The sequence below is a fragment of the Phyllopteryx taeniolatus genome, chromosome 7 (genome assembly GCF_024500385.1).
Source record: "Phyllopteryx taeniolatus isolate TA_2022b chromosome 7, UOR_Ptae_1.2, whole genome shotgun sequence".
In the NCBI taxonomy this organism is placed as follows: domain Eukaryota; kingdom Metazoa; phylum Chordata; class Actinopteri; order Syngnathiformes; family Syngnathidae; genus Phyllopteryx; species Phyllopteryx taeniolatus.
In genome coordinates, this window is record NC_084508.1 from 10,555,692 (window position 1) to 10,607,272 (window position 51,581).

Below are 51,581 nucleotides of genomic sequence, written 5' to 3' on the forward strand. Positions count from 1 at the left end.
TCATACCTGTCTGAATACCTATGTGCCTTGATTGCGCTTTGATTATTAGTGTTCAATGCTGCTTTTTTGTGTTGTTGTTCATTCAGTCAATATTGTAATATTTCGTTTCTGTGGACTATATGATGTGCCTTTTTTATTGTAGAATTAAGTGGGGGGGGAAAACGTTAACTAATCTAAATTTCGTTCACTTTCAGTTTGCAGTGCCATTGCCGCCAAGTGGTAATTCCGAGCAGCGCGACCGTTTGTTTTATTTTTTATTTTTACCTTTTGTCCCTCCCTGGCCGCCGTCAACTCAGAGTATGTCAGACGTGTAATTTCTGCGTCATCCATAACACTTTCCTTCCGGTCGGTTTCGTTTGAGGAGCACAGTTTGATCACACCTCGATACAAGTTCAGACATTTAACCTACTAATGAATTTGATGGAAGATGTCGTCCGACTTAACGTTAGACTTGGATAACCATAAACGTTGTTTCATGATGAACCCGGAAACCGGCTTCTCCATCGACCAGGGAGACGAGTGGGGTAAGTTTTTTGTTTTTTTTTGATAGCAAGACCTGCTGGAGAAGACGTAAGTGTCGCTTACTATCTACCCTATGAACAAATGAACACGACCTTACTACTCACGTTTAAATAAGAATAATATAAGACAGAACGTTTGTTTGATCATTTAAAAATGTAATTACTTGCAGAGATGTATTGAAATAAAATTTTGCATATTGACATTTATCTGTTTCCTACCTTGTTAAATCATTAACATGATCAGTGTCCTCACATAGATGATAGTGTGCTGCCGGTGTTACTTGAGCTTCATATTTAGCCGGTGTTAGCATGCTAACTGGAAATGACGTGATGATGTAATACGTTGTGTCGGAAAGCAATAACAAGCAAGCTGTACTTGTTTTGTGTTTCTTGTGTGTTTGTACTTTCACTAGCAAAACAATGTTATATTGACCAATTGTCTGCCTATGTTAGTATGTTCATAATTAATATATGTTAATAAGAATTTCAATAAAGATTTGTGGAGGGGAAAACAAACACGGTTGGTTCCACGGTGCAAATTTTGACATTATTACGATCAAATATGTCATTTAAGTTATGACTTTATTGATTGAATACTCAACAATTTATACACTTAATCCAATTAATCCCCACTACGAAATGCAGTTGCAAAATAAAAAATTGGAATTCTAGCTGCACCTTGTTTTGCTGTACAGCACACCAAAGCAATTACGATAATGTCTTTTAAATATGCTCATTAAGAGGACTTTTCCTTGCTTTCATCGAAGTCAGTGATTCTCTGTGGTACGCACAGTTCAGTTGTATTGGAGTTTATTTGCCTTTTATGAATTGTTTGTTTATCCGTTTGTTTAGGTAAATTGGTTTTAATTTTGTGTGCAGGACATTTTAGTTGAATCATTATTTAACCACAGTTTTTAAAAGATCGTATTGAAGCCCTGTGTTGATGTTTAAACTGTGCGTAATGTTACAGTGCCTTGCAGCAATGTTGAATATACTTTGTAGAAATGAAACCCATGACAGGTTAGACCTACTATTATACAACCCCACTTCCAATGAAGTTGGGACGTTGTGTTAAACATAAATAAAAACCAATAACAACAAAAAACATTTTGTATTTTTGCAAAAAACAAAAAAACTTAACTTTCGTAAGATTACAACTACATTCTCGTAGTGTAGCATTTTTATTGCAGTATGGCCATAATACTACAACCCCAATGCCAATGAAGTTGGGACGTTGTGTTAAACATAAATAAAAACAGAATACAATGATTTGCAAATCATGTTCAACCTATATTTAATTAAATACACTACAAAGACAATATATTTAATGTTAAAACTGATAAACTTTATTGTTTTTAGCAAATAATCATTAACTTAGAATTTTATGGCTGCAACAGGTTCCAAAAAAGCTGGGACAGGGTCATGTTTACCACTGTGTTACATCACCTTTTCTTTTAACAACATTTAATAAACGTTTGGGAACTGAGGACACTAATTGTTGAAGCTTCGTAGGTGGAAGTCTTTCCCATTCTTGCTTGATGTACAGCTTCAGTTGTTCAACAGTCTGGGGTCTCTGTTGTTGTATTTTACGCTTCACAATGTGCCGCACATTTTCAATGGAAGACAGGTCTGGACTGCAGGCAGGCCAGTCTAGTACCCGCACTCTTTTACTACGAAGCCACGCTGTTGTAACACGTGCAGAATGTGGTTTGGCATTGTCTTGCTGAAATAAGCAGGGGTTTCCATGAAAAAGGCATTGCTTGGATGGCAGCATATGTTTCTCCAAAACCTGTATGTACCTTTCAGCATTAATGGTGCCTTCACAGATGTGCAAGTTACCCATGCCATTGGCAGTAACACAGCCCCATACCATCACAGATGCTGGCTTTTGAGCTTTGCGTCCATAACAGTCCGGATGATTCTTTCCCTCTTTGGCCCGGAGGACACAACGTCTACAATTTCCCAAAACAATTTGAAATGTGGACTCGTCGGACCACAGAACACTTTAACACTTTGCATCAGTCCATCTTAGATGACCTCGGGCCCAGAGAAGCTGGCGGTGTTTCTGGGTGTTGTTGATAAATGGCTTTTGCTTTGCATAGTAGAGTTTCAAGTTGCACTTACGGATGTAGCGCCGCACTGTATTTACTGACATTGGTTTTCTGAAGTGTTCCTGAGCCCAAGTGGTGATATCCTTTACACAATGATGTCGGTTTTTGATGCAGTGCCGCCTGAGGGATTCAAGGTCACGGGCATTCAGTGTTGGTTTTGGGCCTTGCCGCTTACATGCAGTGATTTCTCCAGATTCTCTGAACCTTTTGATGGCATTATGGACCATAGATAATGAAATCCCTAAATTCCTTGCAATTGCACGTTGAGGAACATTGTCCTTAAACTGTTTGACTATTTTCTCACGTACTTGTTCACAAAGAGGTGAACCTCGCCCCATCTTTGCTTGTGAATGACTGAGCAATTCAGGGAAGCTCCTTTTATACCCAATCATGGCACCCACCTATTCGCAATTAGCCTGTTCACCTGTGGGATGTTCCAAACAGGTGTTTGATGAGCATTCCTCAACTTTCTCAGTCTTTTTTGCCACCTGTCCCAGCATTTTTGAAACGTGTTGCAGTCATAAAATTCTAAGTTAATTATTATTTTCTAAAAACAATAAATTAGTTTGAACATTAAATATCTTGTCTTTGTAGTGTATCCCATTAAATATAGTTATAATATAATAATATAATTAAATATAATATGATTTGCAAATCATTGTATTCTGTTTTTATTTAACACAACGTCCCAACTTCATTGGAATTGGGATATTACAAATGCGATGTCATTAACTAGTACAGTTAAACTGTTCATGAAACAATTTTCTCAAAGGAAATAATTTAATATGGAATTGATATATCAATATCATAGTCCAATTGTTGCCATCATAAATCCTAGCTGTACAAGGCAACTTTTAAAGGGGCACTGACAAGTTATCTCAATTATCCGTATTATCACAATATCTCTAAAAGAAATGGAAACAAAATAAAAACCCAGATACATGTCACCCAATGTGCTTTTTGACATTAGAAATTGTGAACAGCTACAACCAAAATGATTTTTTTACACATGCAAAATCCCACAACATGAACTTAAAATGATTAAGATGACAGTGATATATATTCAACAGCAGTACTAACTGTTGAAAATTTGTTAGTTTATTGTTATAGCATAGGAAAAGGATGTACAATGCTGCATACCAAACCTATGCAAAGCTCAAATAAAGAAGAAGAAAAAAACACTCACCATTTGATGTGTGACATGGGCTTGCTGAAAGTGATTTCATGCATCATATTTTCTAACATCAATCACTGTCATTGCATGTGTTAAAAGAACTTTAATTCATAGTGCAGCAAAAAAATAAATAAATCACAATTAGTGACAATTAATTTAACTTTGATGACCTGTGGGAGGTGAGATGCTTCACATTAACATCAAGGTTGATTTTGCTGTGTACATTCATACCTTTAAATATCGCTGTAGCCATCTTGTACTGAATAACCATAACGGTGACAAGTGTTACCTCCCCTACGTCACATAAGTTTTGAGTTGTGGTTCTGTTGTCATCACACAATTGAATACAAGCATATTGTCTTGATATGTGTGTAGTATAAACGTTTGTCTTTGCAAACACTATTTCTTTTTCTTGCAGACTTCAGTCTTTTTGATGAACTTGATTCCCTGGGGGATGCAGACGATTTGCTGAAAGCCCTTCAGAACGCGGACTATGTGAGTAATGTTTGTTTTAAAATTTGAGTTTCGAAAGAGCAGCGAGCAAATAAAGCAGCTGCATAACATAGTCAAAGTTGAACGTTACTAATTTGGATCAATATTGCAATTGTTTACCACCTGTCTGAATTGAGTGCCTCAATTTACAAGTTTTTTTTTTTTTTTTTTTTTTAAATTAAAAGCCATTGCTGCGTTTTTCTTCTTCTTTGCTTTGGCTTGCTAGCATAAATTTGACATGGTTAAGCTTCAGGCTTTCCACCCATAGGTGGCGGCAGCGATCTTCACAATAACCTGTAAAAGTACAAGTACTGTAACTTGTATTTTGTGCTAGCATTTTCTTTTGTGTGTGTGTGTGTGTGTGCGCGCGTGCGTGCGTGCGTGCAGGTATTTTGCCAAAATTATTATTTTTTTCTAACTATGGGTCCTCACCTAACAAAGTGAGTGCAGACACACAAAAAAATGTGAAAATGCATCCCTCAGTACATACGATGTATGTATAAATAGCTGTTTGGCACGCTCAGAAGTAAAGTGTGTCTTCTGTACAAAAGAGCAGTTGTATTTATCTTTCAGCCTACAATATGCATGCATGCACCAAGTGGAGTGCTTTGCCATAAGAAATATGTATTTTTGTATTTCAGACCTGCGGGGCTCCAGAACTTGCCTTTGATATTCCCATACCTGAATGGACTGAAGGCTACTACACAAACAACGCCTGCACAGGTACAACATACATGCTGACACATCTCCATTGGATTAGATGTACACAAGGGGGGGGCGCCCCTCCTTGAGCCGTCACCTTGTCGTGGTGGAGGGGTTTGTGTGTCCCAGTGATCCTAGGAGCTAAGTTGTCTGGGGCTTTATGCCCCTGGCAGGGTCACCCATGACAAACAGGTCCTAGGTGAGGGACCAGACAAAGCACGGCTCAAAGACCCCTAATGATGACGACAAACAATGGACTTCGTTTTCCCTTGCCCGGACGCGGGCCACCGGGGCCCCCCACTGGAGCCAGGCCTGGTGGTGGGGCTCGAAGGCGAGCGCCTGGTGGCCGGGCCTGCACCCATGGGGCCCGGCCGGGCACAGCCCGAAAGGGTAACGTGGGTCCCCCTTCCCATGGGCTCACCACCTGTGGGAGGGGCCATAGGGGTCGGGTGCAGTGTGAGCTGGGCGGTGGCCGAAGGCGGGGACCTTGGCGATCCGATCCCCGGCTACAGAAGCTGGCTCTAGGGACGTGGAATGTCACCTCTCTGGCAGGGAAGGAGCCCGAGCTGGTGTGTGAGGTCGAGAAGTTCCGACTCGATATAGTCGGACTCGCCTCCACACACACCTGGGGCTCTGGTACCAGTCCTCTCGAGAGGGGTTGGACTCTCTTCCACTCTGGAGTTGCCCATGGTGAGAGGCGCCGAGCAGGTGTGGGTATACTTATTGCCCCCCAGCTCGGCGCCTGTACGTTGGGGTTCACCCCGGTGGACGAGAGGGTAGCCTCCCTCCGCCTTCGGGTGGGGGGACGGGTCCTGACTGTTGTTTGTGCCTATGCACCAAACAGCAGTTCAGAGTACCCACCCTTTTTGGAGTCCTTGGAGGGGGTGCTGGAGAGCGCTCCCGCTGGGGACTCCATTGTTCTGTTGGGGGACTTCAATGCTCACGTGGGCAATGACAGTGAGACCTGGAAGGGCGCGATTGGGAGGAACAGCCCCCCCGATCAGAACCCAAGCGGTGTTCGGTTATTGGACTTCTGTGCTCGTCACGGATTGTCCATAACGAACACCATGTTCAAGCATAAGGGTGTCCACACGTGCACTTGGCACCAGGACACCCTAGGTCGCAGTTCGATGATCGACTTTGTGGTCGTGTCATCGGACTTGCGGCCGCATGTCTTGGACACTCGGGTGAAGAGAGGGGCGGAGCTGTCAACTGATCACCACCTGGTGGTGAGTTGGCTCCGATGGTGGGGGAAGATGCCGGTCCGACGTGGCAGGCCCAAACGTATTGTGAGGGTCTGCTGGGAACGTCTGGCAGAATCCCCTGTCAGAAGGAGTTTCAACTCCCACCTCCGACAGAACTTTGCTCATGTTCCGGGGGAGGCGGGGGACATCGAGTCCGAGTGGACCATGTTCCGCGCCTCCATTGCTGAGGCGGCCGACCGGAGCTGTGGCCGTAAGGTGGTCGGTGCCTGTCGTGGCGGCAATCCCCGAACCCGTTGGTGGACATCAACGGTGAGGGATGCCGTCAAGCTGAAAAAGGAGTCCTATCGGGCCTTTTTGGCCTGTGGGACTCCTGAGGCAGCTGATGGGTACCGGCTGGCCAAGCGGAATGCAGCTCTGGTGGTCGCTGAAGCAAAAACCCGGGCATGGGAGGAGTTCGGTGAGGCCATGGAGAAAGACTTCCGGACGGCTTCGAGGAAATTCTGGTCCACCATCCGACGTCTCAGGAGAGGAAAGCAGTGCATCACCAACACTGTGTATAGTGGGGATGGGGCGCTGCTGACCTCGACTCGGGACGTTGTGAGTCGGTGGGGAGAATACTTCGAAGACCTCCTCAATTCCACCGACACGCCTTCCCATGGGGAAGCAGAGTGTGGGTTCTCTGAGGCGGGCTCTCCTATCTCTGGGTTTGAGGTCACCGAGGTAGTTAAAAAGCTCCTCGGTGGCAGGGCCCCGGGGGTGGATGAGATTCGCCCGGAGTTCCTAAAGGCTCTGGATGTTGTGGGGCTGTCCTGGTTGACACGCCTCTGCAACATCGCGTGGACATCGGGGACAGTGCCTCTGGATTGGCAGACTGGGGTGGTGGTCCCCCTTTTTAAGAAGGGGGACCGGAGGGTGTGTTCCAACTACAGGGGGATCACACTGCTCAGCCTCCCTGGTAAGGTCTATTCAGGGGTGCTGGAGAGGAGGGTCCGTCGGGAAGTCGAATCTCAGATTCAGGAGGAGCAGTGTGGTTTTCGTCCTGGCCGTGGAACAGTGGACCAGCTCTACACCCTCGGCAGGGTCCTTGAGGGTGCATGGGAGTTCGCCCAACCAGTCTACATGTGTTTTGTGGACTTGGAGAAGGCGTTCGACCGTGTCCCTCGGGGAGTCCTGTGGAGAGTGCTTCGGGAGTATGGGGTACCGAACCCCCTGATACGGGCTGTTCGGTCCCTGTACGACCGGAGTCAGAGTTTGGTCCGCATATCCGGCAGTAAGTCGGACTCGTTCCCGGTGAGGGTTGGACTCCGCCAAGGCTGCCCTTTGTCGCCGATTCTGTTCATAACTTTTATGGACAGAATTTCTAGGCGCAGCCGAGGCGTAGAGGGGGTCCGGTTTGGTGGCCTCAGTATTGCATCTCTGCTTTTTGCAGATGATGTGGTTCTGTTGGCTTCATCAAGCCGTGACCTCCAACTCTCATTGGAGCAGTTCGCAGCTGAGTGTGAAGCGGCTGGGATGAGAATCAGCACCTCCAAATCTGAGACCATGGTCCTCAGTCGGGAAAGGGTGGCATGCCATCTCCAGGTCGGGGATGAGATCCTGCCCCAAGTGGAGGAATTCAAGTATCTTGGGGTCTTGTTCACGAGTGAGGGAAGAATGGAACGGGAGATCGACAGGCGGATCGGTGCAGCGTCTGCAGTGATGCGGACTTTGTATCGGTCCGTTGTGGTAAAGAAAGAGTTAAGCCGAAAGGCGAAGCTCTCAATTTACCGGTCGATCTTCGTTCCTACCCTCACCTATGGTCATGAGCTGTGGGTCGTGACCGAAAGAACAAGATCCCGGATACAAGCGGCCGAAATGAGTTTCCTCCGCAGGGTGTCCGGGCTCTCCCTTAGAGATAGGGTGAGAAGCTCGGTCATCCGGGAGGATCTCAGAGTAGAGCCGCTACTCCTCCGCATTGAGAGGAGCCAGATGAGGTGGCTGGGGCATCTGATTCGGATGCCTCCCGGACGCCTCCCTGGTGAGGTGTTCCGGGCATGTCCCACCGGGAGGAGACCCCGGGGACGACCCAGGACGCGCTGGAGAGACTACATCCTTCGGCTGGCCTGGGAACGCCTCGGGATCCCCCCGGAAGAGCTGGATGAAGTGGCTGGGGAGAGGGTAGTCTGGGCGTCCCTGCTGAAGCTACTGCCCCCGCGACCCGACCCGGATAAGCGGTAGAGAATGGATGGATGGATGAAGGGGGGGGGCAAACATTTACTTCCCCCTTTTTTTCCGAGGGGGGGGGGGGGGGGGGGGGGGGGTTTGTTGGGCCATACATCATCAAGAAGAGAAGAGAGTAGAATTTTTTTTAATCTCTGAAATCTAAAGAATTTTGTTCATCTTTTGCCCAAAAGATTCATTTACAGTGACAATGTCGTTTAAGTTGACTCAAAATCGGCATTACTGTTGTATAAATGGGATAGCATTTTATAATGTTTTGTTTTGAAGACCAGCTGAAGCATTCCCATTTTATTCAACTTTCCATGTTTCAACACATTGACTGTTGTTTGACTTAAGTTTTGTGGTTGCGGCTTCAAGGGCATATGAATGCAGGTTTATGCAATTTCTAAAATGAAAGTAAAGTAATAAAAAAAATATGGAGACTGCCCTTTTTAAAAAGTTTCTTCAGAAATCTTACGAGCTTGATGTTAATGGGTCTGTGTTGATTTAACTACAAGAAAAGCAGGTGTTGTGTATTGATAAAGGGCTTGTTAAACTTAGTGGCTCGAGGTGAGGCCTAACGAAGAAGTATGTTAGTTGCGCTCCCACATTGTCTAAGACAATGTCCTGTGTGTCTTTGTCCTTGTGCATCCAGATGGTGAGGTGAGCACGCACTCTCTGTCACCTTCTCACACCGTGAGCTCCGTCCCCTCCCCCACAGCTGCGGAGGCGCTGTCCCCCTACTCCTTACACGTAAGTCCAGCGCCTTCACACCTTCTTAGTTTTCTCCTTTTGACTCTTCTTTCCATTGCTAATTTGACCCTCGCTTCCCCCTATCTCTTGTCCGATTTACATACGTGCACAAATCCAGATGGTACATAAACATGGACAGATGCTCTTGGCTGACGGAGACACATCTACTGAACACTTGGGTTCGCTTCACTCCTGAGAGACACTTATTAGCAAAAGCCGTGAACACCTTGTCAGCTTTGTATTTACCGTCCATCCTAGCGGGACCTAGCCTCATTTTCGTTTCATTTCATTCAAAAAGTGTTGACAGTTTTTGGCAAGTTATCACGATTTAAAGAACGGATGTTTTCACACTGTCGAAAAGACAGACTTTTCCTTGTGTCAAGTTATATCCGCAAACCTAACAACTGTAATCCAATCCAAGGACACAATAAGGACTTTTCATAACGTTGATATTTTTATCTATGGAAAGATGAATACTCATAATAAATTCCAAAAATCAGGGATTTAATATAGATTTATACAAAAATTGACCTAAAGCTTGAAGCCCTTTTATGGGATGTGGAACCATATTGGATAAGTTGTCAAAATGGATGCGTTGCTGTAGGGCAGTAAACCCTTAGGATTTCACACAGTTGAAATTAAATATCATACAAGAAATGTAACTATTCTGCCCCCAAAAAATTTGCCATTTTAACTTTAGTCACACTTTCAGTCAAGTCTTTTTATGACTTTCAGAATTTTGCATTATCATTCTATTCATTTTATTCCTCTGTCATTGCATGACCAGTAAATCATTAAATCAATTCATTAAGAGTTTTTTCATGAAACGGCTGAGGGCGCTTATGGTATTAACTGCAGAATGGGTCAGATTTTTATTGGCAAAGGCTTTATTCGTACAAATGCTTTTTTATAAGTCAGTGGAACCTTGACTTACAAGTTGAATTAGTTCCGTGACCCAACACGTAACGCAATTTACTTCAAAATCAAATCAATTTTCCACGTTGAAATAAATTGAAACGTCATTAATCTTTTCCAGCCCCCTCAAAACCACCACAATTGTTTTGTGCTTTTCAATAAAGAAAAATAGCACATTATAGTGTTAATATAAAAACATAATAAAAGTAAAATGTTTGTGTTTGTGTGGTTGTCTGCTTGTCGCATTCAATAAACGTCTGCAAGTGCATCGGTGAGTGTGGCTTATCTGAGGCTTTAAAAAAAAAAAGGTCTCGTAACTTGGGATACTCGTGATTCGCGATACTACCGTATTACATTTTGGAAATAAACTTATCTCATGATAAGGCATGCAGGGTTCTTTTGGACACCTTCTCTGCAGATACTGAATGCACATATTCTCCCTGCAGGATGAGGCTTTTTCCCCACAGTCTCAGCCTTCCCCAGTGTCTGTCTGCTCCGAGTCCAGTGGGTTTTCTGAAATCCATCCCCTGGCGAAGAAAGCGCTGAAGAGGACCAGCCAGACTGCGCGAGGTGAGGAAGCAACCGCCGCAACTCTCATTTCAGTTTGTATATGTTGTTCTGCGCGAATGATAACAGTGGTGTCTTTATATGAAAACAGTGTTTGGGGAACCGCTTTGGTCAGATGCACAGCAGGAAAACCACCGCACAGTCTGTCACTGTATGGCGTCCTTTTATTTTCTATATCTTCTTCCAACTGCAGTATACTTAACCACTCATACAACATATAGTCAAAGTCGGGGATGTCGAGCATAATTTTGTCACAGGCCACGTAGTTGTGGTTGCCCTCAGGGCGCTGGTGATAATGGTGAAATTACATCAAATCAATAATACAGTTCAGTTCATTACATACCTTAGTTTTAAGGTCGTGATTCGATTCATATTAGGTAAAGATAGACTGATAAGACATGTTTATTTATAAACATTTGTTTTGTAATTCAGTTACTATTGAATCTAAAATGCATCAACCACAACTGACCGTGATACCACCACTGTGACTTATATGAAATTAATCACTTAATTCCCTTTACTCTATTTGCAATAAATTATATTAATCATGTCCTTTTATCTCTTTCCCTGGCACACGCCAACACAGCCAAACCAGCACAGTCAAGCAACAGGCGCATTCAGATGAGCGCCAAAGTTTCCATCCAGCCCAAACCGGTGATTGCAGCTGTGGCCTTGGCTCACGCAGCTGCTCCCCTGCAGCCCAAGACAATCATCATCCAACCCTTACAGACCACCATGCTGCCTGTGGTCAAAGCTCCGATCAGTATCCAGCCAGCGCCCTCTCCAGGCATGAGCTCACAATTGCAACACTTTGTGTCACACTGGATTGCATCAGACAAGTGTGTTCTGCGTGTTTTCTGCGTCATTTGGAAAGCCACATCCATTGCCGTGTTTTTACTTTTGAGTTTGTCGACATGAAAACAAAAACAGCTGTATTACCAGTGTTCATTACACATTTTTTTTTCACATGAGCAACATTTTTACTATAACCAACAGAGGGTACTGTTGGTTCACAGTTGAAAGTGCACCATTCTAAATGATTAAATCATGTCATGTGGACTTTCTTTATTTAAAGGTCCCGTATTTTGGCTATTTAGACCTCCATAGAGTGACTCTCTAAAATGGACATATTAGAAAAGTATCAATTTCATAAAAAAAAAAAAAAAACCTTGGTTTTGTCATACGAGTGTCCAGCAAAGGCCCCTCTGACGGCTACTTCTGTTTGACCCATTTTTGTATCCGCTTTGTCCATATTTGGCTAAGACCGCCCCCTTCCCTCTGATTCGTTACCTTCGTGAAGAAGACCCATTTGTGAGAGCACACGCGTTTGTTATGTTGACAGCACTGCCTCAGGAGCAGAAAGGGAAGGCGGAGATCTTCGCTAGTGACGTAGATAAGCTTGAGAAATTCGAATGGCCTCATTTCAGGCCTCTCAGTAGAAAAACGTCTCAAACTCAGGAATGCATGGATGATATTAATCCATATTTCAAGTTTACTGAGGCACCATAGAGACAATAATACATCCGAAATACTAGGAAAAAGTTGGTTTGGCAAATATGTCCCCTTTAAAAAAAACAACTTAAATACTTTGTCACAGAGTGCTGGGTCATTTATCATATCAACTACATTCATTGATTTGTACAAATGCATTTGAACAATACTATAGATTTTTATTTATTATTTTTTTTTTTACATAAATTACAACATTTGATTCAAATGTTTTCTCTGGGTATTCCGGTTTCCACACACCTTGCTAAAATGTTTTTGTTAGGTGAATTGAAGACTAAATTGTCCTTTAGTGTGAATGTGTAAAGACTGGTCTTTATGTGCCCTGTGATTGGTTGGTGATCAGTCTTAAGGGTCTGCCAGCTAAAGCCAGCTGGAGTAGACTGCAGCTCATCGATGACTCTTGAGGTCAAAGGGTATAGGAAATTGATGGGAGGATGAAAGTATATATTACAATCGGTAAACACAAAAAGAAGCAATCTCTTGCACTTATCAGTTATTTATCGTCATTTCCTTTAATTTCTCAGTGAATTAAGACCGTGTTACTGATAAAAGTTCATGCATATCTATGTCTTCCATTTTTCTGATTTACCAGGCTGGTCCACGATATGTTTTACATTTTCAACACCTAGGCCTATGTAAATACTCCTCATCCAAGTTGGCGGCGTGTATACTGTACTAACCTTTTCTTGCCATGAATTTGAACTTGGCTCTTCTTGTCTGTAATAGCTGACTGAGGCTACAGATGGCCAAGTCTGATACATGAAACCTTTGCACCCGAGATCGAAGTCCAAAGTTGCCTGCTCTTTGTTTTAACATGTTCTCCTGATTATTCACATAGTTGAGCAATTTGCATCAATCGGTTAGAAGAAAAATGACAATAATGTTCTCGTTATGTAGTCTGGCATGGGCCGTAATGTACTTTATAGAAAGAACACACTGGTCTCTTGAGGATTTTATATTCATTGCTCTAATTTTTAAGTGTTTGGCGTCTCACACACTAATTAGCAGAGCTTGCTAAGTGACGGGCTGTTTTGTATTAAGAGTTGCTGGGTTACTTTGGGGAGTGATTCGTGGAAGTCAGTGTGCCTGTGGGGCTTGTGACATTGCTGGGCTACGCTCTTGTCAAATGTAACCTGTGTTTTTAAATGTGTTTTAAAAATGTGGCCACACGTGTACATTTGTGTGTGATCTCCCACATTAACTAACACGCTTCTCCACTTGGAATGTGGTCGTTAAAAGATAACATCGCAGATAGTAAGCTTCTCTTCCACCTGTACACATAGTGTTGGCCGTTAAAAGGCGAGGGGTTAATGGAGGTCACCTGTGGTGAGGGAGGTTCTGTACCCCATCTAAAACCAGAGGCTCTTTAAAAAGAACACTGATGAGACGTCTATCTTGTCCAAGATGACGACAAGCCAAATTGTTATTGAAATGATTTCTCTCAAATTCACCAGACACCTCACTAGGTTCAGATTTATCGTCTCATTTGTTCCAATATAATGGATGAAGAGTTATTAATCCAACTGTGAGTATTATGTCTGAAGTTTGCAGTGGTGTACGACTGCACTGTGTGATGTGCCCCCTCTCATCCATCCCAGCCATTTGCTATGACGCTTATCCTCATTAGGCTCGTGGGCGAACTGGATGGAGTCGATCCCAGCTGATTTGAGGCGAGAGGCAGGGTACACCCGGGACTGGTCGCCAAACAATCACATGGGACATAGTTGTTTAATAAACCTAACATTCATGTTTTTGACTGACTCCAGGTCAGGTTGGTCATTTACCACACGGTCAGTTAAGTCTGAGTGTTTTCTCCATGCTCCTTGCAAGTGTTTTCATTTTTTATTTGTGTGGTTGGCTCCTTGTGCCTTTCATTAGATGGCTCAAAGAGCATTGGCGACTGATGCTTCATTTTTTTTCCACTTCCCTTGAGTGACAGTTGTATTTGTGTAATGGATGGCTTCAGCTGTAATGTGGGCGCCAAAGCAGACACAACAACTCTTGAGCAATTGGGTGGACTTTATTCACAAATAAGGGCGCGTGCAAACATGAAACACAACACAACTGAAGATTTAAAAAAAAAACTGAAAACGATGACAAAAGGTCGTCGCAAAAATAATTAATATTGAATAAGATGAACTAAAGGAGGCGGACGGAGCCACAGAGGAAGTAAGTTACCTATATAAAATGAAATAACGCCTAAACACAGCGGTACTTACTAGAAGGTGCGGACAGATGAATCTGGCACCTTCCTTCCGCTGTGTCAGAGTTTAAATAACACATGGCAATAATTGCGACAGGGAAGCTCTGCTCACCAGCACTCTCAAAGGTGACTATGGAGACAAAATAAGGGAACTGGAGGCAGGGAAAACAGGAACATAACATGATCGTCGCTATTAATTCAAAATTTGTCTCGCCACATAAAGCAAGAAATCGACAAAGCGATGGTTCACAACTCCAAAAAGTTGTAAATTGGGGCAATCGTAAGTCACGGTACCACTGTATTTGTGTCACTAAATTGATAAAAAGAAAAACAACACGCTTGCTTTTCATTGAACTGCGACAATACTCAAAAACAATCTCAAAACTTCTTGATTAAAAGAAAAAGTCTGTAGGTATATGAAAATGTGTCATCTTTTAAGTTTGTGTCTTAACTACACAGTATTGTAACATGAGTTGTCTCTATGTTTAGGCCAGGCCATTGTGCTGTCGCAACCAAGCCAGTTGCTACACATCAATACCCCCCAGACTGTCACTGGCAGCGTGGTCTCCATGCCAGCACTGGGCCAGGACAGGCCTGTCGTCGCGCCGCCAGTGGTCACGCTTCGAAGCCCTTCTTCGGATGACGATGTGAGTTAATGGGTTTTAACACTGGGGTGGAGTAGAAATGCTGTGTTCCGTGCCTGACACAACAATGTCACATTTGCCACTTGTTGCTAGGTAGAGTACAAGCATAACTGCCTCAATGCCAGTGAAAACAATGGCACACCCACTAGACCCCAACATAGAGCTGACTAGCCATCCATTTTTCCATACCACTTCTTCTCATTAGCGTAACGGCTTAGCTGGAGTCTATCCCAACTGACTCTGGGGCGAGAGGCGAGGTACACTCTACACTGGTTGCCAGTCAATTCCAGTGCGCATAGAGACAAACAACTGTTCTCACACCTATGGACAATTTAGAGTCTTCAGTTGAACTACAATGCAGGTTTTTGGATTGTGGGAGGAAGCTGGAGCGAACACCTGGCTATAAGCCACGGAAGCTTTGGTAGAACATCTATCTATCCATCCATCTATTTAACCGTACCGCTTCTCCTCACTACGGCCGCGGGCTTGCTGGCGCCAATCTCAGCTAACTCTGGGCAAGAGGCGGGATGCACCCTGAACTGGTCGCCAGCCAATCTCAGCAGGGGGAACATGTAAACTCCGAACAGGAAGGCAGCAGAGATTCAAAACCTGAAACTCAAGCTCACCACTAGTCCAACTTGCTCCCAACACGTACTCTAAAGGCAGTGTTTGCCAACCTTGATTGAGCCAAGGGACAACACGGCACACCACTGCTTAAAAAGTACACAAAAGTAATATATATACTGTTTGTACAGTGCTGAAACGATGATCTCATCTCAATTTACTTACAAATGTACTCACTCAGTGTGAAATCTGGGCCTGTTGAACACAAAACTATTATCTGTTGTCTGAATGGAAACTGGTTGATACACAGGTTAATTGTACCTTCTGTCATCTAGTGGAAGTGCATTTAATTAATTACTTTCAGGCATTCTTCTGGCATAGGAAAACAAAGATATTTGGACCTATTAAGTGAAATTTATATTTACACGACATTCATTTTGTAATGAAATCAGTACTCTGTATTACATTTAAAATACGTATGGGAAAGACAGACAGAAAAACTGTAATTTTTGGGACTTCCAAGTGACCCAAGGACTTAAATAGTAACTTTTGGTTATGATCCGCATCTGGAATCTATACGTTTTTAACGGACATAACATAACAATAATGTGTAGTTTTAAATAATAAAGTAGAGCATCCTCCTCGTTAAACTACAACTACAAAACGTTTCCTGCCTTTCCAGATTGTTTGTCTCCGTTACGCAGAGCCTCAATGTTGTTTCGGGCTTCAGTCCACAGCGCCACAGCTCGTGATGGCTTGCTCTCGTCTGACCTTTTGATGATTTGAGAAATGTTCTCACAGTTCTGTTTGTCGCCTTTTTTTCCTGGGAGATGGGTTTCCACATGCTGTTTTCCCCTGTGCTGTTTAGCTTGGCGTCCATGTTGCGAAAACGTTTCATTTCGGCGCTTGCATGAAGAGCTCTCTTATTCGGAAGAAGCAGCAATTAGGGTAATGAAGTTGTCATTTCAGAAATGGGGAAATAATTACTTGAGTTTGTCTTTCGCCGTCTTTATTTTAGGCAAAAAGAAAAAAACTGTTGCGTGCCACACCGACACCAAGACCTAGCTTTTCACCACAGACAACAATTTACACAGGGTCCCCGCCTTCAGCCACCATCCAGCTCCCTGTGGTGAGCCCATGGGAAGGGGGGCCCGCACTGGCTCTTGGGGCTTTGCCCGGCCGGGCCCCATGGGTGCAGGTCTGGCCACCAGGCATTCGCCATTGAGCCCCACCTCCATGCTTGGCTCCAGAGAGGGGCCCCGATGACCCACGTCCGGGCGAGGAAAAAATAATATACAATAATATATAATACAAAACAGATGAGCTGTGTTCAACTATTCATTAGAATTACGGTACCCCTGAACCAAATACAAATGAATTACAAACTTCTGATTGCCTTATGAGTGTAACCAAATTTGCACAGACCCTGCATTTTACAACCCCTGGAGGCCAAAACAAATATGGTCTGAAGCCATTGAAAATAATAACCATGGCAATAAAGTTTACAAAAGACAATAACTGGACACACTCAAATCAGATACTGCTTTGTCCATTTAAGTATAAAAAAACTTATCAGAACTTATCATGTTAGAAAGAAACACTTCTCACACTTTGAAAACTATTTACAATGATTGAGAGTCAAATAATGGAATTTGTGTGTGGGTCGTACATGCTGGTGGCAAAGCTGTTCAAGCATGAAATTCAGCACACTGGTGTAGCCTGTGGTCCGGATCGCATCTAATGTCACATGCCTGTTAAAGATAAACCTTCTGTGCCAGGTGTTAGTATCTTCTATACGCGTGTGTATATATGTGTTACTGTATTGTGACCTATAGTTAGGTTATATAAGCCTGCGTGTTAAACGGCTGCCAACGATTGCATGCTTCGGACAGGTGTTGTGCAGGATGAAGCATTTGCCACAGCTGTAAACAGCCACCAGGGTTACGTCCCTGCTATGGAATGCCGCTCTTGCACAGCCGTAGGATTTGGCTGCTCCAGAATGAAACTCTTATTAGCCTCAACTATTCTTCCATTGTCAGGATTAGGGGATTTAGAGGAGACCCCAGCAGTGTATTGGGTTGTGTGTGTTTTGATTGATAGTTTTGTGTGTTGCAACAGGATAGCTCCTGTTTTTTATTTATTTATTTATTTATTTTTTCACCCATCTTACTGTGAAATATTGAGGCTTTTTGACAATTTGGTAAATGGTAAAGTGGCATAGGTGAGTCTTTTCACTACATTTCCTAAGTGCAATTAAATGATAAATAATGTGCAAATAATATGCTCTACATGTCAGTGATTGTACGAGGACAACCAGTGGTACACAGGCTCCCTCTAGTGGTATGCAGAAGAATCACTGAAATGTTCAAACTGTGCATAATGTTAAAGAACAACTATATATATATATATATATATATATATATATATATATATATATATATATATACACACAGTACGTTTTAGTACAGTTCAGTTGTATTTAACTTTGAAAGACGATATATTTGCATTTAATCATTTTTTTAATGTTATTTTTAAACATTTATTGAGAAGCGCAGTATTTATGTTTAAACTGCATAATGAACAGTGGCAAAGAAATATTAAATGTACTTTAGGAATAAAAACCTGTGCCTTATTTTTTGAGGAACACTTGGGCCTGCTATGCTACTACATTATAATGTTGGTGGTACTTGGAGAGCAAAGTATTTTTGAAATGGTACTTTGTGTCAAACGTTTGAGAACCACGCCCCTACATTAGCTACAAACTGTAAGTACTTTGAACTTATGTCAAAAATTCTGTTGAACATTGTTGCAATGCAGCAGGGTTGTAGTACAATTGCTTTGTTTTCAGTTTTTGTACTTACTTAAAACAGCGCACGTAAAATAACTGTTTGTAGCATACATCATCCTGACAGAGTTAGCTCATCCCCCTCCCTTGTACACAATCTCATTGTTAAAACATAAACAGTCAAAGAATCTCGCTCCTATCTTGCTCTATTGCAGTTTTTCCCTAACGTTTAACACTGCACACCCCATCAACATCCTGACAGATTTGATGCACCCCCTCTCACACCCTCCCAAAAAGGTCAAAATATAGCAAAGATATCATAAACCATTGCCTTCGCTATCTTGCTCTTTTTAAGAGCCTGATTTGGTTAGATCCCAAATAGCAGCCGCTAAATTGCGCGTTCGCGCACTAACAGATTGTGTGTGCATTTGGCAACAAGTGTAGTAGTGGTGGAGACCGCCGTATTTAAAAAAGGGTTTTGCACTTAAAGTAGCTCCGTTGGTTTCCACCATGGAACATTTGGGAGAGTATCGCAAGCACAAAACGAAGTTTGAAGTTATGAAATTGGAATTGTCAATGGAAGACAAACAAACAAATTACCAACTTACACAATAGAAAATCGATTGCTTCCATAATTTTGGGGATGCTACCAACCACATAAAAGCCATGTTTTGTTTGAGGTAACTCACTCAAGAGTCAGATATGCCCATCCTGCGTAACATTGCGTTTCAAACTTGGGAGAAGTCAGCACCGATTGTCACTGTGCTAAAATGACTTCAGACACAAGGAATAGCCGAGATGATGCTTGATGATGCAGTTTCGTCATTGGTGAAATGGCATGACTCCTTCTTGTGACTGGCTCCATGTCAACCCTATCAATCAGAAGCTCCAAAATTGCATTGTTGGCTCGTCACCTCTCCCCTGCATTTACTGTACCCTAGAAATAAAACTTACTGTACCCTAGAAAAATGAAAACATAGCAAATGAAGGCATCAAGCAGCTATCTTGGCCCTATCTCAATCTTTTCCAAACATTTTAAGATGGGCACCTACAGAGCGCTCACTCACTCACACAAACATAGCCAAATGGCGTAATTTTCAATTAAGAAAAGGTGATGAAGTGAAGTTTGAAAGAGTGAGGTACACTTCCCCTTGGTGCATCAGAGGACTTCAAGTGAGGCACAGCAGCTTGAGAAAGATAGACAACTTTAGCTCAAGGCAATATTGACCCATTTGTAATTGAAATTGCATGAAAAGGGATAGACAGAGTGTGGCTCAAGCAAACGAAAGCTGATATTAATCCGATTGGCACTTTGCAAACCCTTGTAATATGTAAAGTATATTGTATTTGTTTCTAAATTCTGTGAGCTGGCAGTCATCTCACCTGTATGTGCACTCAGGCCACAGTGGTCGATGTTTATGAGCTCCAGTAAAGTCCACAGACATGTTCACTTCAACTTGTTAAGTGAGCCCTATCCACTTATGATGGGTTAATCTCACACTTCCTCCATAGGTAACACTTCATCTGCACAATTGCACACAAGTACGACCGCATGACCCGCTGACAGCTGTTAGCAGCTGGTCCCCTATGCGGCACTTTAAAAGACAGCTAGAGGCATGTAATCCACTCATGGGCAGACTTAAAGTGCTTCCATGGTTAGCATGGTACTCCACATGAACATTTTCTCAGCATAAAAAATACAACTGTCTTTTTTTTGCCCTGCTCAGCCTCACTGTGGTGTCGAGGTGACATTCACCTCGCGCTCCACTCCCTGGTAACTGCGTAGCTGTGGCCTTCCCAGGCTCACTCTTGTGGCACAATCCCAAATCGAGGCTGGGAGACTGAGGAGTTTCTCAGGAGACAGAACACAAATACAGGGATCCAAATAATCACCACCAGGGCTATTTATCCTGAGATCTTGGAGAGTTTACCCCAGGGAGTGTGTTAGTATTTCGTACCATGGTAGTAGGTTCTCTCTTGAAATGTGGACTTGTCAGACCACAGCATACTTTTGCACTTGGCATCAGTCCATCTCGGATGAGCTCAGGCCCAGACAAGCCAGCAGCGTTTCTGTGTGTTGTTGCTATATGGCTTTGGCTTTGCATGGTAGAGTTTTAACTTGCATTTGTAGCTGTGGCGACGAACTGTATTAACTGACAATGGTTTTCTGAAGTGTTCCTGAGCCCACATGGCTATATCCTTTACACAAGTATGCCTCACTCTTCCAAAAATGTTCCCCTCGCTCTTCCACCTTCTCTCTGTGATGTGGACACACTCACGCCCAACAACGAAGTGTTCTAAAGCGGCCATGCGAGCCCAAAACTGCCAGTCCACACACTCGCTGTCAAGTCCAACTTTAAAAAGATTAGTAAATCCTCCCTCCTCGCTCTTCTGCCTTTCTCTGGTCACACCTGCGGACTGTCTAAGAGAATATGTATTTTCAGGGCTAGCTAGCTAGCTGCACATTGCACGTGCGCCAGATAACTGCTGATTCAAATCAAGGCACCCAAATTCTTATTTAATGAGGAAGGGGTGACTCTTACCAGGGCCTCAACTTCCCCGAGTGTGTCATTGTGCCCCGTTTTAGCCACTGAAATGTTACTTTTTTTGCTGTATTTCCACAACTGAGTACTAATTAGTTCTCAGTCTTTGTACATTTTTACAGCAATTATCTTTAAATGCACAAGCAACTGTTGGAACTGAAAAGGTTTGTCTAACTTCAGAATGTTTTTTTTTTTCTTAAAATTTAGGTTGGCTTTTGAATTTTACAAATGTGGCTCAACTTCGCTTTCAAGTCTCGTGTCAAGCCTCGTGTATATCGGAGACGTTTGCACGTCTCTAATAGGAAATCATTTCTCAAAAGGATGACACGCTCCACAAACACCTCCTTCCTCACAGGCCCTCAAAGCATGTTAATGTGAATAGTTTGCAGCAGAACCTGTATCGCGTGCACTGAAGGACTCTGGCTTGTGTAGGAGATGTAGGGGTGACGTGAACCCTTCAACACATCTCATCATTTGTATTTTGTAGTAAACAGAAATGGGACTGATGCATCCTGACTTCTATCTCGTGTTTCTTTTTACTGGCACGCTTGTCTCCGTCTTTCACGCCAACTTGCTGCTCTTGTCACGCTCCTTGTTTTGTCACACTTCTTCACCACAAACACCCCGAAGATGAGTAATGTAATGAAAATTTACAACAATGGGCTGCAACATGTTACCAGATAATTATCTTTGTCTTTGGACATTACTAAAGGCCTCTTTATACTCCCGCGGTCGCATCACTTGACCGATGGATTGGCCCGCGCAGCCCCTCTGCATAGCTTGATGTGCACACGGCAAAAATTGTCGCTGCACATAGAATGCTGCAGAGATCATCTCTTGTGATAGGTCCGTTTTATTCACATGCTGTGATGATGCTCCCGGTTCCACATAGCACCGACGCCGCCGCCTTCTCGATCGATTTTGCAGCATAATTAAACGTATCATCTGGTCATCTAGGTCCATTTGTTCTAGAAGACTCTGTTCCACGGTGGCCATTGTTGTTGCTTTGTTCCTTGTTACAGAAAGGAAAATAAAAACGGCTACCAGAAATGGCCAAAAATGCAGAGGAAACTCCACCCTGTGGCGTCCTAGCCAATACCAGCCGTAGCGACACCCCCGACTTGGAGGAGAACTGCAGCACACTTTCAAAACAGCGTGTGTGGGTTGCGCTCTAGTATAAAGGCAAACTGCGTGCGGGATAGCCGCAGTGACGTCACCGCAGTTGCCACCTGCGCAAGTATAAAGAAGCCTTAAGCAGTTTGTGGCTCATTCCCCAAGCTTATTTTGAATGCATTGTTCCAAGTAAATGTCAATAATTGTACATTTGTGAATACATTTTTAGTGTACATGGGACAGCAGTTGCAGTCTTAAATACATTGGTACCTTGACTTTTTCCTTTGTGTCGTGAGTCATTAATTAATTTAAGTTAGGAGTGATCTTCAGATTCACCTACTGCCCCAGGGAGCTGAAAAGAAATGGAGCACTTTAGGTACTGTAATCCCCTCGTATGTGAACAAGGACAGTTACAGTGACTCATGCACTTTCAGGGCTGGGACAAACAGTAAATCACGCAAATAGAAAATGAGAACACTCGCAAGGAGCGTCTAGACGCTCATACTTAAGACAAAGCAGCCGAGCTGAGTCCAGACCCTGACATTACTGAATAGGCCACGCCCCTTAAAGACACACATCCAACACAGGATGCGTTTTCTTTACATTCTCTTATTTTGTTTCTATACAATTTGGTGCATACAACACACGAAAACCAGTTTTCCCTTTACATTCTTTTGTTTTCATAAAATTAGGTGCTATTTTTCTTCATTAAAACATGCTAGACTGGGAGTATGCCTCGTTTAAAGGGAATGTAAGAAGCTGCTTTGATTGGGGCCGAATTAAGTCTGCTGTGTTTACTCCCACAACTGCGCAGACGGCCCCCTTTGTAAATACGCCTCCTCCGAAACCTAGTCTAACCCACCCCCACGCAGACTTACGCCACCCATCTCGCTGTATTTACACTTGTCATAATAGAGCTCTTGGCATTCCCCAGTACAGTAATATAGAAAATATTGCCACAACAAATAATGGCAGAGGAGATTTATAAGTGCCACTGTGAAATTATGGCTTTGTATTTAGATATGTAATATACAGTGGGTACGGAAAGTATTCAGGCCCCCTTAAAATGTTCACTCTTTTTTATATTGCAGCCATTTGCTAAAATCATTTAAGTTCATTTTTTTCCACAATGTACACACAGCACCCCATATTGACAGAAAAAAACGGAATTGTTGAAATTTTTGCAATTTATTAAAAAAGAAAAACTGAAATATCACACAGCCATAAGTATTCAGACCCTTTGCTCAGTATTTAGTAGAAGCACCCTTTTGAGCTAATACAGCCACAAGTCTTTTTGGGAATGATCCTGATGATGTTTTTCACACCTTGATTTGGGGATAATCTGCCATTCCTCTTTGCAGATCCTCTATAATTCTGTCAGGTTGGATTGTGAACATTGGTGGGCAGCCATTTTCAGGTCTTTCCAGAGATGCTCAATTGGGTTTAACTCAGGGCTCTGGCTGGGCAATTCAAAATCAGTCACAGAGTTGTTCTGAAGCCACTCCTTCGGTATTTTAGCTGTGTGCTTAGGGTCATTGTCTCTTTGAAGGTGAACCTTCGGCCCAGTCTGAGGTTCTGAGCACTCTGGAGAAGGTTTTCGTCCAGGATATCCCTGTACTTGACCACATTCATCTTTCCTTCGATTGCAACCAGTCATCCTGTCCCTGCAGCTGAAAAACACACTCACAGAATGATGCTGCCACCACCATACTTTACTGTTGGGACTGTATTGGACAGGTGATGAGCAGTGCCTGGTTTTCGCCAAACATGCCACTTAGAATTAAGGCCAACAGTTTCTATCTTGGTCTCATCAGACCAGAGAATCTTATTTCTCACCATCTTGGAGTCCTTCGGGTGTTTTTTGGCAAACTCCTTTCATGTGTCTTGCACTGAGGAGAGGCTTCCGTCCAGCCACTCTGCCATAAAGCCCCGACTGGTGCAGGGCTGCAGTGATTGTTGACTTTCTAGAACTTTCTCCCACCTCCCAACTGCATCTCTGTAGCTCAGCCACAGTGATCTTTGGGTTCTTCTTTACCTCTCTCACCAAGGCTCTTCTCCCCCAATTGCTCAGTTTGGCCGGGCGGCCAGCTCTAGGAAGGGTTCTGGTCGTCCCAAACGTCTTCCATTTAAAGATTATGAAGGCCACTGTGCTCTTAGGAACCTTAAGTGCAGCATAATTTTTTCTTTTGTAACCTTGGCCAGATCTGTACCTTGCCACAATTCTGTCTCTGAGCTCTTCAGGCAGTTCCTTTGACCTCATTATTCTCATTTGCTCTGACATGCACTGTGAGCTGTAAGGTCTTATATAGACAGGGGTGTGGCTTTCCTAATCAAGTCCAATCAGTATAATCAAACACAGCTGGACTCCAATGGAGGTATAGAACCATTTTAAGGATGATCAGAAGAAATGGATAGCACCTGAGTTAAATATGAGTGTCACAGCAAAGGGTCTGAATACTTATGGCTGTGTGATATTTCAGTTTTTATTTTTAAATAAATCAGCAAAAATTTCAACAATTCTGTTTTCTTCTGTCAATATGGGGTGCTGTGTGTACATTGAGGAAAATTAACTTCAATTATTTTAACAAATGGCTACAATATAACAAAGAATGAAAAATTTAAGGGGGTCTGAAAACTTTCTGTACCCACTGTAATTATGTAAGACTGACTAGGGACCTTTCATCAGAGGAATGAGAATCTATTTAGAACATGTATCAACATGTTGTCACACAAGTGTGAGGACCGAATGATCAACAGCCCAGCATGTGGCTTGTGTGGGCATTCATTTCAGTTGCACACTGTATCTGCCCCATTTTCTCTGTTTGGATAGGCGCTCCCCAAATGCATCCAGATGTGATGAATCCTGCGACATAAGTCTTGTTCTTTTATTCTCCCCCGCTCTTGTTTCTGTCTGTCCCACTTTTCTGACCTAAGACAAAGTTTTCCCAGAGACAGCAGCGCATGATAAAGAACCGCGAGTCCGCCTCCCTGTCGCGGAATAAGAAAAAAGAATATCTGCTGTCGCTGGAAGCACGCCTGAAAGTGGCGCTGTCTGAGAACAAGGTGCTCAAAGGCGAGAACGGCAGCCTCAAGAGGCAACTGGAAGGCCTGCGGAGTGAGGTGAGCATCTAGATGTTGCCGAGGTACAGTCCAAAGCAAGGCAATGTTACACTCTGTGGAGGGGAACACAAAAGTGGTACATTTACTCGGATGCTGTACTTAGACAAGTAGAAGTACACGACCTTAAAAAAGGAACTCTGGTGAAAGTGGAAGTACTGATTTGACTCCTTAAAAAATTAGAGAGGCTGAAATGTAATTAAGGGGGAACTAAGCCGAAGGTGTCAAAAACTTGTGTTCTAAATGTGCATATCTTCTTCATGGCAACATTTTGCGCTGTCCATTCAAGGAGGGCTTGAGGTATGGCCATAAACTTTTAATACGATAAAGCTCGCAAGCAAGCAAGAAAATGTTATGTAGTCTAGGAAGCGAATGTTAGAATTACCGTTTGTATGTAAACATGCCAGCGTTCTGTGAAATCATGCTCTAAAGCTTCATAAACATTGGTTTGTGCACGTGAATGAATGTTGAAAATGGGGACCAAGTATGTTGACAGTGGCAAGCACGGAAGGCGATGCACCAGTCATAATATGCAATACTATCAAGCAACGTCAAGGTGTGCTGTCGGAGTGTTGTCGTTGATATGTCACACTACACGGAAGATATCCCAAAAATCAAACATGCTAGATTTTTATTTTGGCGACATAGTGCCATACCATGGTCGTGGATTATGTCACGCTACAAGAAGTTTCGTCTGGGAAATCACCCGTGATAGCAAATAGGGCCAATATTAGGGCTAAAATCCTGTCGTCTGATTTGGCATTATCAGTTGCTGTTTACTTACGTCAATGAAGTACCGTTCTCGTGTAGAATGCGCATTTCCCCCCCCCCCCAAATATTGTCAAAAGTCAATAGTGCGTATGATACATAGGTATAGGGTCAAATGGAAAAAAACTTTTAACAATTTATAAATGTATGCCGCCATCTAGTGGTTATGAAAAAGCTGTGCACTTTCATTCCAAAATGCCACCGCCACCTAGTGGTTATAAAAAAAGTGTAGCCTACACTTTCATTCCAATATGACAGGGGTACGTATGACTGCATATATGTACAGTTGTGCTCAAAAGTTTGCATGAGGTGGCAGAAATTGTGAAATATTGTTTTTTAAAACAATTTTTAAAATATGACTGAACAACAACCATCATTAATTTCTTTATGGTGTTACGGAAGCAGACAGCATGTTTTGTTTAATGATAATGGTTTTCTGAAATGCTTGACCGTTTAATTTGAATCCCATTAAAATAAAATTAAACGTGTTTCGCCTGGTCCTTCGTTTTCTTTAAAGAATTGTACCCATCTTACGAATTCTGAATGGGTAATCAAACGTATGAGCACAACTGTGTGTTTTCTAATTTACTAAATAAAAGTAGGGCTGTTAATTTCAAAATAAGCGCAAGTAAGTTAAAAAAAGGATTACTTGTTCAAATAAAGTGCTAAACTTCAGAATAATTTTTTGAAAAAAAACTAACAATACAATACAAAATCATGCATTGGAAAAATGCATTATACATCGGTAGAAGGGTTTTCCAGAATTTTGAGGTCAACCTTGGGGGTGCGTATTATACATGAGTGTGCATTATACATGAGAAATTACGGTATTTATTCTTTAAAAAAAAAAAAAAAAAGTTCAAAACATCGCATCTACTCTCTTATGGGGGCAGCGATTTTTAGGTCTTTTCACTCTTCGTGAGTGCAAATTTGCAAGAAAGTGACGCATATTCACAAATTCCTGCCCGCTTTATTTACTAAGAAAACCATACAGCTAGTAAATATTCAGCAACACATTATTAAATATTCAACAGCAACAAGGTACCTATTTGATTTCATTACATGTACAAAAGCTACATAATATACCATGGTCAGAAACATCAACTACATGTACTGATTGAATTGTGAGCCGTTCGTGATTTCTTTTTTGCAGATCAGTCACGTACATTTTGGTGACGGTGACAGCTGTTTCATTCACCATTATCCATATAGTAGTATTGTTGTGAAATTCAAAACATATGATTTTTATACACTGTATTTGCGCTGCTGCCCAGCTGACTCGCTCGCACCAAACCTGGAAATGCACTTCTAGCAGCGTGCACAAGCTTATTTTATGAAGACACTCCTCCCTGAAATGGGCCCAAACACTTCTGGTTCCGAAATGCTTAGGAAGTTCTCGCTCAATAAATTGAAGCCATTTATTCCTCGGATCACAGGCCGCACAGCCGCGTTGCCACTCAGCAATTTTTCCTAAGACAACTGGGCAGGTATTTTAATGTTAATTAACAAACCTACGTCGACAATTTCAAATCCTGTCGTTTCCAAGCAGTTTAGGTGCTCAAAGGCTATATTATATTCAATCAACAGACCGCAAAGATGTCAAAATTAAACAAGGTCACAGACTCATTTGGTTTACATGAACCAGTAGAAAAGAGAGGATTTTTGTGGAAGGGGACCTTTAATTCTTATTCCTTGGACACAATTTTAATCAGAGTTACGTGTTTTGACTAGTGCTGGCACATACAATGTGTTCTTGCTAAAAAAATAAAAATAAAAAATAAAACGCTTGGGTTCAGTTCCCTTTTAAGTACAAAAGTAAAAATGATTTTGAAATTATATAAAAAAATAATAACTTGCCACAGCAGAATTTTATTTGATTCTTTAAACCAAGAGGTACCTAATGTAGGCTCAGGCTTTCATGCCATCAAAACAATGTTTTACCATTAAAAACATGCAAGTTAGCAAATTATATCAACTGGGAAATTGCACCTTACTTTCCACATTTTTTCAAATTAGACGTGACAATTTTTGAATGCAGGTGGTGGTGGTTCGTCTTAAATCATTCTTGGAGCAGACAACATCAAATAATTCTTTTAAATAAGGTTGGCATCATTTGGGGAGCATTTTAAAAAAAATCTTTGTGTTAACCACGAATGGATATCTGGATTCTCAAAATCGGTTGTCATCGTTAATGGTCCCTGGCTCACGTCCCTCCATTTCACTGCTGTCCCTGTTTTTCTGCCTTAATCAGTGATTCGAGAACATCTTGTATTTACATTGTGTCGTCATCACCGGAGGATGAAGGAAAAAAAAAAAAAAAACTAACTCGGCCGAGTAGAAAGGTCAATTATCAATTTGTTCAAATTACCGAGTAAAAGTAAAAAGTAGTCAGAAAAATAAAGACAAGTAAAATACAGATGCCTGAATTTTTTTTGTACTTTGTTGCTTCCAAAATGACATCATAAATAAATAAAATGTCCCCCCACCCCGTTCCCTCCCTGCAGAATACTGTGCTTAAGGCAACGGCCCCTAAGAGACGAGCTGTGTGCCTCATGGTGGTCTTGGTCTTCCTCGTGCTCAGTGTCGGCCCAATAAGGTAAAACTGGAATAGACCTTTTCGGGTCTCTCTTTATTTTAAGAAAAATTGTTGACAGTTACTGTAAGAGCAATAATTCTGCTATGTTTATTTTATGGTGGGCTCACTAGGGGAAATAATGGGAATCCCGATGATTCACTGTGGGACTCCTGCCTGCCATGTAAGACATTTATCCAAAGGCTAATTAAAAACAGTTTTATTTCCTGTTGAATCGGTCTGGTCCCTGAAAGCAGTTGAGTTTTTCAAATCACTGGCCAACTGAGTTTGCCAAGACTTTTTCGTAATTGCATTAAAGCGGTTGATGCAGACAATGTGCTGCAATGAATTCATGAACCGTAAGAATTTAGTGGTCCATACTGTAGTTGTCCTTGTCTTAGGCTGAGTAAGACCATTCTCATCTGAAGGAAATAAATGTTCATTTAGTCATCTTTGCAATTATTCCTCTGATGTTCTTGCCAGAGTTTATAGGGCTTTCTGACTAATACCTGAATAAACCTTAGAACAACCCTACTGTGGTTTAGTAGGATGTAAACATTTACCCCTTGTGAACGTTACAACCAAACAAGTCACGCTCCACGTGTGACTTAAAATACATATGTGATCGGTCCTTTTCATCTCAGCTTTTACTGTTACCACGTCTGACAAATTAAGACAGGCTATATAAAAGAGCTTCATTCGGCCCGGTTTGAAAACGCTGTTATTTTGTAATCCAACTGTAACAACAGATTCTCTGATGTCATGTTATAAAAATGTTTGCTTTCTCCTAGGGAAAACGTCCTCCACAAGGGATGCGAATTGGATTTGTTGACTTTGATAAGCTTTACTCTGCTCGGAATGTGCACTGGATCTGAGATTTAGCTGTGCAGCGCTTACATATAAAACTTTTAAAATGGTTTTGTTGCTTTTGTGGTGTGCTCTGTGGCTGTGGTCAGCTGTGATTGTCAGTACCTGCTTCCCCCTGTGTGTTTTTACGGAATAGAAAATGAGAAAATATGCCCTCTTTGCATGCCAAATTCCTTTTTGAAATGTGAAATGAAAATGCCACCTGGTGTGTTGTAAAAGCATTGAAGGACACTGCGTGTGCTAGTCGCTGTGCTTTGGATCGCACAGGCTAGATCAGAGTTCACTGTTGGGCTTTGCGGCTTAAAACAAAAAAAGAAACTCCCTGTGTGCACAGGATGAGGGCCACTTGGAATTTCCTTTCTCTTTTCCACCGTCCCAAGTGTCCTAATTTCTCCTTTCTCTTTTTCTCCCCACGTCTGCCCTCATCAGTCAGCTTCAGGGCAACTCGGGTTCTGGGCTGGAGCTTGTGCCCGTGCAACACAGTAGACACCTGTTGGGTTTCTCCCCGGAAACAGACAGCAAGGTCGTGACGGGCACCGAGCCCCTTGGAAATGGCCGCGTCGAGGTGGCCGACAGGTAACGTGCTCAACACCCAGCATGACGTTGATTCCACGGCTCAGGATGCACCTGTGCTTGGGGCCTACCCTGAACAAGTACCAGCTCATTACGACATGTGTAAACATGACCGCAAGGGGCTCTCCAACTCTTATCCAAATGTCTGCCTTCAAATATCCCTCAAGTTGTGCTTTGAGTAACAATGTGGGAAATTTGGGTCAGGCCATGTTTGACATCCAGTTTTATATCACTAGTAACAGCTTATTTTTCCAAGAGCTTATATATTTTTCTTTCTATTTTAAAAGCAATTGTGGCCCACCATAAATTGCAGAAATAACATTCTAATTTGGTACATTACCTGCACCTGCGTGACCTGAAAATGATGTTTTGCAAGGTGGTTGAAGTCCACAGCATTGGCAGCCTGTGTTTTGTCAGATTAACATCTGTGCTATGTCACTTGTTATTGCAAGTAGTAGTATCAGCTTTCCTTGCAGCATGAAACCAATGTAAGGAGGAAGGAATACATTAGCATTTTCAAAAGGGGGTGACACTGCCAAATGCTTACAGAAGACAGGATGATTGGGGGAGGATAATGCAACCTAATCTGGGGGTCTGCCTGAATAGGAAGCTGTGGATGCAGAAAGGTTAATATAGGCCCCTCAGCAAGAGGTATGATCAGGCCCCTGTGGTCTGACATCTCACAGACTTTTTTCCAGGATTTTGAGAGATGGGTGAGGTTTCGTCACCATAATGGGTGAGGTTTAGTCACCATAATGGGTGAGGTTTGGTCACCATAACACCATAATAGCTTGAACTCTCAGCTTGTCCCCAACATCCTAAATCAAAGTCAAGAGACTTCCTTGACACCAATTACTACTATCCTATTAGCCAGGGATTTGTAGCATCTTATGGCAGAAAGAACACAAAAAAATCACCAAATAATGTAGGAAGTACTGTAAATATAAATTTAAATATAAAATAATTTATCGCTACATAGCGGATTTCATTTACTGTGAGGGGTTTCTGGAATGTAACCCCTGCGATAAACAAGGGTTTACTGTATTGTGTAAAAAGAGTTCGACAGACGGCAGCATATATTCTACAATGCAATGTTTTATTACACTGAAAAACCTCGCAGTCTGCTTGACAACACCATTTGGACAGGTTGGGGAAGCCTCGGTGTAATATCCTGTCAAAAATGCGGCCAAAATAAAAGCACGCCAGTGTAACTGTTTTATCACACTGTATTTGGCCCTATGGTTCCTGTTGTTTAGCAGTCACACTCAAAACTATTTTGTGCTTGTTTATTGAGTGCAGCTGTTAAATGAGCCACCATTTGGCCCAAGAAAATGTGATAAAACTGGGGGATTATTATTATTATACTGCCTGCTTTTATTTTGAATCAAGTTTTGTCACGGCATAAATTCAACTCGTTAATCAGGATCCCACTGTAATAATGTCGAATGTGTGCGTAGTATTGTTCAATTCAATTTGATCAGCAATATGCCAGCATCATGTCTCTCACGTTACCATATGCTTAACCTATAGAGTGGCAGAAGCCTTACGCCTTGACACATGGCAACCATCCAAATTTAATCAATATATTAAAAACAAAAATAAACTCAATAAAGTCACACTTGTGCCCAGATTGAAACCAAGGCGGTTTGTCTTTGGCATTCCTTTCACCCATGACTTTTCTTTTGCCCGCTCGTCATGGGTTTTTGACTGCAGGCGCAAGGCAGGCGGCCACATTGGCGCTCCCCTTGCACCGAAAGCACATTCTTAATGAGAAGAAAATTTTTAACAGATTCTTAAAGCAAATGTGAAATTCTCACATGCACATTTCCAAGCCTTTCAACAAGTTTCATCTCATCAATCTCTCATCAATGTTCTCTTGGCCTCTTGTCATCTGATTGTGGTGTTGCAGTACTGAGGACAAGGCCCTGATGGTGGTGAAGGAGCTTAACTTCCTCAGGCCACCTCCCCCCTGCCTGCCGCCTGTTAATAGGACCAAATGTATTGAGTGAGTATTAAAATCCTTCACTCTTGACATACTATTTTCACTTGCCCACAATAGATCATAAATGGATCAAGCTCTCGCTCAGATTTAGGTACATAAAAGAATTTGCTTTTAAATGTGTGTTGACTTTGATCGACAGGCTGGCCCATGAGTTGAGGGGGTGGGTCCACCGTCATGACGTGCAGCTGACCAAATCCAGGCGCATGAGTAACAGCCACCTCAGACCCTCCCGGAACATTCTGGCAAGTCCCATCAGCTCATGCTGTAAAACGTTTTGCCATGTTAACTAAATGCTAAATCTAAGGCTCTCTTTTCACCACCGATTCACTTCCCCACACACCTTCTCCGTTGTGGTCCTCTCATTCCTACTTTTTGAGATGGATTTAATCCGGCAACCATGAAAAAGTAAATACAACAGTCGGGGGAGATCTTAGGAATTAGTGCCTTACCCCGCCCCCACCCGGGTCCCTTTTTTTCCCCCCATAATTTTTTTTCAATTGCCATTAGGGTAGCGCTCTAGCATATTTTGTCATATTTTTATTGTCAGTTAGTTATCACTTGTGTATTGTATTTAAGGTCTTATCTGAATTCGAGTACATATACATGTAGGAAGTTACAATAGTGCCTTAATATACTAGTGACTTACAAGTTATTCGAGATGCAAGCTGTCATTCAGCCGATTTATTTATTTATTTATTTTTCGGGCACAAACTTGAGATACGAACGCCATATGGTGGCGGTGAACTCAACTCACTTCACGACAAGCAGCCGTTTGGCAGATAGAATTACTGAGCAATTCTTCAAAGAAAGGGTGTTCAAACTATTAATTACCACATCCAGTTGAAGTTTACTGTCAAACTAAACATAAAACAAAAGGAACTATACGTGTTTTTAAAACAACCACATAACTTAGCCTTTAAGTCCGCTAGTCTTATGCTAAGCCTAACACTAGCGTCTGTTTGGTGGTGTTATAACACTCTCAGCAACATACGTTTGAACACAAATGGTGGAGCAACAGCATATATTCTGTATCCTCCGCGAAGAACCATTAATATTACTGCTAAGGAGTTTTGACGTTTCCTGGCTCCATGTATATCTGTATGTCTGTAAAATGCTGCTCCCAGGCGGCCAAGGCACACACACCAGAAGGAGCAGCATAATGACCATTGAACTGAAGCAAAAAGTGCGACAAAAACAGTTTCATTCTTTACATTCTATTGATATGTCACTCTAAGAGTGATATTTTTCTTCATTAAAAGACACATTACAATTTTTTTTCCTGTTTATTGGGAGGGGTTGCACAGATTAATGGCATTTCCATTCTTTTCAATGCATAAAGATGATTACGAGCGTGGTCACGGAATGAATTCAACTCTTTTCTCAAGGCGCCACTGAGAAAAGAGTTGTTGCAGCTTACCCTGGGATTGTAACACTACTTCAGATCTTAACATGGGCCAAAATGGTACAACTATCTTTATTTTGAAAAGATGTGATTGAGGGGAAAAAAAGACGTTTCCTGAAAAATTAGCCGACCCAACCATTAGACTTAATCGGTAGGTTGGAATTTGTCAGCCAATGTTATTCTTGTTAATGGGTGGTACTATACTGAGACCATGCTCTATATTTTCCAACAGAAAACTGAACATAAGGATGCCGAGAGCTCCCAGATTGTGACTGTTCCATACGCTAAAACTGCCAAAGAAAAGTGAGTAATGGCATGATATCATTTATTTTCACAAAGGTTTATTTTTATTATACTAGCAAAGTATGCTTAGCGTTAAAAAAAATAAAAAATATGCAGCAAGGAGCAAATTGTGTATTCTGTTCTAGGCTTCCCCCATAGTTAATAAAGTTTAATTTCCTTTTACGTCACTACAATTTATATAGCTCAACAGCAGTAGAGTTGCATTCGTCAGCTAAGCACTAACAAGTCTTGTTTGGAACACAATATGAGCAGTGTCCTTGCAGGTCCACAATAATGCTATTCTCCTTAAGCCAGTATACCATTGACTTGATTTTGAATCATATTGTTGCTTTACAAGGCTTTGGTAGACAAATAAGGACAACTTATTTGTGGCCTGGCATTAATTACATGCCCAGCAGAAGAATAAATAATGCACCTGAAAAATTTTACATGAAACTTAAGACGGTTGTTTTTTGGAGGTTATGGTCACACAAATGTTCTGCCGTCCCCTTCTATGCGACACCATTTCGTAAAGCAGCCGTTCATATAATGGCATTTGACTTAAGTGGCTCTTTAAATGGAACCATAATAGGAGGTCAAATTTCTTCTCCTTTTTTGGAAAATATCCCCCCCCCCCTCTTGCTTTTTAAAGTTTAATGAAGCACAGATTGTAAAGGATGACCCTAGTACTTGACTTGAGAGTTTTGGCTCTCAGAATCTTTTCTGCTGAGCTGCACTCACATCAGACAGATGGAGTCAATAGGTTTTGTTGGCCCCCTATAGTTTTTTTTCCTTTCCGTGGCTAGGAAATGTGAAGGACAAAAGGGAAACAGTTTTAACAGGTCCAGCGGTCTCGGTTCAAGTATGACTTTTTTTCTCTATTCATATCGTAGGCAGAGGAGTTTGCAGATTTGCATGAGGAAAAAAAAAACACTATGTAGGCAGTTGAATTCATTGAGTGATCGCTAGCCAGGATTGTATAAGTAATCCTCGCAATGCCAATTTTCCCTTTAGGATTTTTTGACTACCAATTAACATTTGTAATGAAAAGACCAAAGTTAATTCAAATCTAAGGAGCATCAAAAAAATCTGTTGTATTTTCACTCAGTGGAGGCGCCTCTTCATCACCCAGCCACCCAATTAGTTTAGTTAGCATGTATCTGTACATGTGGCGGACACATCGCCAAACATAATTAAATAAAAATACTGAATATTTATGAGGAATAAAATATTTAACATGATTTTGTGTTGTCAGGTTTCTGATCTTGGTCATCACTTTAAGGTAGCGGTTAGCACGTCTGCCTTACAGTTCTGAGGTTTGGGTTTCGAATCCCTCCTCCTCCTTTATGGAGTTTGCATGTTCTCCTTGTGCTCTCGTCGGTTTTCACTGGGTGCTGGCTTCCTCACATTTTCCAAAAACATTATATTAGGTTCATTGAAGACTGAAAATTGTCCATAAGTGGACAGATGATTGCTGTGATTTGTGTTGCCATTTTTCTGAACTCATATTTTTGTTCTTAAGGACCCCTGGCAGCGAGCTACAGGTGTACTACAGACCCCCTCACACGTACAGTGACTTCCTTGCCGAGATAAACCGACGAGGTGACACGTTCTACGTCGTGTCTTTTCGCAGGGTAAGTTTGGATTTGTAGCCTCACAAAACCAAATCTGACATTGACACTCATTATGTAAAAAATAAGGTTTCACAGCTCGACACTGATTAACTGCCAGATGCTTTTAAATTCAGGTTTTCCTGTAAGCTGTCCATAAAGTAAATAAGAAAATAGGGCCTTATGAATGAATCATAAATAGTGTGTAATAGGTCTGTTCCTGACCATAAAAATTGAATGTGAGTCAACCGCGGCGGATCGGATAATGTGCACACACCCAATGGTGTAACTACCCCTTTCTAGTCCTTTTTTTCTCAGCCCATTTACAATCACGAGGTGCATGTTTTAGGGTTGTATGCACGACTGCATGTCATTTCTCATCTTCTCTGCCTTACTTCATTAGGCTTCTTTACCTCAGTTGAGACACAGGGCCTGTTTTTGAAATTGTCTTGCCTGACATGATTAATGACTGGACATCACTTTCAATAAAGGGTCTTTGATCACTTTGGGTTTTAATGCTGCCCTTTCTTCCCTAAAGGATAGTCATAGAGACACCAACATAACGTTGTGCTAAAAATGTACTTTACTATAAAGTGGCAGTATTTACTCCTATTTTATATATCGTCGCTGTTGGGCGGAATCCCCCCACCTCCAAAATGGCAACTTTTCAGGAAAAAAAAAAAAAAAAAAAAGGCCCCTTCCTTGAGTGTCCAAAGACCGCTTTGTTCAAGTTGGTAATATAAATTATATTGCTATCATATACCGTTGCACTCTCACAAGAACAATCGCTAATTTAAAATGCTAAGAAAAATGCTCAAGTGTTACAGTGTCATTCATTAAAATGGTACGAACATGGCAGTCAGCCGTGGCCATCAAAGTCCGCAGAAGTCACACGACGCCACCACAGTACAAAAAGCCATGAAAGCAAATGCTTGTGTCACGTCATCCATGCAATCAACACATTGAGCTGACGAAATGCCGTCTATAGGCGGAAATTAATCTGCCAGCACTTACCCCATGAGGCATTTTGACAATTGATTTGAACAAAATAAGCCTAAAAAATGTATTACTGTCACAATTTTCACTCCTAATTGTCTAAAATGCACCTGACGTCACAGGCTGATGTCATTTTCGACCAAAATGTGGGTGGGCCAAAATCTGGCTGAAAATCAAATATCAGGAAAAAAAATCCTAAAATTACTACTGAGTCTATTTCGGGGGGAATATTTTATTTTATTTATTTATTTTTTTAAATGTCCCCACATATCATTTGTAAGTCTAGAACTATTGAGTAAGTGCCAAATGTTCACAGCGTTAGAGATGTCCATTAAGTGTTTTGATGACACATAACAGCCCTCTCAAGCTCCAGAATATTTTGAAACCAAAACATACATTCGGTTTCTAGTCTGTAACCAAGGAGTTCACATTGGTGAGGGCCTCTTAGTCTGCATGGTGACAACCGGGACAAAGGTGTACTCAAGTTGAGAGACTCCTCTGGTCAAATAGCTGCTTTTCAATCAGCTTTTGCTTTTGTTGTTTGAGCAGTAGTGGGGGTTTTGTGCTGAATATAGGTTTGAATCTTAAGGTACATTCACGTGATATGTTTCTCTTGTCTGTAAAAAAAACAAAAAAAAAACAAAATGATACATCATGTGTTGGCACATTTGGTCCTGGTTCACTTTGCATTCACACTGACATTTTTTAGAGTTACCCAATAAAACAGTGTTTTCATTGATGATGAAACGTAGCTGGAGACAAATTCCTTGTGTGTTCCTTTTTGGACATACTTGGCAAATAAAGATGATTCTGATTCTGAGATTTTATGGCATGTGAAACGTAACTAGTAGTAGTTCTGTTGAATTGGGGAAACGGTCACTCGACAGCGGCCGAGGCTGAAGTCTCTCTGGCAAAACAACACATAGATCGTGTAAGCAAAGCTAGATTAATAAAAATAACAGTAGCCAGCAGAATGTATCTCAATGTAACAGAGTAAAAGTATTTTTTTCTTAAAAAAACATACTCAACTGCAAGTAAAATGTGTGTTGCATTAAAACCACTGATATATCACCCCAAAATTACTTGAGTAAACGTAACTGATTAAGTGTAGTGCATTACTACCCACCTCTCATGGTTATTATCGATACAATGTCACGCTTTTAATATGATGAACCACACTTTTTATATCAGCACTCTGTTACTTGTTGTGGCAACTTTAATTTGTGAGAATCTTTTTTCTCGTGCAAGTTTTATTTGGATGTTTTTGTTTCGTGTTTATTTTGGGTCCAGGATCCACAGATTTTTGGTGAATGTTTGGGGGCTTTTTTTTCCACTGTATGATGTGATTACAAGACTAGCCAAGGCTCTGGATTGAATTTGGCTTTTGAACGCGATCATTATTAATTTTGACTTTTGTCTTGTGAATAGTTGATACCTTTTTGCCCTCCTTAGCATTTTCAGCTCATTGTTCATGTTGTTCTGACCCGATCCTGTGGAACCCCAGATCACATGAAGCCATTGGCAGTAAAACAAGCACCTGCAGCCTTCGTTTGAGCCTGAAATGAGCTGAGGTGATGGAAAATGTACTTCTCAGCAAGGCCAGAATATTTAAAGTACTCATACTTCTTATGTTATGGCACCTGCAGCTTTATGGAAGAGTGTATTGAGGTGACGTGGTGGAAACACTCACTCGAGGGTCTTATCCATAATGTTTCAAGGAAAATGTACCTGTTGTCATGGAGCGTGAAGCTCTTCTGTCAGTTAGTCGAGCTGAAAGTCCCTTGATAATTAGCAGTAATGTACACAATGTTTTCTCACACAGTAAAGAACCCTCTCATTTTGAGGCATTTATTACTCCCATTGATGGCTTCCAACTTATTCTTAGTGCCTTGCGTTGCCACAAGCATGTATGTCAGACTGCAATCTTTTAACGACATATTTGCACAACACCACTGATTACTTCTTAAAACCCACTCTTAATTAGAGTGATAAAAGTGATTGACAGTGCACTGAACACATTATATTTGTGTGCAAAAATTAGGGCAGTTTCTAACTAACGTATACCCTTACTATTAAATAATGCAGTAGAATTGCCAGTTGTAACAACCTAAAGGTCTCCCAAAGTGAAATTCAATGTCATGAAAAGCCCTGAGTTGTTGTGGCACATCTCGCAAATCTGAAAATCTCATGAAACTTAAAGCATATCTTGCGTGACTTGAGCTCAATGAGCATCTAAAGCAGTGGTTCTGAAACTTTCTACACAAAGTACCACCTAAAACAAATACTAAAAAAGTACTACCATCATGACTAACATTCAAATACAGTAGCTTAGTAGGCCTAAGTATTCATCAAAAAGAAGACTGATGAGAGGTTTTGTTCCTAAAACGTAGGTTTAATATTGTAAGCCACTGTAACATTATGCCCAGTTTGAACATTAACATTGCACTTAAATGTAGGGGGGAAAATGTTTTGCCTAAAATGAGCAATGGCCAGTCAAAGAATAAAAACAGAATATTTTTTTTTTTGTTTTTTTGTTTTTTTAATAAACAACCTGCATTTATAGCAGGGCCTTGTTAGAATGTTACTTAAAACATTGTATGTTCAGCTAAAGGTTTGATTCTGGCCAAAGTTTGACTTATGTGGGAAATACGGTTTTGAAATGAAAGAACATGTAATGGCTCGTGTTTGTGTGAGGCTATACTAAATTATACTAAAAGCCAAGCCTATTTATGAGTGAGAGATGATTCATTTGTCACAAATTTCGTGTTTGATGTGGATTTCATATCCTTGTCTTCATATTTGGGCTTGTTGACAAGCATAAGTGGTTTTGGCGCACACGATATAAAAAACTGTGTCCCGTAATCCTCATACTGATCTCATAGTCGCACGGGTGTTTGCACAAATGCATTTACATTCAGCTGCAGGAAATGTTTAAAAGGATGCACTCAGATTAAATTCTTACCTCCCATCTCAGACTACTATTATTTGCAATGCCATAAATGAATCACTTCACCATTTTTGTCTCTTGGGAATGAAGGACACAAAAGTGCTTTGCAAAAACGAGTTTGATTATAGGCTGCAGTGTGGAAATTGGCCTCAGTTTGTGACATTTCTAAGAAATTAACACTATTGACCACACCGATCTTTTCAGCACCCTAAAATGAGAAGCCTCTTATTTATACATATACCAGTTGAATACTTTTCCATAACCTTTTTGTGTTGGTTCTCAGGATCATCTCCTACTTCCCGCCACCAACCACAATAAAGGAAGTCGCCCTAAGATGTCTGTGGTGTTGCCTGCCATGAACATAAACGGTAAGGACTCTTCACAACAGTTGTGGAAGTAGATCAATCAACACTTTTCACATTCAAGGCGAACTGGGAGCTCAGGAGCACTACACATGAATACATTACTTGTCCTTTTTAACACTTACAATGAAAAACATCCACGACCCGAACAGAAAACTTCGAGCATTGTTGTGCAGTGTTGCCTGTTGCAATCTAATATCATTGTTAAATTTTTACCAAAAATATCTTACAACTGGAGTCCTCACTGCCCTTTGTCACGTCCCTGAGCCTGTACTTCTCTCCGCTCCATTTAGCAGAGCTGCAACGTGGCTCCACAGACACTGTCCAAACCACATACAGGCACAAAGATTTGAGGGGAAAAAAAGAAGAAAAAAAAAAAAAAAGAAGCTTTTTCAGTGTTGTGATTTCCTTTTGGCGGTGGCTTTGCAAATGTTGTACTTGAAATAATTTAACAGATGCCAGGGCTGACATGTTTATATAATAATGATAGTACTAAAAGAAATCTAAAACACATGAAAACAATAGTTTTGAAGAAAGCTAAAATCTAAACTGGAGAGGCAGCTTCCATATGCCCAATCCCCCCAGATATCGTGTAAAGATGGACTTGAATATATTTGAGACGTTTCCCAGTGCACCACAAAAAACTTGACATAACTTGAGGAATTTGACGTATCGAAGCAAGGAATTCCATCCTTTACCTTTTCCACTTCACAGCACCTAATCGGCTTAACATGGATTCACTGTTGAAGTTTTGCTAACTTTGAGGATACACAGCTGGAAAAAAAACACAAAAAAATATATTATATAATAAGGACACACACGGACAAACAACAATTCAGCATACCTATGGGGAATTTAGTCTTCAAAGGACCTAGCATGCATGTTTTTGGAATGTAGGAGACTGTCAGAGTACCCAGAGAAAACTAATGCAAGCAATGTTAATTGGGTTTGTTTGCACCATAATGTAATGAATTTAAGTTTTGAGATTTGCAAAACCGCATTCTCAGGATTACGTTACATCTTTGTTTTTTGTTGTTGAGAACTTATTGAACTTAGTCAATTTAGCTTACTTAAAGAACCTATATAACCCATTCCAAAATATGTCCATTATAATGAAGTTTATACCGCGATATATACCGTTGCCGTGAAGGGATGCAATTTATACAGTGAAATGAATTTTAGGTCATATCGCCCAAACCATACTCCACCGTCTCAACTTAGTCGCAGCGGACTGTTGTCTTGGGTTTGAATGGAAAAAAACGAAATGCACAGGCTAAAGTTAGATCACCCTGTTGCTCTGGATTCTGCACTATTCTACTCCACAATCCACTTTGCTGCAGCGGCCTGTTTTCTTGGCTAAAAAGGACAAAAATTAATACACATGCTAATGTTAACATACGTTTGCTGTTTCTTTCTTGTTTGTTAGAGGGTCTCTTTGTAACTGATTATGTGTTCAGTGCAGAGGGGTTTTCACATTTTCCCGTTGTACTATTTGGAGGTGGAAAATTGACCATCCCAAACCAAGCAGTCCAGTGGGAAAGTTGCATTAGGTTGCAAGTAATAGAGTGCAAGCTCACTTATCTTATCTAATCTAGCATGGCGGCTCTGGGCCATCACTGGTGGATACCAGCGACTTTTCCTTAAGCCTATTGGAAAGACAAACTGGTGGATGAGAGGTAAACCCCCACGGTGTCTGTTACACTTAGGTCACCATTTGGCTGTCACCCGTCCTGTGAATCATTCAAGGTTGCATATGTTTTATTTCTGAGTTCATAAGGTTTTTCTCCAAGATTTGTTGCATCATTTCCAATGCATGTCAGTCGAGACTGAAAGAAGTCGTTGTATTGCACACATTCTGTTACCTTCCTCTTATCTTTCTCAATGGCAGGCGGCCAATAGCATATTTGCTCTATTTTTTATAAGCCAACAGAAAGGAATGAATCACATTGCGTCTACTCAGCAAGGAAGACTTGCCTATTGGGAAATGAGTTGACTCCCCCGCCTTTTGTAAGGAAGTTGTTGGGATGAAGAGTGATGAAGATAAATATTATTTTTTGTTGGTTCTTTTCAAGGAGGTATGTTAAGGTCTTTGTCAGTCACATGGCAGTCAATTGTGAAATCCTAGACCTCATTTTTTAGCTATTTGATGAAATGAAGGCCCAAACAAAGGTGCCATTCAGGATGACATCTAAAGGTTTGGAGCAGTTCTCTTCACAAAAGAAAAGAATCTACAGATTTTGCATAATATTCACACATTCATCCAGTGTGCTTTCTTTTTCAAGTCTTTTCCCCGAAGATCTCAAAGAAAGCCAGGGCGAACGTTTTGCCTCTCGTTGACGAGGTTGATGACTTCGACACCAGGTTTAACTTAACACAAATGCAAGCGCAGCAGCTGCTGCTCCAGATGCCACAAGGCTAGAAACCAAAAGTGTGATGGTGACTCTTTGGTATGGCTCCACCTTCTCTCCTCTATGTGAGGAAAGTAGACTTTTAGATTTTCCCCCTTTTTTTTTTAAACTTCCAAGCGATTCAATGCAACTGGTTGAGCGACACTGTCCTCTTATTGGAGCGTGATTATTCCGTGGTGGAAGCAAATTTTTTCCAGCTCCCTGTTGAGGAATGCCGTTCACTTCCAGTCACTAAATTATTTTCATCTGGATGTGGACAAATTTAATGTGCAGTGATCTTTTGGTTAACAGCTGAACACAATATCTTCTATAGGCATACACTAGTTTTCTAGTAAAGTTACTCGACCTTTTGGCATCTCCCCGAAGTTGTATCAGACTGAGCAGTGGCTCCTTATAAGTACTGTGTGTTTATTTAATGAGCCATAGAGTTTGAAAGTAGCTCAATCAAGTGGAAGTGACATGTTTGGAGGAGAGGAATGTTTGGGCGATGACATCATTTACAGGTGGATTGACCGTGGGAGACGGTCTATTTACTCTTGAGTAAATGCGCTCTGCGGCTAACGGGCAGCAGTCACTGGGGGTTTAAGGTAATAAGGATTTTCCTACTGCTCAAATCTAAACTTTGCATACCCATTAGAGCTCTCACCAGCGTGATTGATGCTCTCTCATTGTACTTAACCAAGTAAAATGTGCCTTTGTGCCATTTAGTCAGATATTGTATCTACATGGAATGAGATCCGATTCAAGGGAAGTATTACCAATTCTGCCTCAACCCAGATAATTACAATAGACTTTACACCGATTTTATCGAGCTGATCGTTATCGGCCGATATTTTGCATTTTATCCTGATCGGCTTTGTCATAATTCGCCTCCGCAAAAGACATTTACTCCGCGTCGCCCGTGACCAGTATATTTGAATCCAAAAGCTAGTTTATTTTTAGCCTTGTCGCGCATCTTTTGACGTAGTATTGGAAATATCTGATGGCCAATAAAGTTTTTTTTTTTAAAAAACAAAAAAACGTCGGCGGTGTGGAACAGACAACACGTCTGAGACAGACAACACGTAATGCCCGGATCAGACTACAAGGAAATTTGCTCTTTCACGATTGCACTATGTCAGACTACTGCAATAAAATCTTGTATTCCGGTACTACCGCATCCTGTTTTTTACAATCATTGGGCTTTATCTTGTCAACTCAAATGCGACCGGATTCACTCGTTACCGTGGCGACGACGACAAGAGTGGAGCGCGCGCCGACTTTGTATTATAAGGACAAAATGGGGGGAAACGTGTGTTGGTGGTCACCGGTCCTCAGGACAGGAGAGGATGTTCGTTTAAGGCTTGTTCACGTACTTTTAATACGATACGGCACACAAGCAAGCAACAAAACGTTATGTAGCCTAGCAAGCTAGTGGTACCACGAACGGTTGGACGTAAACATGCCGCCGTTCTGTCAAATCATGCTCCAAAGCTCCGGTCTGGGTGAAGTAATTTAATTACAGTAAGTTAGCACCCATTATTTCTGTCACGTTGTAATGTTGGTTTGACCTGACTGATTAGAATACACGATCTGACTAGAGCAGTGATTTCCAACCTTTATGGAGCCAAGCAACATATTTTACAATTAAAAAAATCTCACGGAACACCAACAAACAATAAATGTCACAATAATTACTGTATCTACTTCCTGCCATCTATTAGAAGATCATTTATCATTTGGTCTGTCTGTCACTATGCCTCACTGGCATAAATAGATGCACGAAGATACATTATTTATTGTAAATCAAATTTTTGGAGCAATTAAGTACACAAGTATGTACAGTAAATGGACACATTCCCCATCTTGTGATCGGTTATCGTTTTTTTCAACTCGCCGATCGGCCCCAAAAATCGTGATCGTGTAAAGCCTAAATTACAATTGGAAAAAGCTTTTTTTTTGTTTTTTTTTTTTGTTTTTAGTTTTTGGGTTTTTTTTGTTCCAGGGTTCTCTAGCTTCCTCCCACATTCCAGAAACATGCATGTTAAGTTAATTGATGACTACATTGGCCATCCGTGTGAGTGTGAATGCTCGGTTGTATGTTTGTGCCCTGCGATTGGTTAGCAACCAGTCCAGGGTGTGTTCCTCCTCTCGTCCATAGTCAGCTGGGATAGGCTCCATAGATGGAAACCATATGAGGTTACTTTCCACACAGACCTCTTTCGGCTTTTTTCTTGTTGTTGTTGTTACATCTGGTGCAACATGGTGTAACACGGCACTGCATCAGTCAAAAAGCTGCTTCTAATACAGTAATGCCTTGACTAACGAGTTTAATTCGTTCCGTGACCACGCTTGCAAAACAAAACACTCATATCTTAAATCATATTTCCCCATTGAAATGGATGGAAATTTCAATATTTTCAGTAAAACACCAACAACAAAAAGTGTAGTAAGAAAAATAGGATTCTACAGTATTGTACTGTGTAAAAATGTACAGAAATAAATACTTTATATTTCTATTTAAATACAATGTAAAGAATTAAACAGTTTTTGCATGATTAATTAATTAATTGTGCGTCTCTTTCTGGTGTGCACGCCATGGCCATCAGGGGCAGTGTAATATAAACATTCGGCATTGTTTTTTCACAGAGGATAAAGATGTCTGTGAGTATTGTTATATTGTCTTTCAGCATGTTTTGCTGCGCCGTTTGTGTTCAGATATCCTTTACAATCCTGCGGCATCGATGCTATGCGTTAACCCATCTGTTGTTCATTGTACATTAGCATTGAACCAGCAGACATTCCTAAGGCAAAGTTATGTTGTTGTTTTTAAATACACAATGTGAAATTCTGTTTTATTTTCAGTTTGACAGTAAACTTCGACTTGGAGTCGTGATTAACAGCTTGACGCCTCGTTTTTTTAAAGAAACTGCTCGCAGCCACCATCTCGCACTCATATCTCAAATTTATGCTCACAATTCAAAGCAAAAATGGGCCGAGCGATGGCTCATGTCTCAAAAAGCTCTTAAGTAGAGGTACACTGTACTTAGCTTCATGAGAAGGGCAAAATATTAGCTCTTATTTTGGATCTCAAGATTATGTATTAGACCTGTACCTAATGACGGCACCGGTTAGTGTATTTATATCCTTTTCTGAGTTTGAAATGTTCGGTCAATGTCAGGTCACTTGTAAACGTTCCTTTCAAAGTTGGAGCCAATGTGGCAGATAACATCCTCTGGAAATTGCTCTCCGGATTACTCCAAGGCATCCTTGCCAGACCTCCAGCTTTTATCAGGCCGCAGTAGCTCGCTGTGTCACAGAAATGTTGTGGAACACCTCCAGATGGTATCTGTAAAGGCGAGAAGGAGACCATGCAGAGGCGGGGTGCAGCTTGGGCAGCTTCACCAAAGAGCTTGATGTTGTTCCATTGTACTCTTCAGAGTGCTTGTGTAGTTTGGTGAAAGACTGAGGGTTTGACATAAGAGGGAACAAATAAAGACCCAAAAATCGAATGTGATCCTTTAGATCGTAGCCCACAAATTACAGGGTAATTATTAGAATTTCTGGTCTCTTTTAAAGAATAATTATAGGGTAGAGTTAGTTGGGTTTGAAGTCTCAAAACAAAATCAGGAACTTGGCATATGGTTGAGGTTGCAGATTCACTCCGTCAACTTAACTTTTTTTTTTTTTTTTTACATTTTGTTGGCGCACTCTTTGTGACAGAAAGTCACCCATTCATTTTCTGAGATTAGTTGTAGTGTAAGTGTGTATGACACCCTTGTACAAAGTTTTGATTGGTTTGATAGATTTGACCCATGTTCTTTGTGGAATCTTCAGAATCCAGGCTATTCAATTGGCAATACATGCATCTAACAATGTTTTTTAACATCGTGGTTGTATTTAAAAGTAGAACTATCAATCTGCCTGGTAGCTGACGCAAATGTAACCGTACTGTGTCACTTACGAACTTTTGGAGTCTTCATTTGATGTGCTTTGAGCCAAAAACGCTACACAACTGGACAAACGCGCACAGTCGTTTCACCAAATCAGTTTGAAAGTGACTGAGGAGTTAACCAGCGTCATGTTACTCACGGCTCTCATTTCATTGGACATTTTGTTAGGAATGGCTGCATAATCATAATGATATCAAATACAAGTTGCAATAAAATACAATAAAAAGTCTGCCACCTACAACTGTAGGAGGGCTTGAGGGGGGGGGGAAAGATCCTTTACAGTAAACCACTGTTTTGCACTGGGAATATGTTCCAGACACACCCGCATTAGGTAAAAATCCACAATATATAGACCATATAAAAATATTTTATGTAGTTGTACCCCTCCCACATACTCTAAAGAAGTGTAAACGTTTTAAAAGATGCTTTTTAAATGCATTGTAAACTGTCCACTTACAAAAACTGAGCCTTATTATCTTTGTAAGCCATATTTTCTAATCGGTTCATCATACAGACGTACCTAATGATGTGGCCGGTGACCATAGATTATTGTATGAATGTGTGATGGCTTGATTCTTGGATTTGCGTATGACAGAAATGTGGTCTTGGCTGAGGTCTGTGCTTTCCTAAGCACATTTTCAGTGGCTGGTGGATTAAAATTCCTAGAGCACCAGTACTGCTTCCCCAAGCAGTTGACTCCATTTCGAGCAGACTCTACAAGCTGGACCAAACTGAGAGCGTTATCTTACATTTCACAGGGATGAGCAGGGTGGAGGTACTTTTAAATAGCCATAGCGTAACAGATCCTCAGCCTGGATCCCATTCAAAGAGGTCTGCTAAGTGTGTTTCACTGCAGGTCCAAAGGATGAATCTCAGCAGTAGATGAGGTCATAGTCAGGACGGACATCTAATGAAATGAACACCTGCGGAATCTTCCAGGCAGTAGAGGGAGCTCCCATACTGTCCCTCCAAAAGAGAACCCTGTGAAGATCTTGGAGTCTGATGTATTGCACAGGTGGCTGGAAAAATATGGCAGCTTTTACTTGATGTATTTGAAAAGCTTCCTACTGCTTCAGCAGAAACAACTGAATAAGACTTTGTTCCAGGGCTGGTGTTACCTTTATGGGGATCGGTCTTGTCTCTTGCAATCTTGCAAAGAAAGTCTGCTTTTTAAGTTATCATCTGTTAATCATAGCTTTGAATCACAAAGCAGAAGACTTGTTGTTTTCCTCAGTCTACCAGTTCTACCAATAGGTTATTCCTTCTTAAGAGAGTGAAGTGACGCACCAAGTTGATGGTCATGTCTGGCTGGTTAAAGTGACGGCAGATGCACTTCAACGACGACGCCAGACTACCACGTGCCTTCTACGCATACGTGAGAAGTAATACCCCTCCATACCATCAGGCAGCGAGGTCTGTGTCCCTCATTCAAAAAAAATTGTTAACCAGAAGCTCTATGGCTGTGGAATACCAAAAGCATAAACCAATCATATCGGTTTCAGTCTCGCTAGCACAGACACAGGATGTTTGCCAGAAAGTTGCAGGTAGCACTGGCGTGCAAGGGATGTCGTACAGGTCTCTCCATGGCCTCTCCTGAATCATGTCGATGAATTGGTCTTCACTTTCTTTCATCCAGGAGGCCATGTCGTCAGTTTGCATATGATTAAATATAAAGAAGGTGGAAAGTTTTGTACCCACGGACAGCTCTATGGTATACCTCTAACTGGTATAGATAGCAAATCAGAAAATGGCGGTACGACACACCTGGGCAACAAAACACACATTACAATACATAGATGGGTTCAAACAAAAGGTTTTATCTTGTGAGATATCTGAGCCAGATGTAATTACCTGGAAATAAAAGCTGAAATGTTGATCTCGTGTCACATTTCCAGCATTTGATGTCTACCACAAAAAGTAAAAGTTGTTTGTTCCAATTCTTTTGGAGCGGAATGTACATCTACCACTACTGCTATCCAAATTAGGATGGATAGAGTAATCCTGAGTGACATTAGTATTAATCTTAATAGATTCCCGACAGAAAAGGATTTTTACAAGCCTGTCTGCTTTTAAAAGGACATTTGTCTGAGATGTTAGAAAACCACATGCTTGTCTCAAGTTTCAAGATTGGTCAGGTAAGTTTTGGTCTCGTTCCAAACTGCCTCTTCTGAACCCACAAGAGGCCCGATAGCTCTGCATCCCCCACTCTCTCTCGCTCTCTCTCTCTCTCTCTCTCTCTCTCTCTCTCTCTCGCTCTCCTCTCACGCTGCTTTTTCTTCTCAAATATGCGTGCCCAGCTCTCGTTGAGAGTCGCTTTGTCTCTCTACGAGGGAGAAATCCAGCGTGACTCACCTCTAGGCTCCCATCTGCAAGCAAGCCGGCAGCTGCCTCAAAAAATCCTTTCTCACCCTTTTTTCAGCTTAAGGGGTTACAGGATTAGTATTCAACAGGAGCTAAACTGCTAGATGAATTGGAGGAGACACTTTATTTCCACAAATTTCAAACGTCTATATGACATGCATCAGTCAGCATACCCCAAAGATTAAGATCGCCTTCTCTAAACAGCCCTGTTCAGAGCAACCAGTTTTAAGCAGGGTGTCCTGTCTCATGGAAATGAACCACTGCTCACCACGCCTCCCTTTACTGTTGGGTGCAGCAACTCTGCCTTTCCATTCAAATAACACTGCAAATCTGCTTAGCGTTTGGCTTTTTGCACACCACATGGATTCAGTTCCCACTCGGTGACAGTGTTAATGTTAGAGTGAATGGTCATTTGTCTCTATTGTGAACTTCAACTGGCAGGTGACCAGTCCAGCGTGTTGTCAGCCTTTTGCTTGAAGTCAGGTGGGATAGGGTCCACCTCCCCGAGACCCCGAACAGGATAAGCGGTATAGAAAATGGATGGAGGATTCTGTGTAATCCGGATGTCTCAAGAAAAGAAAATGGCGGCTCTTTGCCTAGTTAGCTACCAAGTGGAGAAACTCGGGAGGGCAGTATTATTTCAGTCAAGAAGGCACTGCGATGGACAGAGCTCGTGACCACGCTAACACAAATCCAAATTGCAGAGGTTCAGTCTACTTCACATCCAAACCAGCAGGAAAAGCTTCCAGGCTACTTCCTGGTAGGCAGCAAAGCCAGCATTTCCAAATACGGGCAAGCTTGTTGTCCCTACTCCATGCCCCGCCGTGCAAACCTAGTTCAGTGTGAAAGGCTTTAAATTCAAACACGATGATGACACTCACGCAGGAGCTGCTTTCGGCCAGAGCTCACAGCCGGACACTCGCCGACGTCACATGCTACCCCACCAGGGCCCGCCTCATTATGGCACATATCTAATGTACAGACATGACAATGCGAGCAGTATTTTCTAAGCCTTTTATGCTTGCAATTGTGTGTATTCAAATGTTTACACTATTTTTAAAAAGTGTGTTTTAATAAATGTAAATATTTAAAGTGTTTGGATGGGGTAAAACAAAACCATAGTTTTAGATATGGTCTCTCTATTGTGGGTTTTTCCCTATTATGGGTGGTTCTGAAATGTGTGTGTGTAAACTAGGATTCACTGTCCGCAGGCACTCGGAGAGCCAAGTATCTGTATACAAGCAACTAAAATGCCACTTTTCCAGGATGTGGTCGCTTTTATTGCGATAGCATTTGTAACTCTAAAAAGCCACTTTTCCAGGATGTGGTCCCCTTTTATTGCGATAGCATTTGTAACTCTTCTTCTACCCTTACAGACAGCATCATTGGAGACAAGGAGTTCGAGGTGATGATGCAGATCGATTGCGAAGTGACTGACACCAGGATCCTCCACATCCGCTCGTCCACCGTCCCGCCAATGCTGCGGGTCAACCGCACGCAAACCTTTTATCAGCGCTCACCGGCTGACACCCAGGCTGCTGCTCCCGTCGACGTGCTTGTGGGGTCTGCCTAGGACAACCTTCGGCAATTCAAATTGGTAAAAAAATTGAAACCGACTATTTCACATCAATCCAGTCACCACATTCTTTGTCGTGGCCTGAATTCCGGAAAGTAGTATCAGCGGTTGGCGCTAGCTCCTGATGTGGCTGCACTGACTTCCCCATATAACCCCAGACGTCCCACGTACAGGTAATTGCTTAGCAGCAGGGGGCTGAGCAGTGAACCCTGAGTCACCCCATCACAACACAAATGCACCATAGCAGCTCTATCTTGAAGTCCACTTCTACTTTTTGTTCCTCCTGTCTGGATCAACTAAGCTAAAGAATAATATTCCAATTTGCACATCTTTTTGAAAAGGCAAAAACAGCTGAATGGGGATTGAGACGTTGTTACTCATACATTATTTGGAAATACTACAGGAGATTCCATGCAGCTACAAACAGGACGCTCAGGAAGTCATATATCCTCTGAACTCTGACCACCATGTGTATGTCCTTGGTGTGTTTTCGGTTTTTCTACTGTAATGATGAAGACATTTTGCTTTCTATTATATATATAATATTTGAACAGAGATGTTTTATATATTTATTTTGATTGTCATAACCTTTGACAAAATGCGTATTTTCATGTGTGTCTTTAAGTTGTATTGTGTAAAAGTGTTGTTTGGGGATTTTTCAAATTGCTTTTTGAGTTCAGAAGCCGTCTTTTGGGGGGAAATGTAAGAAATGTAAGAAATATATATAATGGGTGGGGTAATAACAGTTTTAGTAGTTTGTATTGCAGTACAGATCTTGGATGTTCAGTTTTGGTTAGAAATGTCTCATTAGCAGTTGTTAAAAAAAATAAAATAATTTCAGTCTATGTGCTGATGAGTTTAATGCATCTCTGTTTTGCTACTTGCCTATTTTAGCCCGTTTCCTGTGTGTGTTTCAGAAAAACGTTGATTCCCATGTCACTGCAAGCCTGTTACAGTTAAGGACATGGAAGATGTGTGTTTGTGCATACACTCAAATAAACACTGGATTTTCTGTATGTATGTATATCTGCTGCTTTATTTTTGACTTTTTTTTTGTTTTTAGTTTTCAATCATTCTGTTATTGTCTAAAGCTGAATTGACAATCTTTGGCTTTATTGCAGGACCCCACATCCACAAATAGTCACCCCCAGATATCTCACCCCCAGATATCTGCTTGCTTAAAACAGACATTCGGTTGTTGCACATGGGGGCTTTTGGAAAGAAAGAAAACATGCAGCATATACACACACATATATACATACACACACACTACTGGTACTCACAAGAAGTTAGGGGAAACTGTGGGTACGGAAAGTTTTCAGACCCCCTTAAATTTTTCACTCTTTGTTATATTGCAGCCATTTGTTAAAATAATTTAAGGTAAAGAAGAACCCAAAGATCACTGTGGCTGAGCTCCAGAGATGCAGTCGGGAGATTGGTGAAAGTTCTAGAAAGTCAACCATCACTGCAGCCCTCCACCAGTCGGGGCTTTATGTCAGAGTGACCCAACGGAAGCCTCTCCTCAGTGCAAGACGCATGAAAGCCTGCACGGAGTTTGCTAAAAAAAAAAAAAAACACCTGAAGGACTCAAAGATGGTGAGAAATGAGATAGAATTATTTGGCCTTAATTCTAAGCGGCATGTGTGGCGAAAACCAGGCACTGCTCATCACCTGTCCAATACAGTCCCAACAGTGAAGCATGGTGGTGGCAGCATCATGCTGTGGGGGTGTTTTTCAGCTGCAGGGACACGATGACTGGTTGCAATCGAAGGAAAGATGAATGTGGTCAAGTACAGGGATATCCTG

The 51,581-nt window shown here is 41.6% G+C and overlaps 1 protein-coding gene across 3 annotated transcripts; it reads left to right on the top strand.

The window, feature by feature from the left end:
• Positions 1–313: 313 nt before the first annotated feature.
• atf6 (activating transcription factor 6) lies at positions 314–50,791 on the top strand. 3 transcript variants are annotated; one of them, XM_061779250.1, is made up of 18 exons: positions 314–524; positions 4,225–4,301; positions 4,940–5,021; positions 9,060–9,157; positions 10,519–10,642; positions 10,731–10,790; positions 11,226–11,426; positions 14,841–14,998; positions 24,935–25,120; positions 28,390–28,481; positions 29,754–29,900; positions 31,807–31,902; positions 32,039–32,141; positions 33,534–33,604; positions 35,106–35,217; positions 39,420–39,504; positions 49,576–49,796; positions 50,693–50,791. In XM_061779250.1, exons 1-17 carry the CDS (start codon positions 428–430, stop codon positions 49,770–49,772), a joined length of 1,986 nt encoding a protein of 661 aa, XP_061635234.1. In that variant the 5' UTR covers positions 314–427; the 3' UTR covers positions 49,773–49,796; positions 50,693–50,791. The 3 variants fall into 3 exon arrangements, with proteins under 3 accessions (XP_061635234.1, XP_061635236.1, XP_061635235.1); XM_061779252.1 differs by lacking the exon at positions 24,935–25,120 and having other exon boundaries at positions 49,576–50,791; XM_061779251.1 differs by lacking the exon at positions 10,731–10,790 and having other exon boundaries at positions 316–524; positions 49,576–50,791.
• Positions 50,792–51,581: the final 790 nt, after the last annotated feature.

Coding starts and splice junctions, on each gene's coding strand:
- atf6 (XM_061779250.1), top strand. CDS start 428: ATGTCGTCCGACTTAACGTTAGACTTGGATAACCATAAACGTTGTTTC. Junction 9,158..10,518: donor TGTCCCCCTACTCCTTACAC/GTAAGTCCAGCG, acceptor TTCTCCCTGCAG/GATGAGGCTTTTTCCCCACA. Junction 14,999..24,934: donor GCCCTTCTTCGGATGACGAT/GTGAGTTAATGG, acceptor TTCTGACCTAAG/ACAAAGTTTTCCCAGAGACA.